We start from the raw sequence: 72,089 nt of genomic DNA, 5'->3' as shown, positions 1-72,089 counted from the left end.
TTTCTGAAAGTATATCTCAAAGTCATTATGTCTAAGAATATAAACAAAGGTGATGGAATTTATACCTGCTCTCCTCTTTTGGACAGTTCAGTTTCTGTTGGGAATGAGTAGAAGGTCCTTCTAATGTGTTAAATAATGTTTTTCAGTAAAAGTCAATCAAGAAAGATGTGTTTATGAGATCTAGTGTCAAATGCCCAGTTGCAAATCTTGGCTCAGCCAATTACTGTTATAATGCTGGGAAATTTATTTAGTATCTTTGAAAAAGTATCCTCAACTAAAAGATGAGGAATAAAAGCATTTAATTTAAAGGATTGCTATGAGGATTTATGAAATCATATAAAGCATCTAGGGTTTAACATATATTTTCTCAATACATTAATATTATTATTATTATTATTATTATTATTATACCACACTCTAAGCAGTATGAACTTTTGAGGGACTATTTTGAGGAAAAAAAAATACACAGGAATCTGTGTGTTAGATTCCTATTGCTGCAATAGCAAATGACTACACATAAGGGGTTACAACACATACAATTATTATCTTAAATTTTTATAGGTCAGAAATCTGATGCAATTCTGACTGGGCTAAAACCAAGCTGTCATCAGGGCTGACTTCTTTATGGAGGTTCTGGAGTGGAATTTATTTCCTTGCCTTTCTAGCTAGTGGCCCCCATCTATCTTCACAGCCCTTAGCGCTGGTAGAGTCTTTCTCACCCAGCATCACTCTGGCATTTTCTTGGTTTTGTATACCTCTTTTACATTTAAGAATCCTTGTGATTGCACTGAGTCCACCTGGATAATCCAGAGTAATTCCTATTTTAAGGACAGATGATTAGCAAACTTTAATTTCATCTGCAACTTTAATTCCCCCCAACATGTAACCTAGCATATTAATAGGTTTCAAGGATTAGAATGTGGAAATTGGGGGTGGGCATTATTGTGCCTACTACAATCTGTGTAATACATATTTTGTTTTGTAAAGTGTAGTCTAAGTCAATTAGCATTTCACAAACTGTTTCACAAAATACAAAGAAAAGTGTTGTATGTGGGCATTTTGTAACACACAAAAATTACAAGATGTATTCAGTGATCTCCACTAGGAGAGATCACACTTTGGATATACAGGGAGTCAACAAACACATGAAAAGATGCTCAACATCATTAATTATTAGAGGAATGCAAGTCAAAACTACAGTGAGCTATCACTTCACATCAGATGACCATCATCAAAAAGTGTATGAAACATAAATGCTGAACAGGGTGTGAAGAAAAGGGAACCCTCCTACACTGTTGATGGGGATTAGTGCAACCACTATGGAGAATCCTTATAAAACTAAAAATATAGCTACTATGTGATCCAGGAATCCCACTCCAAAACCATAATTTGAAAAGATACATGCGCCCCAATGTTCATTGCAGTACTATTTACAATTGTCAGTACATAAAAGAAACCTAAATGCCCATTTACAGAGGAATAGATAAAGCAGATGTGGTACATAAATATAATGGAACTTTACTCAGCCATGAAAAAGGATGAACAAATATCATTTGCAGCAACAAAGATGATCTAGAGATTATTATATTAAGTGAAGTAAGTCAGTCAGAGTAAGAAAAATATCACAATATCACTTGTATGTGGAATTTTGAAAAATGATACAAACAACTTATTTACAAAACAAAAATAGACTCACAGACAAAGAAAACAAACTTACGGTCATCAAAGATGAAAGGTGCAGGTAGAGATAAATGAAAAGTTTGGGATTAGCATATACATGCTATTATATATAAAATAAAATAATCAGTAAGTAGCTACTGTATAGCGCAGAGAACTCTACTCAATATTCTGTAATAATCTAGAAGGGAAAGGAATCTGAAAGAAAAAGACATAACTAATTTTGCTGTACACATGAAACTAGCACAGCATTGTAAATCCATTATATTCTAATATAAAATAAAAATTAAAGGGTGAAAAAGCACAGAATTATAGAAAGGATTCCAATTCACTATTTCAGCACAAGAGTTTTGGTAGAGGGGAAAAGCTTCATTTTGTGAATCAGGGCCCAAACTCAATCCTTTCTTTATACCTACTGAATTACCATATAAATTAAAGACTCTACGATGCACTTATGCCCCACACTTCAACATCTTTGAATCATGATGCATCTTATAATTATTGAAATAACTTTAATGAGGAGTTTAAAAAAAACAGTGGTACAGAAAATAATGTTATGTCTTATAATCTTCCAGCAATTTTGATTTGATAATATGTGATAATGACTCTCATCAAACTGTGTCTTTCCTAATTTCTTATTTAAAAGTAAGATACTAAGAAAATAAGAAATGTAAGTCATACTCTATTATATTTCTATTTCATTTGAATACATGGAATTTTTGCTCTGCTATCTGAATTATTTAATTTGGCATAGAAAAATTATAAACTTTATACCGAAGACTTATGGTCTTATAAGTTTTCATCTTTAGTTTGGTATCAAATAATACCAATTTTATTAACAATTGATGCTTAAATGAGCTCCACATTTTACCAACTAATAAAATAATTATGTTTGTAACCAAGATAATTTGTTATTTACAAAGAGGTTTCATTTCCAGATGATTTTCCAAGGCTAGTTTCCTACCTCAAGTTTTTTAATTCACATTTATGAGTTTTTGCATGATAAGGAACATAAGAACTTTAACATACTCTGATGAATTTAGTACATTAGTAAAAATAATTGGTGCAGCCACCATAGGAAACAGTACGGAGGTTCCTCAAAAAGGTTAAAAATAGAACTACAATAAAATCCAGCATTCCACTTCTGGGTATTCATTCAAAGAATACAAAAACAGTAACTTGAAAAGATATCTGCACTTCCATATTCATTGCAGCATTATTTATAATAGCCAAGATATGGTAAAAACCTGAGTGACTACTGACGAGTGAATAGATTTTAAAAATATGACACACACACAGAAATATTACTCAGCCATAAAAAAGAAGGACATTTTGTCGTTTGTGACAACACAGATAGACTATGATGACATTATGCTAAGTGAAAAAAGTCAGAAAAAGACACTTCCCATACTATACAATAGGACACTGTTTATTTCATATATAGTAGTTTGTATCTGCTAATCCTAAACTCCTAATTTATCCCTCCTTTGGGGTGCTGCAGTCCATGGGATTGCAGAATCAGACATGACTTAGATTATCTACAACAACAACACCCCCTTTCTCCTTTAGTAACCATATATTTGTTTTCTGTAAGTCTACTTCTATTTTGTAAATACGTTCATTTGTATCACATTTTAGATTCTACATATAAATGAAAACATGATATTTGGATTATTCTTTCTTACTTCACTCAGTATGATAATCTTTGAGTGAGTGAGTGAGTGAAGTCATTCACTCTTGTCCGACTCTTTGCGACCCCATGGACTGTAGCCCACCAGGCTCCTCCCCCATGGGATTCTCCAAGCAAGAGTACTGGAGTGGGCTGCCATTTCCTTAGGCCCACCCATATTGCTGCAAATGGCATTTTGTGACAAACTAACAGACAACATAATACTCAATGGTGCGAAGCTGAAAGATTAGTAGATTTAGTAGATTCTTACTAAAATCTGTGACGAGACAAAAATACACACTCTCACCATTTATATTCAATATTGTATTGGAAATCTTATCCAGAGAATTGATGAGGGGAAAAAAACAAAAAAACAAAAAACAAAGTATCCAACTTGGAAGAGAAGAGGTAAAATTGTCATTCTATGCAAATGACATGACTATATATAGAAAACTCTGAAGACTCAACACAAAAACTACTGGAACTGATAAATGAATTCAGCAAAGTAGCAGGATCTAAGATTAGCTTACAGAAATCAGTTGCAATGAAATATCAAGAAAGGAAACTAAAAGACAATCCCTTTTAAAATTGCATTAAAAATAAAGTATTGGCTACTTGGGAATATATCTGACCAAAGAGATGAAAGACATAAGATGACAGCTATAACACATCGGTAAAGAAAATTAAAGGTAATCAAAGAAATGGAAAAATATCTCATAATCTGGAATTCAAAGAATTAATATTGATAAAATGTTCACCATACCCAAAGCAATCTACATATTTAATGTGATCCCTATCGAAGTTAAAAAGTTTACAAATAACAAATGCTTGAAAGGGTGTAGAGAGAGGAGAACCCTACTATACTGTTTGTGGCAATGTAAATTGGTATAGCCATTATTGAAAAAAAAAAAATGGAGGTTCCTTAAAAAAGAAATAAAAATAGTGCTGCCATATGATCCAACAATCACACTGCCGGGCATTGTTCTTGTTTTTCATTCCTCAGTCAGGTCCTACTCTTTGCAACCCCATGGACTGCAACAAGCTTCCCTGACTTTCACCACCTCCTGCAGCTTGCTCAAACTCATGTCCATTGAACTGGTGACGCCATCCAACCAACTCATCCTCTGTCATTTCCTTTTCCTCCTGCCTTCAATCTTTCCCAGCATCAGGGTCTTTTCTAATGAGTCAGCTCTTCACATCAGATAGCCCAAGTATTGAAGCTTTAGTTTCAGCATTAGTCCTTCCAATGAACATTCAGGACTGATTTCCTTTAGGATGGACTGGTTTGATCTCCTTGCAGCCCAAGGGACTCTCAAGAGTCTTCTCTAACACCACAGTTCAAAAGCATCAATTCTTCAGTGCTTAGATTTCTTTATGGTCCAACTTTCACATCCATATGTGACTACTGGAAAAACCACAGCTTTGACTAGACAGACATTTGTTGGTAAACTAATGTCTCTGCTTTTTATTTTTATTTTATTTTATTTTTTAGAGTTATCTAAAGATTTTTATTTTTATTTTTTTAATTTTTATTTTTACTTTATTTTACTTTGCAATACTGTATTGCTTTTACCATACATTGACATGAATCCACCACGGGTGTACATGCGTTCCCAAACATGAACCCCCCTCCTACCTCCCTCCCCAATATGCTGTCTAGGTTAGTTATAACTTTTCCTTCACGGAGCAAGCCTCTTTTAATTTCATGGCTGCAGTCTCCATCTGCTGGGATTTTGTAGTTCAAGAAAATAGTCTGTCAATATTTTCATTGTTTCCCCATCTCTGCCATGAAGTAATGGGACCAAATGCCACGATCTTAGTTTTTTGAATGTTGAGTTTTAAGTCAACTTTTTTACTCTCCTCTTTCCTTTCATCAAGAGGCTCTTTAGTTCCTCTTCACTTTCTGCCATAAGAGTTGTGTCATCTGCATATCTGAAATTATTGATATTTCTCCCAGCAATCTTGATTCCAGCTTGTGCTTCAATCAGGCCAGCATTTCACATGATATACTCCGCATGTAAATTAAATAAACAGGGTAATAATATGCACCCTTGCCATACTCCTTTCCTAGTTTGGAAAGGTCTGTTTGGAAATGGAACTGGTCTGTTGTTCCATTCCCAGTTCTGACTCTTGCTTCTTGACCTGCAAACAGATTTCTCAGGAGGCAGGTCAGGCGGACTGGTATTCCCATCTCTTTAAGAATTTTCCACAGTTTCTTGTCATCCATACAGTCAAAGGCTTTAACATAATCAAAAAAGCAGAAATAGATGTTTTTCTGGAACTCTTGCTTTTCTATATTCCAATGCTGCTGCTGCTGCTAAGTCACTTCAGTCGTGTCCGACTGTGTGTGACCCCATAGATGGCAGCCCACCAGGCTCCCCCATCCCTGGGATTCTCCAGGCAAGAACACTGAAGTGGGTTGTTATATTCCAATGGACGTTAGCAATTTGATCTCTGGTCCTCTGCCTTTTTAAATCCAGCTTGAATGTCTGGAGATTCTTGGTTCATGTACTGTTGAAGCCTTGCTTGGAGAATTTTGAGCATTTCTTTGCTAGCATGTTAGATGAGTGCAATTGTGTGGTAGTTTGAACATTCTATGGCATTGCCTTTCTTTGGGATTGGAGTGAAAACTAACATTTTTCAGTCCTGTGGCCACTGCTGAGTTTTCCAAAATTGAGTGCATCACTTTAACAGCATTGTCTTTTATAATTTGAAATAATTCAGCTGGAATTCCATCACCTCCACTAGCTTTGTTCAGAGTGATGCTTCCTAAGGTCCACTTAACTTTGTACTCCAGGATGTCTAGCTCAAGGTGAGTAATCACACCATCATGGTTATATGCATCATGATCCAGACAAAACTCTAATTCAAAAAGACACATGCACCCCAGTGTTTAAAACAACATTATTTTTTATAGCTAAGACATTGAAGTAACCCAAACATCCATCTACAGATGAATGGATAAAGATGCTAAATAATATTCCATTGTTTACCAAAGTTTATGTATCCATTCACAGACTGAAATATATAATTTGGTTGCTTCCGAGTCATGGTGATTATGAATAAAACTGTTACAAGAACACACGTGTGGGGTTTTGTACATACAAGTTTTCAAATACTTTGCATAGACTACAGGAGCATAATTGCTGAATCATATGTTGAAAGAATGTTCAGCTTTGTAAGAAATCTTAAAACAGTCTTTCAGTCTAGCTGTACCCTTTTACATTCCTACGAATATGAATGAGGATTCTTATTGTTTCACATCTCTGCCGGAATTTGGTGTCATCAGAGTTCCAAGTTTTCTCTATTCTAATAGGTGTATAGTGATATCTTGGTTTAATTTGCATTTTCCTGATGACACAATGTGGAACATCTTTTCATATATCTGTGTATTTTCTTCAGTAAAGTGTCTCTTAAGCACTTTAGCATATTTTTAAACTCTGTTTTAAGAGCTTCTGTATATTTTGTGTCTATGTTTTAAGAGTTCTTTGTGTTTTTAGAGTCCTTATTCAGGTATGTTATTGCTAGTAGTTCTCCGAGTCTGTGGCCTGTTTTCTTATTTCCTTGACATAAACTTTCACAGAGAAGAAACTTTTCATTTTGATGATGGCCAGCTTATCAATTTTTTCTTTCATAGAGCCTGTGTTTGGTGTTGTAGCTAAAGTGTAACTGCCATTCCCAAAGTCATCTAGGTTTCCTACTATGTTATCTTCTAAAATCTAAAATCTATAAGCTTTCCTTTAGTAATTCAAACTGCACATCAGCCCATTCTTGAAAAATATCCTTTCTTCTCTTCTCTTGCCTATTTGTAAAAATTGAGTGAAATATCAAAACAATTGTATTACATGAAATCTGAATAGTTAAAGACTGTATTTTAGAGCATACAATATTGGATAGACAGTGATGACAAAAATACTAGCTAACATTTTAGTATTTACTATGTGTTAGGAGTTGTAGTAAGTTCTTATCATTGGTGAATTCATTAGGAGAGCAAATCAACTATATGAAATGTTATTTTATTATCTATATTTTATAGATAAGGAATCTAGAACATGAGAGATTAATTCAGCAAAGGTCGCATTGTTAGTAAGTAAGGGAGCTACTGGACTAACAGGGCACATGATTCCAAACTGTGTACCTGTCATAAAAATTCTGTTCTGCTCTATAGTGTGCACTTTTTTGTACACATATATTTGGGAGAGGATCATTATTACTTCAAGTACAAACTTATTTCTAACTGAATTCACATTCATATTTCCACCTTTTAAAAGCATTCTCAACAAGCAGTAAAGACCTAATTAATTGATTGGCATTGGTTTTATGACATAAATGGGATCTCATTTTCTCATTCTCTGATTTATGATCCACTGATAACCAATAATAGCGTAACTAATGTAAAAATTAAGACAGCTCTTTTAATGTTTTTCTGTCAATTATATATATATATATATATATTTTACTTTATTTTACTTTACAATACTGTATTGGTTTTGCCATACATTGGCATGAATCCACCACGGGTGTATACAAGCTCCCAATCCTGAATCCCCCTCCCACCTCCCACCCCATATCATCTCTCTGGATATGTCTGTATGTATTCTAGCACAATAGATGTGAATTAATTTTACTTCTCCAATTTTAATATCAAAAAATTTACATATCCTTGTGTTTTTTTTTTTTTTACTTCTTACCTTGCCCTTGAGGTATTTTCTCTTTAGCAAAGTGACTTAAGTTGCAATTAAATGTGATCCATGGTTTCAAGTTGATAAGTTTCCCTTCTATATCATATCACTCAATGCTGGTGAATGTGCATGTGCTTACGCTCTGTGTACATATATAATTATTTGGATCACTTTATATATTTTGAAGACTATTACTAAAATGTCTGTTTCATTAATATTCTAGCTAAAGTATATAAAGGGTTCATGAAATGTGGGCCTAAAATGTTGGTAATTTGCAGTCTTTCATGATTCAATCAGCATTTATTGAATGTCTGGTACATACCATATAGAAAATTGTGTGTTGAGCTAAATTACCTGTGCCTTTGTCGAACATAGAATGGGGAATAAAAGACTGAAAAATAAAATCATCACTAAAAGTACTGAATTGCAATAAACACAGTTTCTTTCAAGAGAAAATGCATTATGCCCTGAGAGCATAAACAGGGATGACATTACCTAAGGAGCTATAGAAGACTTCTCTGAGGACCCAACATTAAAGCTGTAGTCTGAATGATGTGTTGCAGTTAGTTAGGTGACAAAGTCAGAGGAGAGCATTCTGGTCACCAGGAAAAAGAACATGCCACATTTCAGGGTAGTGAAAGTATCCTGAAATGGGGAAGGGTGGAAAGGGATGATGGCTGGGACAAACCCAGTGGTCACTGCACTTCCTGTTATGTTTTCAGAAAGCAATAGGTATCATTGACAGATTGTAAACTGGGGGATGATATGATCAGAATTTAATTCTTGAAAAGATATCTTATTACTTTGTGGATAATGATGTTAAGAATGTTCAGAATGGAGGCAAGATCAATGAGAGAATGTACCTACGCAGTTAGACCACCCGGAAACCAAAGATATTCATCATTTACAACTCAAGCCCATCATCAACACCTTTTAAAAACCAACGGTGATTGCTCTTCCTTTTGGAAGAAGCAATCTAACCTTTTTCTTTTATTATACAGATATCTATCATTGCAACTGTATTATTTTATATTAAAACATTTCTTTCTATAAACCATAAGCTTAGTGGAAGAAGGAACTATATCTTAATTCATCTTTCTACCTTCTCTGCCTAACACACTGCTTCATATATAACAGGCATTGAATAGGCAATGGTTGAAAAAGTTAAGGCACTAATCAAGGAAACACGAAAGATGGGTCTTGAATTAATCTACCCATGAAGTGACATGAATGCAAGAAAAAGATCACAAAGGGATTGGTCTGAGAACAGTAGATAGATAAGATTTTAACTGAGAAAGACGGGTGGAAGAAACGAATCCCTTGCAAATGAAGGCAGGTGAATCCCTCATAGAATAAGCAGAAAACCAAGAAACAATGTGCAATTAATGAAGTTAAAGGACTGGATGTTCAAAAATGGAAATGCCGACATATTTTCATAAAGCAAAGTGCTACAAAAAGTGTAGGGTATAAAAGCTAAGGACTGACAAATCAGAGCCTGCGGCTGCATTTAGGACTGGCACTCTCAATAACGGGCTAGGGGAGTGATGTCAGATTGCACCGAACTGAGGAGTGGATGGAGAGGAATAAGAAAATACACACAGAGATAAAAGAGAAAAGGAGCAGCACTTAAAAAAAAAAAAGTACATATTTTTTTGTTTGTTTGTTATTCCAGGTTTTAAGAAGGAACATGTGTGCATGGTTTTATTTCCAGGGGAAAACAGAAGAGCAATTGAAGGAAATACTTGTATTTGTTGCCTCTTATATTGTTTTTTTTCTTTTTTGAAGTTGTTACCCTCCTTTAGATCTAATGAGCCTTCACCTATGCCCATAAGGTGACACTAAATCTGCCCTTTCTCCAATGGCTGAAGGCTTTTGTTTCACAGGGAAAATGAGAAGAATGATTCCGGTTTGCGCATCTCCTGGTATGTCTTATTTTTCCCTCCCCCGTGCCTGCATGACTGTGGAAGCTTTCCCCTGTCTCTCCCCCTTCCCTCTCTGATGGGATTGAGGAAGGTTGTGAATTTTTTAGATTGTCTGCTTTTGCTTAAAGGTGGGCACTGCTCTTTGTAGATTTATACAATTCAAGCACAAGCTGAAACCTGAGGGCAGTTTCTATATACAAATAAAAAATTTTTAAAAGTTACTAGAGTCTTATGAATGTACCATCAGTTCAGTCAGTATATGTGTTTGAAATCCATGTCCTTCATAAGTCTTTTAAGTTCGGTTTCTAAGTATTATTTTTCTATTTATATGTCCAGTAAATATTTGCAACTCCTTTTAGGAGTATTTGCATTAGTGTTCAATCTATTTATTGAATTGGTTTATACTGTTAATTACTTTAAGCGCACTGAAAGTTGCTATAGATAATTTCCTTAACAAATATGTTTCTGTTTTAATGATTTATCATAACTTTAAAAAAATCGATAGGTTATAATAAATTAAAATTTTAACAAGATATTTCTTAATTATATATATATATGAATGTGCAGAAGGGATATATTTGTAGAAATATACCAAAAATTATATAATTATATAAGCAAAATGTCACTTTAAACACATATAATTCAGTTGCACAATATGATATCATAAAGGGAATTAAAAGACTGAACTATTATCCAATAGTTTAAATTCTCTTAATCACAAAAATGACAAATAATTGAAAATCACATATATTTTTTGATTCTTTAAGGAAAAAGTATTGAAGGTAATTTTATTGTCTTAAATATTTATGTAGTTAATACTGAAATTGTCTAGAGTCAGAAGATTTGTTGTTTTTTTGTTTTAGTTGTTAAGTCTTGTCTGACTCTTTTGCAACCCCATGGATTGTGGCCCACAGGGCTCCTCTGTCCATGGGATTTCCCAAGCGAGAATACTGGAGTAGTTTGCCATTTCCTTCTCCAGGGGATCTTCCCTACTCAGGGAATACTGGAGTAGTTTGCCATTTCCTTCTCCAGGGGATCTTCCCTACTCAGGGATCAGGGGACTCTTTACCACTGAGCTACCAGGCAAGCCCAGTGTCAGAAGATGCTTATACCACTGAGGAATCAATCTGGATTGTATTTCTGGGTGAAATAAAGAGAAAGGACAATAGGAACTAATATCAGAGTGATGATATGGTCCATTTTATTTCAAGTTACTTTTTAAAATTTGGCTTTTACTTTGAGCAGAATGGAGATCCTCTGGAAGGTTTTGAGCAGAGGAGTAATAGATAAAAGGATATGTTTTTGAACCTATGACTGTTTTGCAGAGAAGAAGCAAGAATGCCTGTTGGGAGACTATAATCCAGGCACATATGACAGTGGTTCAATTTTGCATGGCAGTAATAGTAGCAGTCAGGGTCCACAGAGGAAACAAATCACACTCTTAAATTAATAAATATTAATTTATAAATAATTAAATGTAATGTAATAAAGAAAACTTTTGCAAAATTCCTTCCTTGTTTAAAGGGAAAAATAAAAAGGAACAAGGCATGATGGATCAAGAAGAAAACACCTACCACACACATAAAAGATCAGGTAATGAGTAGTGAACAGAACTTGGTGAAACTTTTAGCTGTAGAAAAAGTCACCTTACAGGAGCTGTGCCCTTTAGTAGAGAAACATAATCAATTCTGAACTTCTGAGGTACAAGACAGGGGGTCTCTGAGCTGGACACCCAGTATTTATCAAGGGAAGTAAAATTTAAGCTTTGTTCTCACCAAGATTCTCCAAGGACAAAGTGGTAAAAGCTGAGCTCTGCTAAAACAGGGAGATAAGGTGTCCACTTCTGAGGTCAAGGAAGAAGCACACATGCACAGGAAGGCTTCTTGGGGGTCACAGAGAGAGGGACCCCACCCCATAATAAGTGTGGACATACACCCATAGGCTTCTGTGGTGGGATCTACCTTAGAAAAATTTGTTCATTCATCTTGGGGAGGATCCTTGAACCAAACAGGTATAAAGAAAGAAGAAAGATAATTGGCCAAAGGTAAACAAAGATCCTTAGTGCCGAAGAATTGATGCTTTTGAGCTGTGGTGTTGGAGACTCTTGAGAGTCCCTTGGACTGCAAGGAGATCCAACTAGTCCATCCTAAAGGAGATCAGTCCTGAGTGTTCATTGGAAGGACTGAGGCTGAAGCTGAAACTCCAATACTTTGGCCACCTGACGCAAAGAAGTGACTCATTTGAAAAGACCCTGATGCTGGGAGGAAAAGGGGACAACAGAAGATGAGATGGTTAGATGGCATCACTGACTCAATGGACATGAGGTTGGGTGGACTCTGGGAGTTGGTAATGGACAGGGAGGCCTGGCATGCTGTGTTCCATGGGGTCACAAAGAGTCGGACACAACTGAGTGACTGAACTGAACTGAAACAAAGATCCAGAAGGACTGTCCTACATAAGTGATTGACATCGCCTCTGCACTGTGTTCCTCCTCACTCAGGATGCCCACATGTGTCTCTGCCTAGTTTCTGATGTACTGTGCTCCTTGTCACTCAGGATGCTCACACTCCTCTCTGAGTGTGTGTCTCTGCCTAGTGCTTGACTTACTGCCCTCCCCTTCATTTGAGAGGATGCCTATACCCTTTCTCTCTGGGTGTGCATCTCTGCCCTGCTTCTGAGTTGGATAAAAAAACTGTTTTCCTCTGTGCTCTCCCATACATTGTTCTGTGTCTCTAATAATAAACTCTGTACCTGTTTTTACCATTTTTGCTTCCTTGAAACATTCTTGCTTTCAAATAGGGGCAGGAGCCAGGGCCACTTTGCTTCTTGCCTCTAGCCCCTGGCATTCTAGTGGCTAAGACTCTTGATTTTCATCCAGGTCACACAGGTTCAATTCCTGGACTGGGAACTAAGATTTCTCTTCAGGACTGATCACTGCTCTCCCTCCAAAATCACTTTCACCAAAGAAGAAACGGCGGAATGAATGCTCCAACCAATTTCTTTCCTCATCTGCTGTTCTGTAAGTTTCTCCATTTTGAAGAAAGTAAGAAGAATTCAGAAGGCAAAGTGCTTTTTGAGATTGAAAGGTTCTTTGATGTAGGACACAATATATGCCACTTGAATAGATGAAAACTGAACTCTTGATTACACTTCTGAACAAAAGAAGGATGTCAAGCAGAGCTACAGAGATGGCTATATTGGGGAGAGGAGAACAAGCTGGAGTTATGGGGGAAGCTTCTCTATGGTAACTGGGGTACAGTTGGCTATTTCTTGGGCTTCCTGTTGATTAGCTAATTTGAATAATTTCCCTAGAATCAGGACAAAGAACTGTCCCCAGCTATCTGGTGCTGGGCCCCAGGGCAATGAAGGCAACGGCATAGTGGCCCAGAGTGGGAGAACCCAACCAGGGATTGTGGTTGGACTGTGACCTTCACATACTACTCAAAAAGGGAACTGGCCAGTTTCTAATCAATGCCTTAGACCTGAGTCAAGACACCATTAAACACACACATGCACACAGAGCTACCCTACACAACTTTTTTAATATAACCTTTAAACTTCAAGTTTGCAAATTATAAAACCAAAGTGGAAAATGTGATGATGAGAATAGGAATTGAGATGTGGCAAAATTCTAATATATGAAGATAGGGACAGATTTTCTGGTACATTAGATGTTGTTGTTGTTCAGTAGCTAAGCTGTCTTTGACTCTTTTGAGATCCCATGGATGAGAACCCACCAGGCTCCTCTGTCCATAGCATTTGTCAAGCAAGAATACTGGAGTGGTTTGCCATTTCCTTCTTCAGGGGATCTTCCTTACCCAGGGATGGAACTCACATCTCCTCCATTGGCAGATGGATTATTTATCACTGAGCCACCACGGAGGCCCACATTAAATACAGAATGTGAAATAAAGCAAGAGGTCAGTGATTAACTCAACAATCTGCCCCAAATAAAAGCTGCCATCAAGATGAGGGATGTATGTGTATGTGTTTGTAGGGAGCAGGAGGAAATATATGTTTGATGGCTCAGATTAAGTTATCTTTGAAATACAGATTTTGAGATATCTGTGAAGTGTAAAACGTCAACCATCCACTGTACAAGTTAAAGCAAAGGTCTGGAATTAGGGTGAAATAACTGTTCTGTATTTCATGGGAAATAGATGGGGAAACAGTGGAAACAGTGTCAGACTTTATTTTGGGGGGGCTCCAAAATCACTGCAGATGATGATTGCAGCCATGAAATTAAAAGATGCTTACTCCTTGGAAGGACTTCCCTGGTGGCTCAGATGGTAAAGCGTCTGTCTACAATGTGAGAGACCTGGGTTCGATCCCTGGGTTGGGAGATTCCCTGGAGAAGGAAATGGCAACCCACTCCAGTACTCTTGCCTTGAAAATCCCATGGACAGAAGAGCTTGGGGCAGGCTACTATCCATGGTGTCGCAAAGAGTTGGGCACGACTGAGCGACTTCACTTTCACTTCATTCCTTGGAAGGAAAATTATGACCTACCTAGATAGCATATTCAAAAGCAGAGACATTACTTTGCCAACAAAGGTCCATCTAGTCAAGGCTATGGTTTTTCCAGTAGTCATGTAGGGATGTGAATGTTGGACTGTGAAGAAAGCTGAGTGCTGAAGAAGTGATGCTTTTGAACTGTGGCGCTGGAGAAGACTCTTGAGAGTCCCTTGGACTGCAAAGAGATCCAACCAGTCCATTCTGAAGGAGATCAACCCTGGGTGTTCTTTAGAGGGAATGATGCTAAAGCTGAAACTCCAGTACTTTGGCCACCTCATGTGAAGAGTTGACTCATTGGAAAAGACTCTGATGCTTGGAGGGATTGGGGGCAGGAAGAGAAGGGGACGGCAGAGGATGAGATGGCTGGATGGCATCACCGACTCGATAGACATGAGTCTGAGTGAACTCCAGGAGTTGGTGATGGACAGGGAGGCCTGGTGTGCTGCGATTCAGGGGGTTGCAAAGAGTTGGTCATGGCTGAGCAACTGAACTGAACCTGTGCTGAAATTGTTAATTATTGGCATATAGATGATATTTAATCTCATAGACTATGTGGGGTCACAAAAGGCAAGGGTATAAAGAAGAAAATCAACAATTAAGACCTAAGAGTGTGCACTGGGGTGGAGGAGGGTGGAAGTATTCATGATGATGGAGCAGGAAGAGGCAAGGGACTTGATAGAGACTGAAGAGCACTGAGAGCAGAAGCACAAATGTGAGCGATTAGAAACCAGGTGGGACAAAGCACATGAAGGAGGAAGGTATACATTAGCTGAAATAAAAGCTGATAACCGGTTGCTGGGATTAGCAAAGTGAAGATCATTTTAAACTTTGTAAGAACAATGACATTAACTGGTGAAGCGTATGAATCTTGATTTGGAAAGAGATCATAAAAGAGAAGAAGAACTGGAGAAAGGCTGTAGATAATCCTTTTGTTTTAATTTGCTTTTGAAAAGAAGAACCAAAGGGAGGGGGAAAAGAAAAGAGGCAATGGCTAGTTGCTTATTTGTTTGTTGGTTGGTTTTAAGATGAGAGAAACACCGGCATGAAATTACACTGATGAAAATAATTAATTAATGAGACAAAAATTGATTCAAAGAAAGGCAAAATCCTTTATATGCATCCACACTGAAATGACAAAAAAATTAAGACAGATTAGTATTCAAGCTAAAATGAACCGTGATCCAAAATACTTTTGAAATGAGGAGGAATGACCCAATATAGGTGGATTATGAAATTAATTACAATTTGAGGAAATGTCAAAGATATTGACAAATGGCAAATCAAGGATAATATATATAAACAGAATGCTTTGTCTGGCATTTATAATTGACACATTTTACACAAGGAGAGGGAATATTTAGTAATGCTTTTAACATGCAAAGGATTTAGATAGATGTGAAAGAATAAGTTCTCACTTCAGGTTACAACAAAACCATCAGAACGCTTAAAATCTCTGATGGTTTGCATACTACAAAAAATTTACAGTAAAGGAAACCACCTTTCAGAAAGCATAATGGGATGGCTTGAAAATCAGTGCTCATATGGTTTTGGTGGGGAAGAACAAAGCAGGACAGATAGAGGAATATGCTGAAGAAACAGAACAACACAGGCTTGTGTTGCACATAGTCTAGAGGTAAATAAAAATTACATTTACAAATTCTGTTGTATAATTGGAATTTTGAAAATACCTCATTCCAAGTATGTATTAAGTGAAATGTTTTCTGAAGCTAAAAAAAAAAATCTTTCAAGGTGAAAGTGATGAAAGAGAGAGAGAGAAACAAAGAGAGAAGGAGGGAGGGAGATTCCCTAAGTTCTATTTATAAGCCATTTAATTATCATGACAAAGTTGAGAGGCAGATTTTATTATCTTTTTATAACAAAGAGAAATAAGAGATTGACATTATCTAAAAGGAGAAAGCTCTAAATAGATTTTTATTTTAGATTATTTATTTGTTGGTTGGTTGATGAAAACTGAGTTTTAAGCAGTATAGGTGAATGAGATATAGTAAAAGAAATTTAGTAAGACCATCGTTCATTTTCTTTAGTGATGACATTTAAGAACTATGGGGAAATTAACTGAAGTAAAAGAAATTGGGATGAAATGATACACATATGCTTTGGTCTCTATGTTTTAGTTTTTAATTAGTTTTATCAATTGATATTAAGAATATGTGCATATGGCTTCTTTTCCCTGTATTTCTTTTGCTACAGAAATTTATGCTCTGGTCAAAAGTCCATTCTCACTAAATATATAGGCAAAATGAATTAAATAGCCACATATAACACTTAGAGAGCCACTGAGAAACTCTCAGCCTGAGCAAAACAGCACCTCTAAGCCTTCTGGTGTTCACAATTATTTCAACAAGACTAGGTTACATAGTTTTCATAAATTTCCCTAAATAGGACTGTTTGGAAGAGTTGAAAAAGCATATAAAATAAGTCAATATTTACATTAACTCAAAGCAATTTATTGATTTAAGCAGTCCCTATCAAATCACCCATTATATTTTTTAACTGAACTAGAACAAACAATCCTAAAATTGTATGAAACCATAAAAGATCCAGAATTTCCAGAAAAAGGACAAAAAGAACAAAAAGCAAAGCAGGAAGCATAACCCCTCCCCACAGACTTCAAACAATACTACAAAGTTACAGTAATCAAAATAGTGAGGTATTGGCACAGAAATGAACATGATCAATGGAGCAGAATAGGGAGCCTAGAAATAAACCCATATACCTATGGTCAATTAATCTTCCATAAAGGCAATCACTTTAGCAAATGATGTTGGGAAAACTGGACAGTTACATGTAAGTCAATGAAGTTAGAACACACTCTCACAACACACACACACAAATAAACTCAAAATGGCTTAAAGACAAGTATAAGACATAACATCATAAAACTCCTAAAGAGAAAATAAGGAAAACAATCTCTGACATATATAATACCAATATATTTTCTTAGGTTAGCCTCCCAAGGAAAATCAAACTTATAAGCTTTTGCATAGCAAAGGAAATAATAAACAAACAAACAAAAATAGATAAGGTAAGGATTGAAAGAAAACATTTTCAAACAATGTGACCAACAAAAGCTTAATTTCAAAAATAACCAAACAACTCACATAACTCAATAACAATAGAACAATCCAACTGAATAATGGGGCAGAAGGAAGTAGATATCTCTCCAAAAAAGACATACAGATGGCCAATAGGCACATGGAAAAATGCTATCATTGCTAATTATTAGAGAAATCCAAGTCAAAACTACAGTGAGGTACTGCCTGACCCTGGTCATAATGACAATCATTAAAAACTGTACAAATGAGAAATGCTGGAGAGGGTGTGGAGAAAAGGGTAACTTTCTGACATTGTTGGTGTAAATAGAAACTGGTGCAGCCACTATGGAAAACAGTCCGGAGGTTCCTCAAAAAACTAAAAATTGAGTTGCCATATGATCCAGCAATTCCACTCCTGGTCATATATTGGGACAAAACTATAATTCAAAAAGATATATGCACCCCTATTGTCATAGCAGTACTGTTCACAAATAGTCGAGACATGGAAACCACCTAAATGTCCATCAATGGATGAACAGAAAAAGATGTGGTGCATATATACAATGGAATACTACTCAGCCACAAAAAGGAACAAAATAATGTCATTTGTAGCAACATGGATGGACCTAGGTCACCATACTAAGCAAAGTCAGGAAGAGAAAGACAAATACCATATAATAGATTATAATTAGATTCCAGTTATATGTGGATTATAAAATATGACATAAATAACTTTATCTTCAAAATAGAAACAGGCTCTCAGATATAGAAAACAGACTTGTGGTTGCTAAGTAGGTGGAGGGAGAGATGGAATGGAAGTTTGGGTTCAGCAGATGCAAACTCTTATATATTGAATAGATAAACAACAAGGTATAGATAGGGAGCTCAATTCAATGTTCTGTGATAAACCACAATGGAAAATATTTAAAAATAATTATACATATATAAACAATTTATAAAACATTAATTATATATATATAACATCAGACACAACTAAGCGACTGAACAATCATAAACTATATATATATACTATATATAATTTATATATATGTATATAAACTGAACCACTTTGTTGTACAGCAGAACGTAACTCAACATTGTAAATCAGCTATACTTCAATAGAAAAATAAATATAAAATTATTCTTACTCCATTTCCTGTTAATAAGATGCGACTTTGAACAAATGTTGCAATAGTCTCTATTTTTTCATTTTCTTTCTCATAGAATAAAGGGAATAGAACTATTTTAGGTCTAAGGCCTTTCTCAGTTCTATGATATGGAATATATGGCCTTATGTTATTTTAGAAAGAAGCCTAATAGGAAATTATTTTTCCTATGTACAATTATTACTGACATGTTGAGTGTCATTGGTGCCATACAATGAAATGAATGACATGCTGAATGAAACCCAATAGAATATATCAGTTTCTACAACAGTTATTATAAGTATCATTTTATATTTACCATAACAGAGACTTCCAGGCAATTTGAGAATTTCTTCCCCCTCCAAATTTCATCACATGGTGAATTTTGAAAAGTAGTTCATTCAATCAGTAAGAAAATGAAGATTTAAAGAAAAAATTTTTTTCATATTATGGATAAAAGGGATGGAGAAAACACAATCACTTATAAACAGTTTTATGTGTTTAAAAGGAAAAACACAGAAACCACAACAGTAACAATAAGATTTCCATAAAGTTCTAAATCACGTGGCAGAGACAGCTTCAAGTTATTTAAAAATTAGATATGTGTCAATCTATCTGTTGGCACAAATCATTCCATGTAGTTGATAATCTACTAACTACCTCAAAAAATGCGAGTTTTCAGAATAGCAGCAGGGATTTAAGTACTATATGACCACAGGTATCACAGAGAGAAACCAAAAAGTAATCTTTCAGAGTACACTGTAATGCTTTTATGAGTAACTCCGCAAGAAAGTGGAAAATCTGAATCCATATAAGTGTGCATACATCACAACAATTATGAAGGGGACCTTTTGTTTCGTTTTATATTTCCCTCAGACTTATTGACATAATCATATCTTCTCCAAAGTAACAAATATAAGCACTTTGTACTGCATACATTTCAAAAAGGTTTATTGGCTTAAGAGCTTTTTCCATCTCTACCATAATTGTCACAGTTTTAAAAGATTTAAATTAGCAGTGATCACATTGGATATCGTATCTTGCAGAGTGACTTAATCCATACAGCCTCAGACTTGAATTCATAAAACTTGGCTTTTTTATTACCTCCGTTATTTGTAAGCACTGTGAACTTGGCAAGGAAAGGAAACTCTCAGTCTTAGGTTTTTTATCTATAAAATATGGACACATGTATACATTGTAATAGCTTTGTTGTTTTGGATGAAAAACGTCACAGAAAATGTCTTTGTAAATAGTCAGATGCAGGATATAAGCATGTATAGAAATGTAGGATATGAGGCTATAACATCTGTTACCCAATTTATTTCCAGATTGAAATAATTTGGCTGTCTAGGAGCTGTCTTTCACTACTCCATAACCATTCCCTTCTACCCAGTCAAGAAAAAAACAATTTTTTTTTTAAGGTGGCTCAGCAGTAAAGAATCTGCCTGCAATGCAGGAGACACACAGGGGTTCAATCTCTGGTCTGGGAAGATCCCACATGCAGTAGAGCAATTGACCCATGCCCTGCAACAACTGAGCCTGTGTGCTAGGGCTGGGGGCTGCAACTGTTGGGCTCATGTGACACAACTATGAAGCCTGCACACCCTACAGCCCATGATCCACATCAGGAGAAGCCACTGCAATGAGAAGCCCGTGTAACACAATGAAGAGTACAAAGATCCAGCAGAGCCAAAAATAAGTATAATTATTTTTAAAATAGGTAAATGCTCCTTGCCAAAACCTATAAACTCCCAAACAAATTTATAGAAGAAATATTTGTATTATCAGCAGTAATGTCCTCATCATTAACTCCAATAATAAAGAAAGCAGTTTACAATTTTGGATGCCTCTGAAATCAATTTTAATTTGGCCTATCAAATTATTTAACTTGGTTAATCAAAAAGATATGCATTTTTACAAGACTATCCTTTTTTCCTGACATTTAAAGTTACTTAATGGAAGAACAAGAGAAATAAAACAAAATAGGATATTATGCTCTGCTTTACTTAAAACTAATTTATGAGAAAATATAATAGAGATAATCCCCCCTAAATTTTTGCATGGATATTTGTTATTTCTTCCCTTTAAAGGAAAAAAAAAAAACAAGCAAGGTATTAGTATAAATAGAAAATTTCTCCTTTAATATATACTGATATAGCCCATAAGATCTCTGAGGACAGAGGCTATAAGCTTTTACTTGTTTATGACAGTCTCAGAGGTGAAATATTTCCTGGCTTGCAGTAAAATTAATGAATGAAATAATGCTAGATACAATGAAGCAAACATGAAAAGCAAAGTGAGCCACTTAATGTAGCTTGATTTTCTTATGATTTTGCATTATAAGACATAACAGTGATGACCTGGCAAGAACCATGAATTTGTCCTCATTTCATGACCTTTTTCCTACACATTGTCTACCTCTTATTGTATTAAAATATTAGAGTCTTGCTTTGGTGCATTTAAAAACCTGGAAGCAACCGTAAACCTCATTCTTCATCCAGATTCCTTACTGGTACATTTCATGGCAGCATACATTTTTCTAACTATGGCCACCATGATAAAATTGTCTGGGCCAATTACAGCAATTATGTGCTCTTCAACATTTCCAAGCATTTCAGTTTCACTGATCATCTGATCAATGTGTGTCTCCACACTAAATTCTATGCTTCATGAGGGTAACACAGCTTTATTCACAGTTTTATTCTTGGCATCTTGAGAGAATCAGAGAGTATGAGAACATCAGTAAATATCATATATGTGACTCAATGATCAACTTTAACAATGAATAAATGAAGTTAACTTATTACAAAGTGCTACAAGAGCTTTCCAACAAATAGAAAAATAAAAAAAAAAGTGATCTCCCTTTCAACAGGAATAAAATATTGTCTAGCCCAGCAAACAACAGTTCCAGGGGTATTCAAGTGCCACATTCCTAAAGTAAAACATACGCTACAAGTCAGCATAGTTTGTTGAGGAGAGAGACTAATTATAAAATAGCAGCTGAAAGGCAGCTCTGTGTTGCTACATTTGCCCTGACAGAAGGTATTGAAGTATTTACTTGGGTCTGCTGTTTCAAGCAGTCTGTCCTTGGCCTCAAAAAGAAAATATGCTTAAAGAAGAGAAGTGTAAGTTAAATATCTTTAAATGTGTCTGCCACTATCATTACCAGTCCTAGTAATAATATTTCTCTTGTTCATGGCAGATGCATTTTTTTTAATTTTTTCTCTTTTTTACATTAAAGGACAATAACATTTACCTGTGATTGCAACTGAATGCTTAAGGTTGATTTTTTTTTTCTTTAACTGAAAACAATGAATTTTTTTCTACAGTGCATCAATATCTACTACTCTGAAACTATCCACAAAGAATGCACAAGAAAGTCACGGTGAACTCTGAATGATGGCCACCTGCAAAGAAATGATAAGACTGAGCCTTTCTCTCTTTTCTTGGCAGGATCCCTTTGCTGTGTTCTGACTTATGCCAGGTAATTGGAGTCAGTCAACTAGACAACCAGCTAATTTCCATTTTCTCTCTCTTCTGTATATATCAATAATAGCCTCACATTCTTCACAAGGAAATGTAACAATGTGTCTGTCATTTAAATAATTCACCAACTGATGTACAAAAACATTACAAGAGAAAGCTGGAATTAATTTCAGAGTGATACAGGTTCATATATCCATCCTAATTTATACTTTCCTAAGATCATTTTGGAGTTAGTTAATTATTTTGAATGGAGAGGAGGCAAACAATTTGTTGCCATCATGGAGCTTAATTTGAGTGGGTGTTAGTCACTCAGTCATGTCTGACTCTTTGCAATCCCATGGACTGTAGCCCGCCAGGCTCCTCTGTCCATGGAATCTCCAGGCAAGAATACTAGAGTAGGTTGCCATTCCTTTCTCCAGGAGATTTTCCCAACCCAGGGACTGAACCCAGGTCTGCTGTATTGCAAGCAGATTCTTTACCATCTGAGCCACCAGGGGTCTTCAAATTTGAGTGGGTAGAGATGAACAAAAAATAAGCTGTCAAAAAGTAAATAAGGTCATTTCTAGTTGGGTCACAATCTGTAAAATAAATTATTGTGACATGATAATGTTTAACTAAGGAATGGGGAGTTGCTACCTAAAATAAAGGATTAAACTTAGTGAACGTTTGGTACAGTAGAACAGAAAGGAAGCTAGGAGAGCTGATGTAGACTGCAAGGAAGGGAGAATTAAAGGGCACAGTGATGAAGAAGCGGGCAAGAGCTAGACCAAATTGAAACTTACTGGCCAGTGGATGTTAAACTTCAAAAGCGTATAAGTGGGGTAAGGCTATGATCCAAACTACGATTTGTGATTGCTATGTGTGGAAATAATTTTAGGTGAACAAGACCAAAAGTAGGAGACAAGAGGCTACTGTGTTAAAACAGCCTGGAGATGACAGGGACGAAAGTTAGAGAAGTAGGAGTCAAAATGGAGAAGAAAGTTGAGAAGCATTGTAAGGGCAAACTGGGTAATGAGGGCAGCAGGAAACAAAGTGTTTAGTATTGAACTATTGGGGGTTGGTGATGGACAGGAAGGCCTGGCGTGCTGCGATTCATGGGGTTGCAAAGAGTCGGACACGACTGAGCGACTGAACTGAACTGAACTGGACTGATTGGGTGTGTAGTAGTGCTATTTATTGAGAAGAAAATAATCGTGGAAGGATAAGTTTTTGATCAAAATTTAAGAGTTGAAAATAGTGTTTATTATGATTATTTACCCTAAGATATTTATTTTTTGTTTAAATATACCAGCAGAATGAGGGCAGTGCCAAGATAAAATTTTTAAAAAGTACCAGTGTACTTTCTACCATAAAAATGGTTGAGATCACCCTGGGAGAAGGGTTGGATTGAGAAGAAGAAACAAGGATTAAAAACTTGACATTTTAAATTTTTCTTTCAAAACATTTTTAAACTTATGAAATATAGCAAATGAGGTATAATTCATAAGGTATAATTCCTTCTTCCATGCTCTTACTCACTTTATTCTGCCTTTATTATTTCCTTTTTACCTAAGAACTTATTTTGACATTTTTGCAAAGGTAGGTGTACTGGCAAAAAATTATCCAAATATTTCTTTCTGAGAAACATTACAAGCAGAAGAAATATTATTTCTTCTTCATTTTTTAGGACAATTTCACTGGGAACAGAATTTTCTAGGCTGGTAGTTTTTTCTCCCAACACTATTTCGCTTTACTCTCTTCTTGCTTGCATAGTCCCTGAGAAGCTGAACATAATGTTATCTTTTTTCCTCTACAGATAAGGTGCTTTATTTTCCTCTGGCTTCTTTCAGTATATCTTTCCTTTGATTTTATATTTTATATTATATTTTATCTTTGATTTCTCTGTAGTTTTAAAGTGATATACCTAGGCATGGAGATTTTTTGGGGAGGGGGGTTATATTTTGAGTTTGCTGGATATGTTGTTTGGTGTCTGACATGAATTTTGGGAAGTTCTCAGCCTTTATTGTTTCAAATATTTCTTCTGTTCCTTTTTTTAATCTCTTCTCTCTCTTCTTTTTCTTCCGCTATTCCCATTACACATCTGTTATACCTTTTGTAGTTGTCCCACAATCCTAGAATATTATTTTGCTTTTTTCAGCCTGTTTCTTTCCATTTTGTTTTTCCAGGTTTCTATCAATTATATTCTCTGCCTCAAAGATCCTTTCCTTAACCACATCCAGTCCACTAATAAGTGCATTCAAGACATTCTTCATTTCTGTTGCAACAGTTTGGAAATCTAGCATTTCTTTTTAGTTCTTAGAACTTCCATCTGTCTGCTTACATTGCCTGTCTGTTCTTGAATGCTGTCACCTCATCCTTTGGCATCCTCAGCATTTAGAGACAAAGTATTTAATCACAGCTTTAGTATTATAATCATACTGCTGCTGCTAAGTTGCTTCAGTTGTGTCCGACTCTGTGCGACCCCATAGATGGCAGCCCTCCAGGCTCCCCCGTCCCTGGGATTCTCCAGGCAAGAATACTGGAGTGGGTTGCCATTTCCTTTTCCAAAGCATGAAAGTGAAAAGTGAAAATGAAGTCGCTCAGTTGTGTCCTACTCTTAGCGACCCCATGGACTGCAGCCCACCAGGCTCCTCCACCCATGGGATTTTCCAGGCAAGAGTACTGGAGTGGGGTGCCATTGCCTTAGCTGCTTTATATTCTTGGTCAATACTCAATACTTCCAACATCCCGGCAGTTTCTGGTCTGATGTTTATTCTTTCTATTCAAATTGTGTTTTTGCTTTTTGGTAGGCATTTTAATAGTGAGCTGTAGGGGAAAGGGAAGTGTTCTATCGTCTTTAATTAGGTCTCACTCTTAGTAAGCTTGTGCCTCTGAACTGAATTTCATGAGAATTTCTTTCTCTCTCTCTTTTTTCTTTTTCTCTTTCCTTTAGGTGGGACAGGATGGCTAGACTGGTCCTGAAGTTGGTTATTTCCCTTCCCCAGGTCTGTTAGGTTTGAAAATGCTCCATCCATTTCAGACTCAAGTTAACTTTTTATAAGACAGGTCTTGCTAAGAGCGGAGAAGGCAGTGCACCCCACTCCAGTAGTCTTGCCTGGAAAATCCCAGGGACGGGGGATAAGTTGGATAAGTTGGATAAGTTGTTAGAAGCAGCCCATGCGGTTGCTAAGAGTCGGCCATGACTGAGTGACTTCACTTTCACTTTTCACTTTCATGCTTTGGAGAAGGAAATGGTAACCCACTCCAGTGTTCTTGCCTGGAGAATCCCAGGGATGGGGGAGCCTGGTGGGCTGCCGTCTCTGGGGTCGCACAGAGTTGGACACGACTGAAGCGACTCAGCAGAAGCAACAGCAGCTTGCTAACAGCAGGACAAAAAAAAAAAAGGAAGAAGAAGAAAAAGAGGGCACTTGTGTATTTCAAAATGCTTACCTCTTTTCCTTCCCACTACCAGAAGCCTGAGGGTATGTTTTTCTTTCTTTTTTTCTGTGATACTGTCGGAGTGTGGTTGATGTTCTGGAGATCAATGTTGCAATACTGTGGGGTCCCCATCCCCATGACTCAGCCTCCCTGTAGCGTTTTCTCTCCAAGTAGTCCACACTGGACCGCCAACCATTCATCAAGTCAAGTTCAGGGTTTGCTCACTTCACACAAGGCTTATTCTCCTGGTGGTTTCTGCTCATGAATCTCTGTTCAAATAAACTGGGGCTCCCTGCATTCACCCCTTAGTTTCTCCAAATTGTCAGTCTCTGCAACCTCGGGGGCAGTGGTTTGCCCTGTAATCTCACTGTCTCAAGGAGCCAATAAGCCGTTCAGATTTTCACTTGTAGTGATTTCCTGGTAGTGACTTCTGAGTTCCTTACATGTGCAGATGTGCAGCCTGCTGGTTATTACTATTTTTTAAGATGATTTTCATTTTTTTCTGGAAGGGTGATATACAGATGGCAGAACTTGCTAGTGCGGACTCATTTAAACTATTCTGAAGTAAGGATGCCTATGTTCCTCAAGGTGAAAAGATATAAGTTCTTATCACACTATGAAATGCAATACTAGTAGAGCTGATAATGGATTGTAACAAAACTGTCTGCCCATAGAATGCAGCATAGACACTAGTACATTAGCTCACTTTCATTAAGAGACAAATTTACATTAGCTTGGTAAATTTTGTCAACATTCTATACTTTTTTCAAATTTCCAGATATTATTTTCTGTATTAACGTGCTCATTCCACTCAGAAGGCAGCAAGCCCTACCTTGAAAGAGTTACCCATGCATTTAAATCTGTTCTGTTGATTACCTACCCATAATTCTGAGCAGTTATCTAACTCTACTAGCCATAATTATACACATATGTCATTTTCACTTTTTTCAGCAACTATTTCATACTAGGGTTATATAGGAAATCAGTCTGTATGTATCTCTATATCTATCTTGGTTTGAACACCAACTTTATTGCTTTATTGCTAAAGACTATATATATCTTTGGGCAATTTGTTTAACTTCTATAAGCTTCTATAAGCTTTAATTCCACCATCTTTATAATGGCAACTATAATAACAACATGTACTTCGTTGGCTATTATGATGTTCAATGAGATAATACAATTAAAATATTAAAGTGTTTAGCAATGTTCCTGTCACATGGGAAGGAATTTATTAAATAATTGCATTTAAAAACATATAGAAACAATATAATAAAATGTCAATAATAAATGTACATACATTTGATAGTAATATATCACTAAAGACATTTTTTTGTTGTTTCTTACTCAAGGAAATAGGAAATTATAATCATTTATTCAAGTGGTTGAAATAGTAAACATATTTACATTTTAAGATCACTTTGAGATATTTGAGAATTGATGATATTGAGAATATCAATTAGACCAGTGAGAAACAGAAATACATAAACACAGAAGAGTAATGATTTAAAAAAAAGAAGAAGAGGCATATAGATGTAATAGGGATAAAGTTGATTTTCTCCAAAAGCAAGATCTGTGTTTAAAGTAAGGCTGCTTGGTATTCTTTGTAGTACATAGCATGCATCTCTTAGTTAAAAAAAAAAAAAAGTTGAGAGAATTCTGTATTATTACACAGTGTCAGAAGGTAAATTTGTTATTACCCAACATTATGTTTCTGTAGCCTGTAGAGCTTCACTGTCATTAATTGAAATCTCCTCCAAATTAATTAAAAGTGTTATTCGCTCAGTCCCATTGGACTCTTTTCAACTCCATGGACTATAGCCTGGCAAGCTCCTGTGTTCATGGGATTGTCCAGACAGGACTACTGGAGTGGATTGCCATGTCTTCCTCCAGAGGATCTTCCCAACCCAGGTCTCCCATATTGCAGGCCAACTTTTAACCATCTGAGCTGTCAGGAAAGCCGCAAAATACTTGAAATGACTCTCTAAATCCTAGTGGTTGCTATCAGTAAATTTTAGAAATGCTTAAGTTATAATTACTCTTTTCCTAGGGCTTAATGTGAAACTTGGGCTTCCCTGGTGGTGCTAGTGGTAAAGAATCTGCTTGCCAATGCAGGAGACTTAAGACATGTGGGTTCAATCCCTGAATTGGGGAGATCCTGGGAAGAGGGCATGGCAACCCATTCCAGTATTCTTACTGGAGAATCTCATGGGCAGAGGAGCTTGGCAGGCTATAGTCCACGGGGTCATAAAGAGTCAGACGCGACTGAAGTGACTTAGTATGCATGCACACAAAGAGAAATTTAGGAAGAGTTTATTATGTAACATTATACAAAATCCATTTTATGTCAGATGTCATGAAGAACTTTCCCACCATAAATACTACACAGCAGAGCATCTAAATTCATGCACTTGTTATAGAGGTTATTTAAATAGAAACTAAAAGATAAGTTGTTAGAAGTGTTATTAAAATAAAATTAAAATAAATCATCTTCCATACAATAAAGATGCATTTTAAATTGTTAAAGAACTAAATAACTAACAGGCTATTAGTCTGAAAATATTTACTGATTCAAATGTATCAACATAATACGATTTTGTTTAAAAATATGTTGTTTAAAAAATAATTTTTTGTATATTGTTTTTAATCTATTAAAAAAGCTCTGAAATCTAAATAAAGAAATTAAAAATTCAATGGAGACAATTTAAGAAGAAGCTTAAAAAGAAAGAAAAGAAAGAGAACTATTGATTATATGGTTTTGACAGTTGCTATGCTAAGTATTTTTTTAAACTTTTTCTCAATCCTCAAAATATGTCATGTACGAATCATTATTCAAATTGGTTTTGTAACACAAGTTGTAAATGACAGAGCCAAGATTTAAATTCAGTTATCTCTGATTCCACAACCTATGCAAAAAAAAAAAAAAAATAGAAATGATGGGTAAAGTTAGGGATTATTATTTTTTCTATATGTTATGTACTAGTAGACATGTATACATGGTATTGGAATAATAAAAAGAAAAAGTAACTTGTGAGAGATCAAAAATATATTACAAATACTAAATCCCACTACCAATGTCATAGGACCATGTGTATATTAGCTTTAAATCATTTTACAAATTTGTTTTGATTGACAGAGTCTATAGACATTATGCAGGAGCTACATTAAAAGTGTAATTATCTTAATGTGACTTTTTCAATCTCAGTGTGATTTACGCATGAAAATACCCAACCCTAGTAACCTTTTCTTTTCTATATTCATATTTATGTATGTCTTTGAAAAATAAGGCATCAGATATGTAATCATTATGTTTATTTAGCTGCTAAGTCATGTCCGACTCTTGTGACCCCGTGGACTGTAGCCCACTAGGTTCCTATGTCCATGGGATTTTCCAGGAAAGAATACTGAAGTGGGTTGCCATTTCCTTCTCCAGGATTCCTGCACTGCAGGCAGGTTCTTTGCCAACTGAGCAATGAGAGAAACTCATAAAAAAATAAGAAAGAGGGTAAAACATCCAGGCCAGGAGAAAGAAGATTAAATTATGTTTAAGATAATAGGTTTTTGAATCAGATATACTTGTCCTTTACTTATAGTTGGACTTCCCTGGTGGCTCAGATGGTAAAGTGTCTGTCTACAGTGCGAGAGACCCAGGTTCAATCCCTGGGTTGGGAAGATCCCCTGGAGAAGGAAATGGCAATCCACTCCAGTATATTGCCTGGAAAATCCCATGGACAGAGGAGCTTGGAAGGCTACAGTCCATGGGGTCGCAAAGAGTCGGACACGACTGAGCGACTTCACGACTTCACTCACTTACTTATAGTTCTGCTGAGACTAAGTGTGATCCACTGAATTGACTTTCCTGTCTTGTTTGCTTATCTGTATAATACAGTAGTATTATTGGCACTTTAAGTTTGTTACGAGGATTAAATGAAGGAAAAAGAACACAACCCAGTGACAGATAAATTAGTAAATACACTGAACCTATTTTTTGGATGTTTGACTGCTGACAGCTTTTATGCTTCATCCCTCCTTCATCCCCTTCTGTTTATTATCTGGCTCAGTTTATAAGAAAGTAGGATGCTCCCCTTTTGGACTCTAGCCTAAGTACAAAAGAACACAATCTCTTGCTCAGACACAAAATCCCACCCCCTAGCCCTACACTCTAACCACAAGCCAGTCTCCTTTCTTTCTCAAGTCATTTCAGGACAGCTTGGGAAGTATGCCAGCTCTCCTTAGAAACTTCCTTATGTAACTAATAAATTACAAATACCCTATTGTGTGTGTGGCTCCATCAGCCTCAAACTTTAAATTAAATTTTGGGTGGAGGTCTCTCTCACCTCTGCAGAATGGCAATAACACAGGTGTACATTTGTATGTATTTCTACTAAATTTCAGTTATATCTCCTCCATTTGTTTATTCACACACTCCACCAATCTTGCGGAGAACCTACTCTTTGTAGACACTGACCTAACACTCTGTTTGCCATGACTGAGAAAGAAAAAAAGAAGCAGCACATCTTTTGTCCTCAAGGGATGCACAGGTTAATAAGTAGATAAAATAAATCACAAATTACAGAAAATTATTTAATTAGAGACCACAAGATGAGCTAGCAAAAACATAAGAGGTTGGAAGGAGGGATAAATTAGGAGTATGGGGTTAACAGATAAAATATACTATATATAAAATAGGCAAGCAACAAGGATTTGCTGTATAACACAGAGAACTATATTCAGTATCTTTCAATAACCTATAGTGGAAAATAATCATATATATATATATATATATATATATATATATATATATATGAGGCTTCTCTGGTGGCTCAGAGGTTAAAGCGTCTGCCTGCAATGTGGGAGACCTGGGTTCGATCCCTGGGTTGGGAAGATCCCCTGGAGAAGGAAATGGCAACCCACTCCAGTATTCTTGCCTGGAGAATCCCATGGACTGAGGAGCCTGGTGGGCTACCGTCCACAGGGTCGCAAAGAGTCAGACACGACTGAGCGACTTCACTCACTCACTCACTCTCTCTCTATATATATATATATTTGCTGTACATGTGAAACTAATGCAATATTGTAAATTAACTTACTTCAACAAAAAAGATATATATATATACATGTATATGTATATGATATTACTAGCTTTTATTATTAAAGGTAATTTGCTGGTCTAAGGATGTCAAAGAGTAATTTTCTTGGCAAGGAAACATTTAATTGAAGATATGAATGATTAGTAGCAGTCAGTTTCACAAGGTCTGTGGATCTATGGTTAGTGACAGGAGAAGGAGAAAATTCATTTACAACAGAAAGGGAAGTAGAAACTAAGTTCTGGATTGGGGCTGGTGTGGGTAAGACAATTAACTTTAAGATTTCATGTAAAGACTCTTAAAAATCGTGTGGTTTTGATGTAGTGTGCAGATATACAACCAGCACAAAGAAAACAGGAACACAAGAGGCACATATGCGTCTGATCAGGAGGGTCCTCTCAGTAATCATATACCTAATAACTTATTTTAAAAGTGTGCATATTTAGGAAGACATGTGAAATTGGCAACAAAATGTCATGTAGCCATACACCATGAAGACAAATATATAAGGTTCAAGTTAGTTTTGATTTATTGGTTTGTTTTCTTTGTTCTTTTTTCTCAAATTTTCTTCTCAGGAATGCTCAAAAAAATATTTTAGAAAAGTAGCTCTGATTTCTTTGTATTCCTTATCATGAAAAATTATCCTTCTGCAAGAAAAAGAAGAAATTTTTTAAACTTCCAATTTAATTAAGATTCAAAATTTTATGTGTTTATGGAAGTGACATATTGAGGAATAAATAAACAATGAATTCCAGAAGCAGTGGGAAAAAGGGAAATGGAAGCTGATGTGATAGAAATGTCTGCTCCACTTGACAGTAATTCAAGTTCAGATCAAAATGAAACTAAGGAGACACTTCATCTCCTTAGTTTCATTAAATGAAACTAAGCTTCATCTAACACCAACTAGAAGACAAGATGTACAAAAGAGTGTGCACAGCAAGAGTGTGGTCAAGTTCTCATCACTCCCAGGAATATCATCCAATATTCCCACTTGATAATTTGGAATTACATGGACATGAGGCTAGAAACTCAATGGCCTCAGCTACTTTTATGCTGAGAAGGTAGATAGACAATAGGAAAGCAGACAGATAGCAAATGATCAAGTGGTAGGCAGCCTCTAAAATGCCTTTCAGTGACCACTACTTCCTGTTCATGCCAGTGTGTAATCTCCCCCTTGCATGTGAAAACTGACTCACTTGAAGGAATTAATTATAAGAAATAATCATAATAAAAAGATGAAATTCTGTTATCCCCTCTCTCTTTTGCTCTTACTTGCTGTGATGGAATCCATCTTCCACGTTTAGCTTCTGAAAAGAGTGAAGAATTGAATTCTTCCAACAACAATATGTTTGATTTGGGAAGCAAATTTTCCTTTACTTGAATCTTGAAATATGTACATTCACAGTCAACACCCAAACTGCATACTTGTGGGAGATAGCAAGCCTAAAGTTTAAGCTGAGCATTACCTACATTTCTGACCCACAGAAACAGAGATTGTAAAAATGTTTATTGTTTTAAGACACTAAATTGTGGGGTACTATATTGCACAACTTCCCTGGTGGCTTGGATGGTAAAAGCATATGCCTGCAACGTGAGAGACCTGGGTTTGATCCCTGGGTCAGGAAGATCCCCTGGAGAAGTGAATGACAACCCACTTCAGTACTCTTGCCTGGAAAATCCCATGGACCAAGGAGCCTCGTAGGCTACAGTCCTTGGGGGTCACAAAAAGTTGGACATGACTGAGTGACTTCACTTCTTTATTTTCATATTACATGGTAATAGAGAAAGTAAGGGAATTTCAAGAAAACATCTACTTCTGCTTCATTGACTACACTAAAGCCTTTGACTGTTTGGATCAGAACAAAATGTTGAAAATTCTTAAACAGATGGAAATACCAGACTGCCTTACCTATCTCCTGAGAAACCTGTATGTAAGACAAGGAGCAACAGTTAGAACCGGATATGAAAGTACAAACTGATTCAAAATTGGGAAAGGAGTATGACAGGCTATATATCATTGCCTTGCATATGTAATTTTATGCAGAATATATCATGAGAAATGCCAGGCTGGATGAATCGCAAGTTGGAATCAAGATCAGCAGGAAAAATATCAACAACCTCAGATATGCAGATGATACCACTCTGATGGCAGAAAGTAAAGAAAAATCAAAGAGCATCTTAATGGTGAAATCAAATGGAGAGTGAAAAGGCTGGCTTAAAACTGAACATTCAAAAAACTAATATCATGCATCCAGTTCCATCATTCATGACAAATAGAAGAGGAAAAAGTGGAAGCAGTGACAGATTTTATTTTCTTGTACTCCAAAATTACTGTGGACTGTGACTGCAGTCATGAAATTAAAAGACACTTGCTCCTTGGAAGGGAAGCTATGATAAACCTACACAGCCTGTTAAAAAGCAGAGACATCACTTGCTGACAGGTCTGTATAGTCAAAGCTGTGGTTTCCCCAGAAGTCATGTGCAGGTGTGAGAAGTGAACCATAAAGAAGGCTGAGCACCAAAGAATTGATGCTTTTGAGTTGCGGTGCTGGAGAAGACTCTCAAGAGTCCCTCCAACAGCAAGGAGATCAAAGCAATCAATCCTAAAAGAAATCAAGCCTGAATATTGATTGGAAGGACTGATGCTGGCACTGAAGCTCCTATGGCCACCTGATGCAGAGAGCTGACTCATTAGAAAAGATCCTGATGCTGGGAAACATTGAAGGCAGGAGGAAAAGGGGGTGCCAGAAGATGAGATGGTTGGATGGAATCACTGCCTCCACGGACATGAGTTTGAGCAAACTCTGGGAGATAGCAAAGGACAGGGAAGCCTGCTTGCTGCAGTCTCTGAGTGAGGGGCAAAGAGTTGTACGTGACTTAATGACGGAACAACAGACAGCATATTAAAAAGCAGACATTACTTTGCCTATACAGGTCCATATAGTCAAAACATGGTTTTTGCAGTAGTCATGTATGGATGTGAGAATTGGACCATAAGGAAGGCTGAGCATGGAAGAATTTATGCTTTTTAACTGGTGCTGGAGAAGACTCTTGAGAGTCCCTTGGACAGCAAGGAAATCAAGCCAGTCAGTTCTAAAGAAATCAACCCTGAATATTCTTTGGAAGGTCTGATGCTGAAACTGAAGCTACACTACTCAGGCCACTTCCCTCATAGCTCAGTCAGTAAAGAATCTGCCTGCAATGCAGGAGACCCGGGTTTGATTCTTGGGTCAGGAAAATCCTCTGGAGAAGGAAATGGCAACGCACTCCAGTATTCTTGCCTGGAGAATCCCATGGACAGAAGAGTCCATGGGGTCAGAAGAGTCCATGGGGTCACAAGAGTCAGACACGACTTAGCGAATTAACTATTACTACTACTACTACATGATTCCAACAGCTGACTCACTGGGAAAGCTTGAAGGCAAAAGGAGAAGGGGCCAGCAGAGGATGAGATTGTTAGATAACATCACTGACTCAATGGACATAAGTTTGAGCAAACTCTGGGAGATAGTGAAGGATAGTGAAACCTAGCATATTACAGTCTATGGGGTCACAAAGAGCTGTTCTCCTGGGTTTCCTTACCCTACTGCTCTCCACCCAGGTGCCCTTTCCCAATAAAGTCTCTTCCTTTGTCAGCACATGTGTCTCCTTGGACATTCATTTCCAAGTGTTAGACAAGAGCCCAATTTTGGGCCCTGGAAGAGGTCCGTCTTCCTGCAACAAATGGCGACTCTGGCGGGGATTCTTCTTCGCTGAGACTGACATCCTAACCACTCGGGGTACTCAGGGGCTAGCTTGCCTGCCAATGGACCAGACCCAGCGGCTACAACTGGGACCCTTTTGTCCCTGGTCTCCTCCTGATGCGGACAACTGGCCAGAGTGCCCCAACCAGTACGGAACAAGAGCCTTTATTGACCTCTCTCCCCTTCCCTCTCTCTTTCCTCTCCTATCCCTTCCTGTCCTTCCCTGTTTTTCTAGACCCCCAGTCCTGGATGCAGGAATCTGGTCAAAGGGCCCTCAGTCTGAGCTGAGGATTGGAGACTGATCACTTCCTCTTGGCAGAGAACTTGAATTCTGGTTCTGATCTGGTCTGATTTCTGGTATGGCCGAGTTCCAGTCCTCCCTTCTCTGGAGGCCCAGGGAAAAGTCCCATAATGCCTGGATATCTGTAGGTGGAAGGAGATGTCTGTAAGGCTACCCCTTTCGGCCCCCATCTCCCACCTCCTCCCCCTTCTTTCCACCTGGCTTCCTTTTCTCCCTTGAAATCTCTGATGTTAGTACTTGGATCTGAAGTTCTGTGTCTCTATAGGAGGTTTTCTGAGAGACTGTATTCTTGTATTTAAGGGCTTCCCTGGTGGTGCAGAGGTTAAAGCATCTGCCTGATCCCTGGGTCAGGAAGATCCCCTGGAGAAGGAAATGCCAACCCACTCCAGTATTCTTGCCTGGAGAATCCTATGGATGGAGGAGCTTGGTGGGCTACAGTCCACGGGTCACAAAGAGTCAGACACGACTGAGCGACTTCACTTTAGCAACCAAACAACAACAAATAGAAAAATAATTCATAACATAGTTTTGATATAAAAGCCAGGTCATTGGAATAAATGCTTACAGGTAAAGAGATTAGACATAAAAACATCCCACACTATTACTTTCCATGGAAGGAATTATCTAGTAGGTATTTATTCTTAACAATACAGATTTATATTGTTCTATTTTTTCTGTTATATCTTTTTAGCAGTGGGGAGAAAGAAAAGTGTTCTGCTCACTTGTCTGTATTGTTTTCTGAGATTTTACCATTTTTATCTGTTATTTTAAGAATTTTAAATATTTCTAGGCTATATAGTGGGACTTTCTAGATGGCTCACTGCTAAAGTCTGCCTGCCAATGCAGGAGCTACAGGTTTGATACCTGGGTCAGGAAGATCCCCTGGAAGAGGGCATGGCAACGCACTCCAGTAATCTTGACTGGAAATCCCATGGACAAGACCAATAAGACTGGCCACAGTCCATGGGTTTGCAGAGTCTGACATGACTGAGTGACTGAACACAAGAACGCAAGTTATATATGGATGTGAATTTGATATTTTTTTTAGACTGGAGCTAAAATCTCATGTCATTCTTCAATTTTGGAAATTTCTCACCACTTAAAATATTAATTAGCTGATCTTAGTTTTTACTTATTCATTGACTATGACAATACTTATCTGTATTTTTGGTTGTTAAAAACTATGCTTCATGTATATTAACTTCTCTTCCATAATTTTATCTCATTAGAGTTAATTCTAAGTGATTTTCTCAGAACTGTCCATTCACTAACTCTGTCTCCAGCTGTATATACCATATTTTTAAAGTTTATCTAGTCATAATTTACATATAAAATTAACTTATTTAAAGAATACAGTTCAATGTTTTTTTAATATATTTGCAGAGTTCTGTAACCATCACCATGACTAATGCTAAAACATTTACATCTCCATAAAAATGAAACCTCATGTCTACCAGAGTTCACTTTATATCACAACCACTAACCTTAAGCAACTAAAATATCTACTGTCCCTTTAGATTTATCTAGTGTTTAAATTTCATGTAAATAGTATATTATGTGGTCTTCTTTCTTTTACATACTGTGCTCAAGATTCTTCCATATTGTAGCATGTTCCAGCATTCTTTTTTATTGCCAAGTAACATTTCCTTGCAGAAATATACAATATTTTCCTACTAATTCACCAGTTGATTGACATATAGACTACTATGAATAATGCTGATATACATATTTATTTTCTTGTTTTTGTGTGGACATATTCTCATTTGTCTTGGGTATGTCCCTAGGAATGGAAAGGCTGAGTCATGTGATTAATTTATGTTTAATGTATCTTCCTAAGTGGCTGTATCATTTTACATTTCCACCAGCAATGAATTAGAATTCCAGTTTTCCTGCACACAACACCAATACTTGTTTTAAAAAATTATAGAAAAAAAAAGTAATGTGAGTGTGAACTGGTATTTCTTTTTGTTTTTGCTTTGCATTCCATTAATAACAAATAATGTTGAGATCTTTTCATAAGTTTTTACTGAATATTTGTATAAATAAATTTTGGGTGAAATAATTCAAAATTTTTGCTCATTTTCAATTAAGTTATTTTACTATTTATTTGAAAGTGTTCTTTATATACTATGGATATGTGTCTCTTCTGAGAAATATCGATATATATTTTCCTATTCTCTAGGTTGAAACTGTTTGCAGCACAAAAGATTTAAATTTGATGAAACTTACTTTTTTCTTTTTTTTAATATTTTCACCTAGGCCTTTGCAGTCTTGTCTAAGAAACCACTACCTAACTCGGGGTCACAAAGATTTACTCCTATGTTGTGCCCAAGAGTTTTAAAGTTTGGTATTTTAAATTTGGATCTATGATCTGTTTTGCAGTTTGTGTGTGTGTATAAAATGCATGTTTGTGTATCTGGTTGTCACAGAACAATTTGTGAAAACGCCTTCTCTCTTCCAACTGAACTGTGGTCAGCACTGTCAAAATTCAACAACCAAAAATGTGAGAATTTGTTTGTAAACTCCCAAGATGTTGTGCAACACATATCAATGACCATAGTTTTTAGTAAGATTTGAAATCTCTACCATACTGTTTAACTTCCATGCTAAAATGTGCCATTATTGTACTAAATATATTTTATTTAAATTATAATTTTATTTTTAGTATTTTTTCACATATACCTCTTATTTTAAGAACAAATTTGCTCCATTTTTCTATATGTTCATTAGTATATTTTCTCTTTCATTTAGTAGGTTTCATTTCTTTCCTGAATTGTACTTCAAGCTGATTTTAGAAAAGTCAGAGGAACCAGAGATTAAATTGCCAACATCTGCTGTATCTTCAAAAAAGCAAGAGAGTTCCAGGAAATATTTATTTCTGCTTTAATGACAATGCCAAAGCCTTTGACTGTGTGGATCACAATAAACTGTGGAAAATTCTGAAAGAGTTGGGAATACCAAACCACCTGACCTTCCACTTGAGAATCCTGTATGCAGGTCAGGAAGCAACAGTTAGAACTGGACATGGAACAACAGACTGGTTCCAAGTAGGAAAAGGAGTACATCAAGGCTGTATATTGTCACCCTGCTTATTTAACTTATATGCAGAGTACATCATGAGAAACACTGGACTGGAAGAAGCACAAGCTGGAATCAAGATTGCTGGGAGAAATATCAATAACCTCAGATATGCAGACGAAACCACCCTTATGGAAGAAAGTGAAGAGGAACTAAAGCACATCGTGATGAAAATGAAAGAGGAGAGTGAAAGTTGGCTTAAAGCTCAACATTCAGAAAACTAAGAACATGGCATCCGGTCCTGTCACTTCATGGCAAATAGATGGGGAAACAGTAGAAACAGTGGCTGACTTTACTTTTTTGGGCTCCAAAATAACAGAATATGGTGACTGCAGCCATGAAATTAGAAGATGCTTACTCCCTGGAAGGAAAGTTATGATCAACCTAGACAGCATATTAAAAAGCAGATACATTACTTTGCCAAAGGTCCATCTAGTCAAAGCTATGGTTTCTCTAGTGGTCATGTATGGATGTGAGAGTTGGACTATAAAGAAAACTGAGCGCAGAATTGATGCTTTTGAACTGTGGTGTTGGAGAAGACTCTTGAGAGTCCCTTGGATTGCAAAGAGATCCAACCAGCCTGTCCTAAAAGAGATTAGTCCTGGGGGTGCATTGGAAGAACTGATGCTGAAGCTGAAACTCCAATACTTTGGCCACCTGATGCGAAGAGCTGACTCATTGGAAAAGTCCCTGGATGCTGGGAAAGATTGAGGTCAGGAGGAGAAGGGGACAACAGAGGATGAGATGGTTGGATGGCATCACCAGCTCAATGGACATGAGTTTGACTAGGCTCTGGGAGTTGGTGATGGACAGGGAGTCCTGGCGTGCTGAAGTTCATGGGGTCACAAAGAGTCGGACATGACTGAGCGACTGAACTGAACTAAATTGTTCTTCAACAAAGGCCTACTTTTTTTTTTCTGTATACTTATATATGTGTAATTTATATTGTAGTTTATATTGTATGGATTCCTTAATCATGCTTGGTTTGTGAAAGACTCCTTATCTGGCAGTTGGTTTTACTATGACCTTACTGAAATCTCTGATTCCAGTCTTTACCACCTTGCTATTATAAATGTGGGCACTTTTTCCAGAATCTGGATTATAGCAAGATGTGCATGGTTCCCTTTCAGGTTATGATTCTCAGCAGTTGAGGAGAGACTGTTCAGTACTTCATCATCAACATGTCATCATTTTCTATCTTTTATATGCAGTTTCAGAGGCACAGGTAGCTGTTTTGCATGTTGCCTTGATTCATTAAAATAAAAAAGGTTATCAAATCCCAAGGCATACATCATGTGTGTTTCCCCAGCCCTTACATTTAATTCACTTTTTCATTTCTGACATAATACTTGATTTCAATATTAGCAATGGATTACTGTGATTTGTGTTTGTTAAAATTATTTATAAAATTTGTTACTATAGTTTTCGTTTATCAGGATTAACCAACATTCATATAATTAAAGATTACCTTTAGTAAAAGTTTAAATAAATGGGTGTTATTTACACACCATTATTTGTTAAAGATGAAAAATGAGTTAACTGAGTAACATTTTCTCTGGTTAGTGGAATTATTTTAGACATGAAATAAGCAGTCACTGGCTTTTTTTCATCCTTTCTGTTCTTTTGTCTAATTAATGAAATGTGAAAATGGACTTCTTAACTATCAGGATAAGTGTGTGTGTGTGTGTGTGTGTGTGTGTGTGTGTGTGTGTTTTAAACTGCCTTCTAAATATAGTTCTCATTACTTCAGGAATCTAAGAAAGAATAGGAATGATTATGGGGCATAATTTCTTCTGTGAGAGACATATCAATCTTGCCCTTTAAGTGGAAAAATCAGATGTAAAGATACCTTGACAGTACAAGAAACCTCACCAATTATTTTAAAGTTAGTAACAGGTAATGTAGATAAATTAGAGTGGGTGCTTACTTTTGATAAAATATCCTCAATTGGATACATAATCCATCCAGTTTTCTTTCCTTGTTCACAATATATATACATATATTTTTTCTTTTATGGAAATGGGAGGATATAGGTTAAATTATAGCACAGGTATAGGCCACAAGGATCATCAGTTACCTCAAGTAGCCGAGCTATCAAGCTCAAATATCTAAGACTAAGCCAAGGGAGGATAATTTAACTTCACAAAGAAGAACAAACCGCTGAAGAGAAAGAAAGAGATTTTGCTGAGAAAGCAAAATCACATAAGATTATGTCCTCATTGGTGTTTAGTCACTCAGTTGTGCCTGCCTCTGCGACCCCATGGACTGCAGCACTCCAGGCTTCCCTACCCTTTACTATCTCCTGGAGTTTGCTCAAACTCATGTCCACTGAGTTGGTGATGCCTTTCAATCATCTTACCCTCTGTCATCCCCTTTTCCTCCTGTCTTCAACCTTTCCCAACATCAGGGTCTTTTCCAATGAGTTGGCTCTTCACATCAGGTGGCCAAAGTACTGGGGTTTTAGCTTCAGCTAAAAGTCCTTCCAATGAAGAGTCAGGGTTGATTTCCTTTAGGATTGACTGGTTTGATCTCCCTAATGTCTAAGGGAGTCTGATGTCTCAAGACTCTTCTCCAGCACCACAGTTCAAAAGCATCAATTCTTTGGCACTCAGCCTTCCTTGTGGTCCAACTTACATCGGGACAGGACTATTGGAAAAACCATAGATTTGACTATGTGGACATTTGTTGGCAAAGTGATGTCTCTGCTTTTTAATATGCTGTCTAGGTTTGTAATACTTTTTCTTCCAAGGAGCAAGCATCTTTTAATAAGGTTATAGATGACCATTTAATCAAACTGGTTCATAAAACCACGTAGCTTTTACCTAGTTAGTGGGACAATAACTTATGCCTGTTTTACAGAATGTACCTCATCTAATGCTCCAGTAATTCTCCCCACTCTCCCTCTAAACTGCTCTGATTAACTGGTCTCACACCATCATGACCCCTAAGATTTAATCTTCTTAGCAAGGGCCACCAATAACCTCACATAGAGCCCTACAGCTTCTGCTGCCTCAGGGAATTAATGGCACAATGATGCCACTTCCTACCTGTCATAGATCATTACATGTGTCTTAGCTCACTGAAGCAAGTTCCCTAGGGCATGGAATTACAAGCAATTAAGTTTTGCACCTCTCAGGAACTAATGCAGTGATTTACAAATACAAGATATTTCGTCAAATAGTTGACAACTGAGTTAATCTTCTTCCTCTGAGAAAACAGTTTAGGACTTCTATGTAGAATCTAAAAAGGTAGTAGCTATTTTTTTGCCCATGTGGATTAAGTACATTTTCAAACAGACATTAAATAATCAATTTTTTTCTTGTGTATTTAATTTCATTTTCCAATTTTTGATGTCAGAATATAGAAATAAGGCTGCTTTTTAAAAACAGACCATAGGACATTCCTGGCAGGACATGATTAAGACTCCACATGCTCTCACTGTAAGGGGTACAAGTTGATTACAAGTTGGGGAATAAAGATCTCTCATGCCCCATGGTGCAGCCAAAAAAAATAGACCACAAATTATATAACCTTGTTACAAATGCTAGTTTTAATAGATATTTTGTAGACTTCTTAGGATTTCTACAAATGTGTTTGTTTCATCTGTGAGTATCTCTCTCAAATACATATGCCTTTTTTTGTGTGTGAGTTATTGTATTGCCTGGATCCTTCTGAAAAACGTTGAATAGAAATGAAGAGAGGAGACATTTTTGCCGGGTTCTTTTTTTTTTGTTTTTTTTTGCACTAAGGGAGATAATTCCATTTTTTCATCATTAAGGAGTTGGGTTGTAGGACTTGCACAAATAAACATTTTTTCCAGTTGACGAAACTGTATTCTATTCTATTTTTGAAAATGGTTGGGTTTTTTAACATGAAAATGTGTGGATTTTTTAAATGACTTTCCTTCACCGATTAACATGGTTATACAATTATTTTTAATGTATTACCGATTAAATTGCACTCGTCACACAGGTTATGCTTAAAATTCTCCAAGCCAGGCTTCAGCAGTACATGAACCATGAATGTCTAGATGTTCAAGCTGGTTCTAGAAAAGGTATAGGAACCAGAGATCAAATTGCCAACATCTGATGGATCATGGAAAAAGCAAGAGAGTTCCAGAAAAACATCTATTTCTGCTTTATTGACTATGAAAAAGCCTTTGACTGTGTGGATCACAATAAACTGGAAAATTCTGAAAGAGATGGGAATACCAGACCACCTGACCTGCCTCTTGAGAAATCTGTATGCAGGTCAGGAAGCAACAGTTAGAACTGGACATGGAACAACAGACTGGATCCAACTAGGAAAAGGAGTACATCAAGGCTGTATATTGTCACCCTAATTATTTAACTTGCATGCAGAGTACATCATGAGAAACTCTGGACTGGAAGAAGTACAAGCTGCAATCAAGATTGCTGGGAGAAATATCAATAACCTCAGATATGCAGATGACACCACCCTTATGGCAGGAAGTGAAGAGGAACTAAAAAGCCTCTTGATGAAAGTGAAAGAGGAGAGTGAAAAAGTTGGCTTAAATCTTAACATTCAGAAAACGAAGATCATGGCATCTGGTCCCATCACTTCATGGGAAATAGATGGGGAAACAGTGGAAACAGTGTTAGACTTTTTTTTTGGTGGGGGGGGCTCCAAAATCACTGCAGATGGTGACTGCAGCCATGAAATTAAAAGACGCTTACTCCATGGAAGGAAAGTTATGACCAACCTAGATAGTATGTTGAAAAGCAGAGATATTACTTTGCCAACAAACGTCCATCTAGTCAAGGCTATGGTTTTTCCAGTGGTCATGTATGGATGTGAGAGTTGGACTGTGAAATCTGAGCACTGAAGAATTGATGCTTTTGAACTATTGTGTTGGAGAAGACTTGAGAGTTCCTTGGACTGCAAGGAGATCCAACTAGTACATTCTAAAGGAGATCAGTTCTGGGTGTTCTTTGGAAGGAATGATGCTGAAGCTGAAACTCCAATACTTTGGCCACCTCATGTGAAGAGTTGACTCATTGGAAAAGACCCTGATGCTGGGAGGGATTGAAAGCAGGAGGAGTGGGGACGACAGAGGATGAGATGGCTGCATAGCATCACCGACTCGATGTACATGAGTTTGAGTGAACTCCAGGAGTTGGTGATGGACAGGGAGGCCTGGAGTGCTGTGATTCATGGGGTCACAAAAAGTAGGACACGACTGAACGACTGAACTGAACTGACACGTTGAATTATTTTGATTGACTTTAAAATGTGAAAACAAGCTTGTATTTTTGCATAAGTGTATTGGTCATGAGGTATTGCTAGTTTCTGTACTGCTGCAATCAGTGTGACATCATTGTATGTCATTTTTGTGTCTATGTTAAGATGGCACAGTGATATAAATTTTATTTTTCTTTTTATGTCACTCTTTGTTTTTGGAAGCTAGAAAATGCTGGGCACATGAAATGAATATGGAAGTCCTTTCTCCTTTACATCCAAAAGAATGTATGTAGCATTGAAAATACATCTTTAAATGTTTGTCAGAATTCAACACTGAAGATACCTTCACCTACACTTTTCTTTGGGGAACATTTAAAATTCTATTTCTTTAGAATTTCAAATGTCCTAACAGCTGTCTTCAGCTGGAGGCTTAGTTAGGACAGATTGATATATTATATCTCACTCACATATTTGTGGCCATACAGCTATGGCTGTATGTTTGAAAAGACTGGGCTCTTCCTTCAAGTGGTCTGTCATCCAGGGTTTCTTCACAGCATAATGATCTCAGGGTTTCAATAGAATGACAGCAAAAGCTTTCAAGTTTTTTGATGTTTAGAATCAAGTCATACAAACCCATATCTGTGCATTCAGCGGGGGAAAAGCATGTACAAGATCTAACCACATTTAGGGAGAGGAAAAATAGACTCTCAACCTTGATGGGGTGTGAGGGGATTCTGCAAAGTAAGTACTCAGTCACTTCAGTGCTGTCGACTTTTTGCTACCCCATGGACTGTAGCCACCAGGGAAGTGGGTATATTTATGTTTATTACTGTATCCTCTTTGATCACAAATTTTAATTTGCATATAAAATTCATTCAAATTTTACCAAGACTCACACAAAACTTTATTCATTATGGTATCTGGCTCAAAGCTAGGATCTTATGATTTGCATTGAGCTTCCCTGATGGTTCAGTGGGTAAAGAATCTTCTCGCATTGCAGGAGACTCAGGATACATGGGTTTGATCCCTGGGTTGGGAAGATCCCCTGGAGGAGAAAAATGGCAAGCCACTCCACTATTCTTGCCTGAAAAATCCCATGGGCAGGGGAGCCTGGGGAGCCATAGTCTAAAGGGTCACAAAGAATCAGACACAACTGAACAGCTAAGCACTGCATGGAATACAGATAAGACCCTCTTAATGGCTCATCTTGACTCCTAGTCTTAATGGCTCATCTTGATTCTTAGTCTTAAAAAACATAGTAGAAAAATAATTTATATCCCTCTTCATTCCCCATAGTCATTTCCATGATGAGAAGAAAAAAAAGCATACAACACCCACTGGATGATGTTAATAAGCAGCCCTGGAATCCAATCAGTCAAATGTCACCAGACCGCTCATTCTAGGTGTAACAACTATCTTGTGATTGGGTCCAATTCTGTTCTCTGAGTGTGGTTTCATAACAATTTTTTTTTTCTCTGCTCTCAATTCCACCTTGGAAATGTCTTTCCTATATCATGAAAAATGACCTAGGTTTGCATTTGAAAATCTAAATAAGACTGCTTCCCGTCTATAGAAAATAGGAGATCTTTAAGTTAAACTTGATTCAAGTCTCTTAATAAGATGTGTTTTTCTAAAAAAAAAAAAAAGAAAAAAGATGTGTTTTTCTTAGAAATGTGACTGTTTACTGCATGACCTTTAAAGTTACATTTATTTATTTTTAAAGTATAAATTTATTTATTTTAATTGGAGGCTAATTACTTTACAATATTGTATTGGTTTAGCCATACATCAACATGAATACACCATAGGTGTACACATGTTCCCCATCCTGAACCCCCCTCCCACCTCCCTCCCCGTACCATCCCTCTTGGTCATCCCAGTGCACCAGCCCCAAGCATCCTGTATCCTGCATCGAACCTGGACTGGTGATTCATTTAATATATGATATTATACATGTTTCAATGCCATTCTCCCAAATCATCCCAACCTCTCCCTCTCCCACAAAGTCCAAAAGACTGTGCTATACAGCTATGTCTCTTTTGCTGTCTCGCATACAGGGTTATCATTATCATCTTTCTAAATTCCATATATATGCATTAGTATACTGTATTGGTCTTTTTCTTTCTGTCTTACTTCACTCTTTATAATAGGCTCCAGTTTCGTCCACCTCATTAGAACTAATTCAAATGTATGCTTTTTAATGGCTGAGTAATACTCCATTGTGTATATGTACCACTGCTTTCTTATCCATTCATCTGCTGATGGACATCGAGTTTGCTTCCATGTCCTGGCTATTATAAACAGTGCTGTGATGAACATTGGGGGGTACACGTATCTCTTTCAATTCTGGTTTCCTTAGTGTGTATTCCCAGTAGAGGGATTGCTGGGTCATAAGGCATTTCTATTTGAGTTTTTTAAGGAATCTCCACACTGTTCTCCATAGTGGCTGTACTAGTTTGCATTCCCACCAACAGTGTAAGAGGATTCCCTTTTCTCCACACCCTCTCCAGGATTTATTGCTTGTAGGCTTTTGGATAGCAGCCATTCTGACTGGTGTGAAATGGTAAAGTCACATTTATAATTCTTCTCAGCACAGACTGGCTGCTTTGGGTGGAATGTCAGATTGTTATGAAATGCCCTTATGAGTCTTGAAATCATTCGTGTTTAACTGAGAGAGGGTCCTAGGCATCATCTTAAAGTTTTCTGAGATATTAACAAAAATCTTACAACCATAACCTTAATTTGATCTGAACTTTAATGTGTTTTAATACTTGAATCTTTGCTAGGTTGAGAGACTGGAAATTAGAATAGCTTGATTTTACAGCAGATTATGCCCCGTTAAGTGTGTTAGTCACTCAGTTGTGTCTGACTCTTTGTGACCCCATCGACTATAGCCTACCAGGCTCCTCTGTCCATGGGATTCTCCAGGCAAGAATCCTGGAGTGGGTGGCCATGACTTCCTCCAGGGGGTCTTCCTGGCCCAGGGATCAAACCCAGGTGTCCTGTACTGCAGGTAGATTCTTTACTGTCTGAGTCACCAGGGAAGCCCTGAATATTTTTCTGGCTCGAGAACTTGGGCATTAGGATAGCTTGATTTTACAACAGATCATGCTCTAGTCTCTCAACATATTTTCTAAATTCTGCTTGTTAACAAAACACATTTTTTGTTTGGGGCTGGTGCACTGGGATGACCCAGAGGGATGGTATGGGGAGGGAGGTGGGAGGGGGTTTCAGGACTGGGAACACATGTACACCTGTAGCAGATTCATGTTGATGTATGGCAAAACCAATTCAATATTGTAAAGTAATTAGCCTCCAATTAAAATAAATTTAAATTTAAAAAATATGAAACCTATTGCAGAATCAGAAAACCTATATCACATTTAGCTTTATATTAATGAATCTTATTTACAAAAATCATATAGAAAAGAATATACAGGACAAGTGAGTGCTGTCAATTATAATAAAGTTTTTTAGTTGTGACAGAATAAAGAAAGTTAATTTAGAAAAATAATGAGGACAATCTAATATTGCTTTCTTCCATGTTGTTATCTTAGAAAATCAAAGCATTTTAGAATGTAATCTTATAGCAGAATCCAAACTCTCACCAAAAGCACTCAATAAATTTTAATTATTCCTTTCAAAAAAAAAAAAAATTGGCTCCATAGGATCTTAGTTGCAACACATAGGTCCTTCACTGCCATTGACAAGACCCTTAGTTGCAGCACATGGGATCTAGTTCCCTAACCAAGACTCCTGCCTTTCTTGGTTCAAATCTTTCCATATTTTATCAACATCAGTTTGGTGCCAACATCAGTTTGATTATTTATCTATTTCTTTTTTTTTTTAATTTTAGTTTTTTATTTTTTAAATTTTAAAATCTTTAATTCTTACATGCGTTCCCAAACATGAACCCCCCCTCCCACCGCCCTCCCCATAACATCTCTCTGGGTCATCCCCATGCACCAGCCCCAAGCATGCTGCATCCTGCGTCAGACATAGACTGGCGATTCAATTCTGACATGATAGTATACATGTTAGAATGTCATTCTCCCAAATCATCCCACCCTCTCCCTCTCCCCAGCTTGTTGTGTACCATACCTGATGGCTCGAAAGAGCAATATGTTGTAATTTATTACAATTTAGTAGACAGGCCAAGCAGTTCTTCTGATGTTTCTTCTTATTGTGCACTGAAGGCATTTATCTAGCTCATTGAGTCTCTTCAGCTTGGAAATGCTCACTATTACTTTGAATATTCCTTCTGATCACTTCTATCTATCCTCTTGTGGTACTAAAATTTCTCACATATTAGATATTTTGACCAGATACTGCCTGTCTCCTTCAGTGTTTTTTCCTGCCCCCTGCTATTCTTTTTCTCTTGTACTCTGTTCTCTGCCTTCAGTGTCTCAAATTTGGTTTTCTATTGTATTCTGAATGTTGTTCCTCTAATTAATTGGTAATATTGCCCTTCAGATATAGAGAGCTCATTTTATATTTTAAAGATTTAAATTAAGTGTTAAAATTCTACATTTTTACCTCTAATATTTTCTTTATCTTTTTAAAATATTAATAATAATTATGTTGTTGACTTTGATGATGTCTGTATGTTTTTCTTGCTGAATGTTTTTATACTAAGGTCAGATCTACCTTTTTTTTCACATTAGGTTGTTATTGTATCTTGGCTCTTGAAGATTATCATTGTAGTTTTTCTTTCTTAAATTATGTCACATTACTCTAAAACTTGTTTTTTAGCAAGTAGGTAAGATGCTTATAGATTACCTTGACACTGTCAAGTTTTGGTGGTGTTCAGTTCAGTTGCTCAGTTGTGTCCAACTCTTTGTGACCCCATGGACTGCAGCATGCCAGGCTTCCCTGTCCATCACCAACAGTGGGACCTTGCTCAAACTCATGCCCATCAGGTAGGTGATGTCATCCAACCATCTCATCCTTCATCATCTTCTTCTCCTCCTGCCTTCAATCTTTCCCAGCATCGGGGTCTTTCTTCCCAGTATTCACTGATCTTCAGTAGCATATTGGGCACCTACTGATCTGGGGAGTTCATTTTTCAATGTCATATCTTTTTGCCTTTTCATACTGTTCATGGGGTTCTCAAGTGGTATTAGTCTTGGTTAATGTAGGTCTGTTTTAGTTTTCCCCTCACTCACAGGATGCAGTCCTTGTTGCTGAAATATGCTTCTTGTGTTGGTTAAACTATGTGTCAATTTGATTAAGCCTTGGGACATCTCTGGTTCCTCTGCCTTTTCTAAAACCAGCTTGAAAAACTAGAAGTTCACAGTTCACATACTGCTGAAGCCTGGCTTGGAGAATTTTGAGCATTACTTTACTAGCATGTGAGATGAGTGCAGTTATGCAGTAGTTTGAGCATTCTTTGGCATTGCCTTTCTTTGGGATTGGAGTGGAAACTGCCCTTTTCCAGTCCTGTGGCCACTGCTGAGTTTTCCAAATTTGGTGGCATATAGAGTGCAGCACTTTCACAGCATCATCTTTCAGTATCTGAACTAGCTCAACTGGATTTCCATCATCTCCACGAGCTTTGTTTGTAGTGATGCTTTCTAAGGCCCACTTGACTTCACATTCCAGGATATCTGGCTCTAGGTGAGTGATCACACTATCGTGATTATCTTGGTCATGAAGATCTTTTTTGTACAGTTGTTCTGTGTTTTCTTGCCACCTCTCCTTAATATCTTCTGCTTCTGTTAGGTCCATACCATTTCTGTCCTTTATTTCTGTCCTTCATCTTTGCATGAAATGTTCCCTTGGTATTTCTAATTTTCTTGAAGAAATCTCTAGTCTTTCCCATTCTATTGTTTTCCTCTATTTCTTTGCATTGATCACTGAGAAAGGCTTTCTTATCTCTCTTTATTATTCTTTGGAGCTCTGCGTTCAGATGCTTATATATTTCTTTTTCTCCTTTGCTTTTAACTTCTCTTCTTTTCACAGCTATTTGTAAGGCCTCCCAGACAGCCATTTTGCTTTTTTGCATTTCTTTTCCATGGGGATGGTCTTGATCCCTGTCTCCTGTACAATGTCACGAACCTCCATCCATAGTAGGCAAAGGAACTGGAGATCAAAGTGGCAATATCTCCTGGATCATGGAAAAAGGAAGAGAGTTCCAGAAACACATCTATTTCTGCTTTATTGACTATGCCAAAGCCTTTGACTGTGTGGATCACAATAAACTGTGGAAAATTCTGAAAGAGATGGGAATACCAGACCACCTGACCTGTCTTTTGAGAAACCTACATGCAGGTCAGGAAGCAGCAGTTAGAATTGGGCATGGAACAACAGACTGGATCCAAATAGGAAAAGGAGTACGTCAAGGCTATATATTGTCACCCTGCTTAGTTAACTTATATGTAGAGTACATCATGAGAAATGCTGGACTCGAAGAGCAAAAGCTGGAATCAAGATTGCTGGGAGAAATATCAATAACCTCAGATATGCAGATAACACCACCATTATGGCAGGAAGTGAGGAAGAACTAAAAAGCCTCTTGATGAAAGTCAAAGAGGAGAGTGAAAAGGTTGGCTTCAAGCTCAACATTCAGAAAACGAAGATCATGGCATCTGGTCCCATCACTTCATGGGAAATAGATGGGGAAACAGTGGAAACAGTGTTAGACTTTTTTTTGGGGGGGCGGGCTCCAAAATCACTGCAGATGGTGACTGCAGCCATGAAATTAAAAGACGCTTTCTCCTTGGAAGGAAAGTTATGACCAACCTAGATAGTATATTCAAAAGCAGAGACATTACTTTGCCAACAACGGTCCACCTAGTCAAGGCTATGGGTTTTCCAGTGGTCATGTATGGATGTGAGAGTTGGACTGTGAAGAAAGCTGAGCATCGAAGAATTGATGCTTTGAACTGTGGTGCTGGAGAAGACTCTTGAGAGTCCCTTGGCCTGCAAGGAGATCCAACCGTCCATTCTAATGGAGATCAGTCCTGGGTGTTCTTTGGAAGGACTGATGCTAAAGCTGAAACTCCAATACTTTGGCCATCCCATGTGAAGGGTTGACTCATTGGAAAAGACTCTGATGCTGGGAGGCATTGGAGGCAGGAACAGAAGGGGATAACAGAGGATAAGATGGCTGGATGTCATCACCGACTTGATTAACATGAGTTTGAGTGAACTCCGGGAGTTGGTGATAGACAGAGAGGCCTGGCGTGCTGCAATACATGGGGTCGCAAAGAGTCGGACATGACTGAGCGACTGAACTGAACTGCACTGAGATATCTGGATTTGGTTAAACATCATTTCTAGGTGTGTCCTTCAGGATGTTTCTGGATAAGATTAATATTTGAATCAGCAGATTGGGTGAAGCAGAGCGCTCTCTCCTATGTGAATGAGCCTCAACCAATCTACAGAAGGCCTGAATATTACAGGCTGAGTAAACAAGAATTCTTTCTCTCTGTGTGTCTTCTACTTGGGTATCTGTATTCTCCTGGCTTCTGACTTAGACTGAAATTTATACCATTTGTTTTCCTGATTCTCAGGTGTTTGATTCAGACTAGAACTAAACTGTCAGCTCCTGTGGGTTTACAACTTACTGACTGCAGATGCTGAGACATCTTACCCTGCATAATCACATGAGCCAATTTCTTACATTACATCTCTTAATACTTATTTTCTATCCTACCAGTCCTGTTTATTTGGAGAACTCAGATAAATAGAGAATTTATATCCCAGACATGTCATTTTAGTGCCTAAACTAAAGACACATTGCTCTCATTTTGTACACTTCATGTTGGTTGAGCTCAAAGTCCAATTTTCTCTCTCAGTCACCATGAGGGTTCTATAATCTCTTATTAGATCTCTAGCTTCACAAACAAGTATTCTGAAATAGTGTTTGGAGCACTGAACATGTATAGAACTAATAGAAATAACAGTGTAGATTTTGAAGTATTTTTGCTCTATATGCTCTCTAGAAATTTGCCCTCAGTAATTCAAACCACAGCTATATTCTCCTCCACCCAGGGAGAACTGCCTTCTGCTTTTTCACTACTTCCCTGTGCCACGGTTTGGAAATATATCCAAAAAATAAGATTTCCAAGTTGACAGTGATTACTAGTTAACTAGCTTATTAAGCAGATATATTCATCTTTTTATACTTTACACTTATTTGTCAATAATCAAACTAACCAAATTGAGAAGCCTGTGAAGACATTTTGTTGTGAATAATTTGGTCTCAACAAAAAAGGAAAGGTTTACCCTTGGTCCCAGGTCCTGGGAGGTAACCTCTAAACCTTTAGAGTATCCCCACTGATATGAGTGTCTCTCATTTTTGGATCATACCTGATAGTGACAGGAGGTAGCTCGAGGTAGATTTTCCAGTTATTTATAGTTGTTTCTATAGTTGGGGAGATTGAGTTCAGTTACATGGCAAATGAACCAATTAACCATGGCTTTGTACAGAACATTCAATGAAAACTCAGAACCTCAAAGACTGGATGAACTGCCATGGTTGGCAAAAATCTGTGTATGTAGTCCCATAGTATGTCTAGAGGTAATAATGCTGTCCATGACTCCATGGAAGAAGATGACCAGGAACTCCATGTTTGGTCCTTTTTTAATCTCTTCCCTTTGCATTTCTTTTTTTTTGGCACATTCTAATTTGTACTCTTTCTCTGTAATGAATGCATCCATTAAAATAGTATTTCAGTGTTGTCTGTTGTGATCTCTCCATTTTCATTTCTAATTTTATTGATTTGATTTTTCTCTCTTTGCTTCTTGATGAGTCTGGCTAATGGTTTGTCAATTTTATTTATCCTTTCAAAGAACCAGCTTTCGGCTTTGTTGATTTTTGCTATGGTCTCTTTTGTTTCTTTTGCATTTATTTCTGCCCTAATTTTTAAGATTTCTTTCCTTCTACTAACTCTGGGGTTCTCCAACTCTTCCTTTTCTAGTTGCTTTAGTTGTAGAGTTAGGTTATTTATTTGACTTTTTTCTTGTTTCTTGAGGTATGCCTGTATTGCTATGAACTTTCCTCTTAGCACTGCTTTTATAGTGTCCCACAGGTTTTGGGTTGTTGTGTTTTCATTTTCATTAGTTTCTATGCATATTTTGATTTCTTTTTTGATTTCTTCTGTGATTTGTTGGTTATTCAGAAGTGTGTTGTTCAACCTCCATATGTTAGAATTTTTAATAGTTTTTCTCCTGTAATTGAGATCTAATCTTAATGCATTATGGTCAGAAAAGATGCTTGGAATGATTTCGATTTTTTTGAATTTATCAAGTTTAGATTTATGGCCCAGGATGTGATCTATCCTGGAGAAGGTACCATGAGCACTTGAAAAAAAGGTGAAATTCGTTGTTTTGGGGTGAAATGTCCTATAGATATCAATTAGGTCTAACTGATCTAATGTATCATTTAAAGTTTGCGTTTCTTTGTTAATTTTCTGTTTAGTTGATCTGTCCATAGGTGTGAGTGGGGTATTAAAGTCTCCCACTATTATTGTGTTATTGTTGATTTCCCCTTTCATACTTGTTAGCATTTGTCTTACATATTGCGGTGCTCCTATATTGGGTGCATATATATTTATAATTGTTATATCTTCTTCTTGGATTGTTCCTTTGATCATTATGTAGTGGCCTTCTTTGTCTCTTTTCACAGCCTTTGTTTTAAAGTCTATTTTATCGGATATGAGTATTGCCACTCCTGCTTTCTTTTGGTCTCTATTCGCGTGGTATATCTTTTTCCAGCCCTTCACTTTCAGTCTGTATGTGTCCCTTGTTTTGAGGTGGGTCTCTTGTAAGCAGCATATAGAGGGGTCTTGTTTTTGTATCCATTCGGCCAGTCTTTGTCTTTTGGTTGGGGCGTTCAACCCATTTACGTTTAAGGTAATTATTGATAAGTATGATCCCGTTGCCATTTACTTTATTGTTTTGGGTTCGGGTTTATACACCCTTTTCGTGTTTCCTGTCTAGAGGATATCCTTTAGAATTTGTTGGAGAGCTGGTTTGGTGGTGCTGAATTCTCTCAGCTTTTGCTTGTCTGTAAAGCTTTTGATTTCTCCTTCGTATTTGAATGAGATCCTTGCTGGGTACAGTAATCTGGGCTGTAGGTTATTGTCTTTCATCACTTTAAGTATGTCTTGCCATTCCCTCCTGGCCTGAAGAGTTTCTATTGACAGATCAGCTGTTATCCTTATGGGAATCCCCTTGTGTGTTATTTGTTGTTTTTCCCTTGCTGCTTTTAATATTTGTTCTTTGTGTTTGATCTTTGTTAATTTGATTAATATGTGTCTTGGGGTGTTTCGCCTTGGGTTTATCCTATTTGGGACTCTCTGTGTTTCTTGGACTTGGGTGATTATTTCCTTCCCCATTTTAGGGAAGTTTTCAACTATTATCTCCTCAAGGATTTTCTCATGATCTTTCTTTCTGTCTTCTTCTTCTGGGACTCCTATAATTCGAATGTTGGAGCGTTTCATATTGTCCTGGAGGTCTCTGAGATTGTCCTCGTTTCTTTTAATTCGTTTTTCTTGTTTCCTCTCTGATTCATTTATCATAAGAGACTACTATCAGCAGTTGTATGCCAATAAAATGGACAACGTGGAAGAAATGGACAAATTCTTAGAAAAGTACAATTTTCCAAAACTGAACCAGGAAGAAATAGAAAATCTTAACAGACCCATCACAAGCACGGAAATTGATACTGTAATCAGAAATCTTCCAGCAAACAAAAGCCCAGGTCCAGATGGCTTCACAGCTGAATTCTACCAAAAATTTCGAGAAGAGCTAACACCTATCCTACTCAAACTCTTCCAGAAAATTGCAGAGGAAGGTAAACTTCCAAACTCATTCTATGAGGCCACCATCACCCTAATACCAAAACCTGACAAAGATGTCACAAAAAAAGAAAACTACAGGCCAATACCTCTGATGAACATAGATGCAAAAATCCTCAACAAAATTCTAGCAATCAGAATCCAACAACACATTAAAAAGATCATACATCATGACCAAGTGGGCTTTATCCCAGGGATGCAAGGATTCTTCAATATCCGCAAATCAATCAATGTAATTCACCACATTAACAAATTGAAAAATAAAAACCATATGATTATCTCAATAGATGCAGAGAAGGCCTTTGACAAAATTCAACATCCATTTATGATAAAAACTCTCCAGAAAGCAGGAATAGAAGGAACATATCTCAACATAATAAAAGCTATCTATGACAAACCCACAGCAAACATTATCCTCAATGGTGAAAAATTGAAAGCATTTCCCCTAAAGTCAGGAACAAGACAAGGGTGTCCACTTTCACCGCTACTATTCAACATAGTTCTGGAAGTTTTGGCCACAGCAATCAGAGCAGAAAAAGAAATAAAAGGAATCCAAATTGGAAAAGAAGAAGTAAAACTCTCACTGTTTGCAGATGACATGATCCTCTACATGGAAAACCCTAAAGACTCCACCAGAAAATTACTAGAGCTAATCAATGAATATAGTAAAGTTGCAGGATATAAAATCAACACACAGAAATCCCTTGCATTCCTATACACGAATAATGAGAAAGTAGAAAAAGAAATTAAGGAAACAATTCCATTCACCATTGCAACGAAAAGAATAAAATACTTAGGAATATATCTACCTAAAGAAACTAAAGACCTATATATAGAAAACTATAAAACACTGATGAAAGAAATCAAAGAGGACACTAATAGATGGAGAAATATACCATGTTCATGGATTGGAAGAATCAATATAGTGAAAATGAGTATACTACCCAAAGCAATTTACAAATTCAATGCAATCCCTATCAAGCTACCAGCCACATTTTTCACAGAACTAGAACAAATAATTTCAAGCTTTGTATGGAAATACAAAAAACCTCGAATAGCCAAAGCAATCTTGAGAAAGAAGAATGGAGCTGGAGGAATCAACTTGCCTGACTTCAGGCTCTACTACAAAGCCACAGTCATCAAGACAGTATGGTACTGGCACAAAGACAGACATATAGATCAATGGAACAAAATAGAAAGCCCAGAGATAAATCCACACACATATGGACACCTTATCTTTGACAAAGGAGGCAAGAATATACAATGGAGTAAAGACAATCTCTTTAACAAGTGGTGCTGGGAAAACTGGTCAACCACTTGTAAAAGAATGAAACTAGATCACTTTCTAACACCGCACACAAAAATAAACTCAAAATGGATTAAAGATCTAAATGTAAGATCAGAAACTATAAAACTCCTAGAGGAGAACATAGGCAAAACACTCTCAGACATAAATTACAGCAGGATCCTCTATGATCCACCTCCCAGAATTCTGGAAATAAAAGCAAAAATAAACAAATGGGATCTAATTAAAATTAAAAGCTTCTGCACAACAAAGGAAAATATAAGCAAGGTGAAAAGACAGCCATCTGAATGGGAGAAAATAATAGCAAATGAAGCAACTGACAAACAACTAATCTCAAAAATATACAAGCAACTTCTGCAGCTCAACTCCAGAAAAATAAACGACCCAATCAAAAAATGGGCCAAAGAACTAAATAGACATTTCTCCAAAGAAGACATACGGATGGCTAACAAACACATGAAAAGATGCTCAACATCACTCATTATTAGAGAAATGCAAATCAAAACCACAATGAGGTACCACTTCACACCAGTCAGAATGGCTGCGATCCAAAAATCTGCAAGCAATAAATGCTGGAGAGGGTGTGGAGAAAAGGGAACCCTCCTACACTGTTGGTGGGAATGCAAACTAGTACAGCCACTATGGAGAACAGTGTGGAGATTCCTTAAAAAATTGCAAATAGAACTACCTTATGACCCAGCAATCCCACTGCTGGGCATACACACCAAGGAAACCAGAATTGAAAGAGACACATGTACCCCAATGTTCATTGCAGCACTGTTTATAATAGCCAGGACATGGAAACAACCTAGATGTCCATCAGCAGATGAATGGATAAGAAAGCTGTGGTACATATACACAATGGAGTATTACTCAGCCGTTAAAAAGAATTCATTTGAATCAGTTCTGATGAGATGGATGAAACTGGAGCCGATTATACAGAGTGAAGTAAGCCAGAAAGAAAAACACCAATACAGTATACTAACACATATATATGGAATTTAGGAAGATGGCAATGATGACCCTGTATGCAAGACAGGGAAAGAGACACAGATGTGTATAATGGACTTTTGGACTCAGAGGGAGAGGGAGAGGGTGGGATGATTTGGGAGAATGACATTCTAACATGTATACTATCATGTGAATTGAATCGCCAGTCTATGTCTGACGCAGGATGCAACATGCTTGGGGCTGGTGCATGGGGATGACCCAGAAAGATGTTCTGGGGAGGGAGGTGGGAGGGGGGTTCATGTTTGGGAATGCATGTAAGAATTAAAGATTTTAAAATTTAAAAAATAAAAAACTAAAAATTAAAAAAAAAATAAAAAAAAAATAGTATTTCAGTAAGTACTATGACTCTTTATAGCAAATTATGAAATCTGAATGTGGTTTTGAGAAACCTCTGAATTTTTTTTTTGCTATGAAAATCTTGAGTAGACTTAGTAGTTTGACTAATGCCAGGTAATGAGTCAGAATAATGTGGCAGCAAAATATTACTGCTTATAGAACCTGAATTCTACATGCAGAGAAATCACCCTATGAATAGGAAGGAAAAATAATCTCTAAGACATTAAAAAAAAAAAAAACAGAAATAACCAACAAATCTACTTGCAAAAATGTTAAAAGAAGTTCTTTAGGGAAAAGAAAAATAATCCAGGTCAGAAATTTGAATCTACATAGGGAAAGAAAGAACACTGGAGAAGGAAAAAATGAAGGTAAGATAGAACATTTTATTTCCCTTATTTTTAATGGATCACAAAGGACATGAGGAAGGTGTTAGGTATATTTTGCTACAAGGATCTGGGCTAAACATAAAGTGGTTTAGTAGAAACGTAAACTTAGATTAGTTATAAATGTAGATTTCACACTCAAAGATAACCACTATTTTTTAAAATGTATAATTGATATCCTAAGAGAGGAGAACAAAGATCAAATAAAAGGCTCATTTAAATCCAAAGAAGAAAGACAAGAGAAAAAAATAACTGCAATGATTAGAACAGATTTAAAAACATGGTAGAAATTAATCAAAATGTATTTTAAATCTTTTCATGTTAAGATCTATATACACCAATAAAATATAGCAATTTTTAGAAAACATAAAGACACTAATATATATTTTCTATAATATTTCAAATATAAAGGCACAAACAAGTTATAAGTAAGAGACAGAGGAACATATGCCATGCTAATGCTTATGAAAAGAGATCTGGAAAAGCTATATTAAACTCACACTAAGCTAGCATCAGAAAAAGGAGAAAATTTCAAAGATAAAGAAGACACTACATGAAGATGTAAGAGTCAATTCTTCAAGAAGATGTAACAGTTGTTAAGTTATATGCACATGAGAGTATCAAATGCATGGAACAAAAATGGGTAAAACTGAAAATAGAAATAAACAAAACTACTATTACAGTTGGAGACCCCTCTACACACAACTGACAAATTAAGAGTCAGTGAATTAGAATTTAGTTGATTTGAATTACACTATCAGTCAGGTTAATCTAATAGAAATTTATAGAATGCTCCACATGATCACAACTGAAAGCACATTTGTCTGAGGCTTACATGGGGTTTTCTGCAAGACAGACCATCTTGCGGGCCATAAAATATACACACTTGACCAAATTAAAAGAGTAGAAGTTGACAAAGCTGAATTCTTCTAAGCCCTGTGCTATCAGAAAATAGTGACAATTAATAAATCCCTCCCACTACTGCTGTCATTTTCTGTTGCAGGAAATAGCATATTGGAAATATCCCTTACTATAAAAAATAGCATTACCTATATGACTCAGATAAGATTGATGGATGCCCCTTGTCCCTTTTATTTATTTATGAAAAAGCCAGAAAATAACCCTTCAAATTTTCATCTTTGCCACATAATTACCTGGACCTATTATACTCACTCATCAATCTGAACAAAATGCTTCTTAACCAAAATTTGGTTGTTTTTCTCCACTCACCAGGCTGCTAAACTTTGACCCACTGTCAAGCTGAGCCACCATAAAGACATTCCTAATGACTCCTAAGCATTAGTTGACCTCTCTCTGATCTTACATCCTTGGTCATACCACTTCCTCACATCAGGCTCTTTCTAGCCTTGTTTACTGACTCACTATATAGGAGAATTTCCTGCTTGACTTTGAAACTTTTACATATTTCAGTCTGAATCATCCTACTGCAGTTATCCCATTTATCCCTGTTACATTTCTCTTGGTTTTCCTTTTTTACAATAATCAGTTCCATTCGGTTCAGTCACTCAAGCATGTCCGACTCTTTGCAACCCCATGAACTGCAGCACACCTGGCCTCCCTGTCCATCACCAACTCCTGGAGTTTACCGGAACTCATGTCCATTGAGTTGGTGATGCCATCCAACCATCTCATCCTCTGTTGTCCCCTTCTCCTTCCACCCTCAATCTTTCCCAGCATCAGGGTCTTTTCCAATACTTTCAAATAAAATGTTCCCTTACCTAAGTCCAGATGTGTTTCCCATTTGACAAATCATATTGTGTGTTGCCAAATCATTATGAAATTAAACATAAATCAATAACAAAAAGATAGCTGGATATCAAACTTAAAAATTCTAAATAATATGTGTCAACATATAAATTTTAAGTTTTTTGAAAAAAACATTTTGAACATAGTGAAAATTAAAGTAGAACATAACAAAACTTGTGCAATATAGAGAAAGCAGTGCTTAGAGGAAAAACTATGACATTAAATATATATAACTGAAAACAGGAAAAATCTAAAGTCAGTAATCTAAACTTCAAAAAAAAAGCATTTTAAGTCTAAAGCAAGCAGACTAAAAGAAATAATAAAAATTAGAACAGAAATCAATGTAAATAAACATAGGAAAATAAAGGAAAATCAATGAAACTGAAAGATCAATAAATTTGATAAAGCTCTAGCCAGATTAACCAACAGAAGAAGACATAAATTACCAATATTGTAAGTTAAAAAGAGGTCATTACTGCAGAGTCCATTATCATGAAAAGAATACAAACAGAATACTGCAAACAGTATGTCACCTACCAACCTCAAGAAAATTTTCATGCAATGAGGTTACATCATACCATTTTCAATCTAATGGCACATCATTTTTATGTATTAGTTTGGCTTTGAGAGACCCAAAGGCTTATCTCAAATTGATCAATCAATAATAACATTAATAATAATAATAAATGAGATCCTTAAAATTCAAAGAGTGAAATGCCATCTTCTGGCAAACCTGCCTATTTTCTGTCTGAGAACTGTAATTCCAAAACCTGTAGCTCTATACAAAGATGACAAAAGTCTTATAAACAATCTAGAATTACAATAGCCATTATGATAAACCTTTTAGACAATATCATTCATTTAAGTGCACTTGAAAGTAGGTATCACACAAGCAGAATGAGATACCTATTTTTATTGATACACAGGAACTTCCAAAAGGCTCAAAGATTCCAAAATGGCTTTATTTAAAAACTTATTGAAAAATTTTAATGACAATTTAAAGACACAAGATCAAAATCAAAGTCTGCCAATTAGTCTTGCAGCTACAACAGCTTCAAGGCCAGATACCTCAAAACAACACCAAAGCCTCCTCTGTTACACCCTCCAAACAATCCATCATCAAAAGTCTGGTCCAGAAATTGATGTCTCATTAGTAATCAACAGGGACTCTGGAAAAGAAATTATCTTCAAATGGCCTATGCAAATTTTTCAACACCAACTCAAACATGTCCATGTCTGCCTTCAAAGACGGGTCTCCTAATGGGTTCCTCCCAGAACTGATTAACCTCTGAGGGATTTTCTGGAAATGGCTGCATTATTCCACTTACTAGCCAAGGAGAAACTAAAAGTAAAATTAATAATAATAATAATAAAATAAAACCTTGTCAAGTTTTGATAAATATCAGAGCTATTCTCTACATTTTAAACCTCACTCAGAGCCAGTAGGTGGGATCCTAGAAGTAGAAGTCTGCAAAGTATAAGAACTCTTATCAGAATTAGGCTTTCTGAATCTTTGTCTGTAGTGTCCCGTTGAGAGAAGAAAATAAAATGTAATATTGCTCCTTCCTTTCCAAATCCAAACCAATTTGTTATTATTTATTTCTCTCCCAGAGATAGCTACTGCCTTCTTGAGTGCTTTGGTTTGTGTCATAAGAGTTTGGTTTGGCTTTTGGTTATTTCTTTTGGCTCTCATTGGGAATGACTCTGGATCTTGTGAGGGAAATAATTCTGCACCCTCTCTGAGGACACCTTTTGAGTCCATGGAGTTGCATAATATTGCCAGAATATTTACTGCTTGTCTTGGCTGAAATTTGATACTTTGAAATATGAAAAGATTTATTAAATCCTTTCATAAGTATATATGAAATAAATATGAAAAGATTAATGAATAAGTATGATTTATTTATTAGTAATGATATATATAAATAAATATTAAAGGATTTAATAACTTCATAATCAGAAACGTGCTCAAACTGGAAGCTGATACTCAGAGTCTAATAAAAAATATAAAGCTTAGCCTTTCTCCTCTAAGCTACATGAAGTCAGAGGAAAAGAAACAATCCAACATGGGTGGATGGGTATGCCAGTATTTTATCTTCAAGGCTATAATCCAAATCCTTGAGGAATTAAAAACAACTATCTTTTCTGATAAATCTGTTTCAAATTAGAAATACAGCTCTAGAAGCAATTCCTTTACTAATCTTCAAACTTTCCTTATTTATCATAAAGAAGCATGTAACTTGCATTCTTTCTCAGTGCCTTTGAGATACGAAAGCTAAAGTACAAATTTTAGGGAGAACTTTCTTATCAGAAGAACAACAAACAAGGGGAAGGGTCATTTGAGACTTGTGCAAATGGAAACTATTTTAAGAGCTTCTCCCCAGATATTAGTGACAGGCTTCAGCTATTTAAGCTGGTAACCTTAACTGATTCCATCCATTAGAAAAACCACTGAGATCAAACTTCTTCATTAACTAGTGAGTTTTATGTAATTGTACCTGTCTCATGGCTTCCAGTGCTAATTCACTTCAGTCATGTCTGACTCTTTGGGATCCTATGGACCAGAGCCCACCAGGCTCCCCTGCCCATAGGATTCTACAGGCAAGGACACTGGAGTGGGTTGCCATTTCCTTCTCCAGGGGATCTTCCCTACCCAGGGATCCAAACTGCATCTCTTACATCTCCGGCATTGGCAGCCAGGTTCTTTACCACTAGTGCCACCTGGGAAGCCCTCATGGCTACTAATTTAAAGCAAAACTGTAAGGTCTCTGGTTTCATCTGTTCACATGTGTGTCTATATATGCATTGTAGATATGTGATATGCAGTATTTTTCTACCTCCAAATAGTACTGCCAAAAATAATTTGTAAACTTGTTCTATTTCATTGGCTTAAGAAATAAGTGCTTGTACTAGTTTGCATTCCCACCAACAGTGTAGGAGGGTTCCCTTTTCTCCACACCCTCTCCAGCATTTATTGCTTGCAGATTTTTGGGTCACAGCCATTCTGACTGGTGTGAGGTGGTACCTCATTGTGGTTTTGATTTGCATTTCTCTAATAATGAGTGATGTTGAGCATCTTTTCATGTGTTTGGAATGCAAACTAGTATAGCCACTATGGAGAACAGTGTGGAGATTCCTTAAAAAATTGCAAATAGAACTACCTTATGACCCAGCAATCCCACTGCTGGGCATAAACACCGAGGAAACCAGAATTGAAAGAGACACATGTACCCCAATGTTCATCGCAGCACTGTTTATAATAGCCAGGACATGGAAACAACCTAGATGTCCATCAGCAGATGAATGGATAAGAAAGCTGTGATACATATACACAATGGAGTATTACTCAGCTGTTAAAAAGAATTCATTTGAATCAGTTCTGATGAGATGGATGAAACTGGAGCCAATTATACAGAGTGAAGTAAGCCAGAAAGAAAAACACCAATACAGTATACTAACACATATATATGGAATTTAGAAAGATGACAATGACGACCCTGTATGCAAGACAGGAAAAAAGACACAGATGTGTATAACGGACTTTTGGACTCAGAGGGAGAGGGAGAGGGTGGGATAATTTGGGAGAATGGCATTCTAACATGTATACTATCATGTAAGAATCCAATCGCCAGTCTATGTCTGACGCAGGATACAGCATGCTTGGGGCTGGTGCATGGGGATGACCCAGAGAGATGTTATGGGGAGGAAGGTGGGAGGTGGGTTCATGTTTGGGAATGCATGTAAGAATTAAAGATTTTTAAATTAAAAAAATTAAAAAAAATTAAAAAAAACATATATCATGTCTTAAAAAATAAAATAAAATAAAAAAAAATAAGTGCTTGTATGAACTGAAGAAATATAAGAGAAAACTAAGAGGGTAACCTCTGTAATTTAGAACAATTCTTTATTTCAGGCTAGGAAGATTTACTTCTCAGTTCAGTTCAGTTCAGTCACGCAATCATTTCCAATTCTTTGTGACTCCATGAACTGCATCATGCCAGGCTCCCTGTCCATTACCAACTTCTGGAGTTTACCCAAACTCATGTCCATTGAGTCGGTGATGCCATCCAACCATCTCATCCTCTATTGTCTTCTTCTCCTCCTGCCCTCAATCTTTCCCAGCATTACGGTCTTTTCAAATGAGTCAGCTCTTTGCATCAGGTGGTCAAAGTATTGGAGTTTCAGCTTCAACATCAGTCCTTCCAATGAACATTAAGGACTGATTTCCTTTAGGATGGACTGGTTGGATCTCCTTGCAGTCCAAGGGGCTCTCAAGAGTCATCTACAACACCACAGTTCAAAAGCATCAATTTTTCAGTGCTCAGCTTTCTTCACAGTCCAACTCTCACATCCATACATGACCACTGGAAAAACCATAGCCTTGACTAGACAAACCTTTGTTGACAAAGTTATGTCTCTTCTTTTCAATATGCTGTCTAGGTTGGTCATAACTTCCCTTCCATGGTGTAAGCATCTTTTAAATTCATGGCTGCAATCACCATCTACAGTGATTTTGGAGCCCAGAAAAATAAAGGCAGCCACTGTTTCCACTGTTTCCCCATCTATTTCCCATGAAGTGATGGGACTGGATGCCATGATCTTAGTTTTCTGAATGTTGAGCTTTAAGCCAACTTTTTCACTCTCCTCTTCCATTTTCATCAAGAGGCTATTTAGTTTTTCTTCACTTTCTGCCATAAGGGTGGTGTCATCTGCATATCTGAGGTTGTTGATATTTCTCCTGGCAATCTTGATTCCAGCTTGTGCTTCTTCCAGCCCAGCATTTCTCATGATGTACTCTGCATATAAGTTAAATAAGCAGGGTGACAATATACGTACTCCTTTTTCTATTTGGAACCAGTCTGTTGTTCCATGTCCAGTTCTAACTGTTGCCTCCTGACCTGCATGTAGGTTTCTCAAGTGGCAGGTCAGGTGGTCAAGTATTCCCATCTCTTTCAGAATTTTCCAGAGTTTATTGTGATCCACACAGTATGTACTGAAAACCTAACTGACCCCTAGCTTGAATGGACAAATATAACAATTCCTGTGAATAACTCCATTAGCAGGGCCACATTAATGGAAATGTGTTTTGTCCTGACAGGATTTGTCTTTGCAGTGGTTATCATTCCCTCTGGAACAATGAATGTTGAGATACATGATGAATAACTGGACAATACCCTTAGGTTATCTTACTGTACTCCTAACTTCTCCCCAACGAACTGAAACCCCTCACTAGTTTACTCCCCTGAATGTCTTTCCTTGGGTGAGAAAGAAATGACTAGGAGGCAATTGTAACTCTGAATCACTTCCTCTGGCAAGGCTATATTTCCCTAGTTAGGAATAAAGGTAAATGAGAATATGATCAGAAACCTTTCTTTAGCTCTCAAAAATACTGTGAACCCTTTGTTAAGACAATAGTTAACACACAAAACCCTTAGACTCTCTGGTCAAAGTCATTCTTAATAATAGGAGAGATTTCAATTATCTTTTAGCTGAGCAAAGAGGTATCTGTGCTGGTCAATACCACCTGCTACCCCTGGAAGAACACTCCTGGGGAAATTGAAAAGATTACTGAGCAAACCACTTGCCTTAAGGAAAAAGTGACTCCAGGAGGGGCCTTTCTTTAACATGTGTAATTTTAATTGGTTTGGATCTTAAGAAGCATGGCTCTGACTTATGTGCATTCCAACATTTGGGATTATCCTGCTTATAGTAACTGTAATAATCTCCTTGGCATGTTGTATTCTCTCAACAGTTTCAAGTATGTGGCCACAACCCTTAGTCAGGCTCCCCATGTGGCCCTAGTGGTAAGGAACTCACCCGTCAATACAGGAAATGTTAAAGACTTGGATTCAATCCCTGGGTCAGGAAGATTCCCTGGGGAAGAGAATGGTAACCCACTCCAGGATTCTTGTCTGGAAAATCCCATGGACACAGTAGCTTGGCAGGCTATTGTCCATAGGATTGTTGCAAAGAATCTTACATGACTGAAGCGACTTAGCTTGCATGCCCTTAACCACCTGGCAAATGATCTCCCCAAGACTGGAATGTCAGAAAGGAATGAAGGGGATGATCTACTTAAAGATTATGAACTTGAAAAAAAGACCTGAGAAGGTCACAGAGATCAAGCGGAAACATCTTAAAAGGATCCACAGAAATTGTAAAAATTTCAGATAGCTGAGAGTGGTGCTAATGCCTTAAACTTTGATCACATCTCTCATGTTAGGCTACGAGACTGACCAAAAGGGGAAATTAGTTTTTAAAAAGAGCCAATAGGCCCAAAATGGAGTTACCTGTACTAACCCCCAGGTCCAGGAACCAAGATTTAATACCAAACTAACTGCAAGTCTCAACCCTCTGAGAATGGAACCTTCAACCAGTCAGCCTGGAATTACCTTGCCAGCACCAGTTGCCCTTAAAAGGGCAACTTTGCCTGAAAGAATTCATTCTTTACTAATAGCTTCCTTTTTTCCAATCCCTTTTCCCTCTTTAAAAACCTTTTCTCCTCTACAGTGCAAGATGGGCTGCTGCCTGATTTATGAATTGTTTAATAAAGCCAATTAGATCTTTAAATTTCCTTGGTTGAAAATTTTTTAACAGATAGCGTATTTGGCCATGTAAAAAAGTCTCCCAACACATGAACTCCTTGAAATAGTGAGAGAATATAGCAAGTTCACAGAAATCAAGATTAATAAGCAAAAAGTAATTCTTTTTTTTATACCAGTAATGGACAATTGAATTTTAAATTTAAAAAGAGTAAAAAAAAAAAAACACACATTTATAGTAAGACAAAAAATGGTACAATATGGGCCTGGGGCATCTAGGAGTCCCAGAAAGTAAGGGGATGGTAAATACAAAATGGAGGTGTTTCAGTAAGACATAGTAGCCAATGGAAAGAGCTACAATACTGATACTTTTAAAATGCTGAATAAATAAATAAGTGTGGGAAACAGGCAAATATTCTATGCAGAAGATTTTCAAATAACCACAAGTAGATACTCCACTTTTAAGGAGAAGAAACAAAAATTCCTACTCTATGGATAAGGGCTGGGCAAAGTGTCTTCTTTCCAAAGTGTATGATACACAAAAGAAAAAAGAGAGAACTTTACCATGGACAAACAACAAATTCTCAGTCAGCAGATCAAATATAACAACAGTGATGTCACACTGAAATTAAGGATCTATGTAATGAGAAATATATCTGGTCTTTCTCCTGGCTCCTGACATATCACTCCTAAAACACTTAAAATTTTCTAGGCTATAAGACTATTTTTTTAATATTCATATGGATCAATTTTTTTTTTAATCACACTGGACTTTATGCTAAGGGTAGAACCAATGGAAATGGTCACCAGAAAGACCAAGTGATTAGGGGATTGAAACTTTGAGTCTTGCCCACTGACCTCTGGGGAGGGATTAAGCTCTATAAAAACAAACAAACAAACAAACAAAAACAAACTCTTGAACAAGATCTGATGAGTTTCCAGGTGGTAAATGAGCCCTTGTGCCAGGAAGGTGACATACCCCAACTCTAAGGAAACAGAGGCCTCTCTAATGGACCTCACGTTACGCATCTCTTCATGTGACTCTTCATCTGGAGCATTTATAATATACTTTACAATAAACTAGCAAACATCTAAGTGTTTCTCTGGATCCCGTGAGATGTTCCAGCAAATTATCAAACCTGAGGAGGGAGATGTGTAGTGAAATTAGACACAAGAGTGTAGGGAACATAGGGATCCCTTGAAAATGATGTCTGCAGTTGAGGGTAGTCTTACCATCGAGCCCTTAACTTGTGCAGTCTGAGCTAACTCCAAGTTCTTAGTTGTCCAACTGAACCGTGAACACTTTGTGTCCTTAACAAAGGAAAGACTAGCTCAGTGTGGAAGACTATCACATATTTATTGTCAGAAGTGTGGGTGTAAGTAGAAACAGCACTTACAAGTATCCTTGAAATAATTAAATGAGACTGGAACTTTACCTTTCTGATCTCCTTATAAAAAATTCAAAACCCCATTCTAATTAGAGAGAAAATATAAAATTCCAATTGTGTGCCATTAAATAAAAAATCTGACCAGTAATCCTCAAAACTGTCAAAAAAAAAAAAAAGTCTGAGAAGCTGCCATAGCCAAGAGGAACCTAAAGAAACATGACAGTTAAGTGTAATGTGGTATAGTAGATAGGATCCTGGAGCAGAAACAGTACATTAGCTAGAAACTAAGGAAATCTTTGTCCATAGGGTTGCAAAGTGTCAGACACAACTGAATAGGCAGCTTTTCAGGAAATATAAGATATGGATACTAGTTGATCATAATGTATGGATACTGCTTGATTGTCACAGATGTATCACGGTAAGACAAAAGAGTAATAATAGAGAAAAGCAAGTACATGGAAACTCTCTGCACTATTTTTGCAATTGTTTATACGTCCGAATCTTCCTTTTTTTCTTTTTTTTTTTTACACTGTAATGTTTCATCATAACAGGTGAATATATTTCCTTTCTTCTTTTCAGTTATTCTCACCACCAACTATTTTACTGTGATTTCTTACATACAAGGTGGAAAAGGAAGAGAGAGTAAAGATCACCAGGTATATTGATATTGGGTGTTTCAAGCTACATAGAGTGTGATAAAATATATTCATTTAAGAATTATATCAAGTATTTAAATGCTATCTCACAATAGCAATAGATATAAATAATCAGATCATTTGTTTCCTTTTTAAATTTTTTTCTTGGTTTTTTATTTTGTATTGGGGTACAGCCAATTAACAAACAATGTTGTAATAGTTTCAGGTGAACAGTGAAGGGACTCAGCCATACATATACACGTATCCGTACAACTAATATTTTCTATGTGTTCCTTCATCTATATAACTTCAATATTCATCTCTAAATTTGTTACAGATAATAAATATATATATATATGTGCTGTGCTGTGCTTAGTGGCTCAGTCATGTCCCACTCTTTGTGACTCCATGGACTGTAGCCCGCAGGCTCCTCTGTCCATGGAGATTCTCCAGGCAAGGATACTGGAGTGGGTTGCCATGCCATCATCCAGGGGATCTTCCCAGCCCAGGGGTCAAACCCAGGTCTCCCACATTGCAGGCAATTCTTTACCAAATGAGCCAACAGGGAACGGCAAATATATAAGTAAGTAAATGATAGTCACTCAGCTCTGTCCCACTCTTTGCAATTCCAAGGACTATAGGGCCCGAGGCTCCTCTGTCCATGGAATTCTCCAGGCAAGAATACTGGAGTGGATTCACTTCTCTAGAGGGTCTTCCTGACCCAGGGATCGAACCTAGGTCTCCTGCATTGCAGGCAGATTCTTTACCACCTGAAACACCAGGAAAGATAGATGCATAGAGATATGGATATATCAATATATTCTTCCAGAACCTAGAACAATGTTTTTCATATAAATACTTTTGAATGAACAAATAACATTGTTTTTGTACTAATTATTATTACATTTTATTACTTTCATTACATTTAAACATATACCTATTAACATTTCTAAAGATTCTATTGATAGATGTAAGGCCTTTTATCATCTAGCTTTTATCATCCTCATCATAATTAATTCACAATGTTTTGTTCAATTGTCTTATAATGACACAAATAGAGTTCAAAGAGGAAACGATATACTAGAAACATTAACGATTCTTGTAGAAACAAATTTGGAACGGAAGTCCTCTCTGTGAGAAGATATGCTCTTTAAATTGCTACAAGAATTTCTATGAGGAGTCTAAGGTGATTTTCTCAAGAGGAGACAAATGCTTTTATTCTTTTAGTGACTGCTTGATATTTTCACAGAGGGTTATAATGATCATAGGTAATGCATCACCAAGCTCTTATATGCTGTAAAATTTATGAGAGAGATGTATTTGTCAAACTCTGTGAAGGCACTCTGTGGTTGCTTATGCAGGATTAGTTTTGCTGGAAGTCCAGCAGACAGAGGCCATTTAATCAACTCTTTGCTGCTAGTCAAAATGATATCCTACTGAGACCATCTGGATGTCGGCTGGAATCAAGCTTAGCTCTACCGGTAGGAGCCAGAGTTGAGTCAGTCAGTAGCTTCCTGAATAGTTATGTTTAAACAAAAGTTTAATCAGCATGCTTGTTTACTGATTGTATTATAAACTTGTGTTTTCATAGGATAAGGTCTTTAGATATAGAGACAAAAGATTTTTAACAATTTATTTTTTTAAACTCTTGCAAAGTAACATAAGTATTTTAAACTTTTCCATTTTACCTAATACACAGTCTTCCTAACAATTACCATTCTTGTTCTGCATAGAGTACAGTCCTATATAATTTCATCAATTTAAATCCACAGGCACAGGGTCATTTGTACAATCATTCAGTCTTTGTTTCCTAGGAAACAGACCAGTCAAGAGATGAAAGATGGCCACCCACTTTCTTTACCACCATTATTTGACCCTTTGCTAATCCATGTAATTCATAAGTTTCTTTTTCATACTGCTCAAATTCTGCTATGGTTTTAAAGTCATTTTAGAACCTAATTTTTATTTAATATTTTTAAAAATCCTAAAATAGAGTTGTTAGCAACATTCAAAATGGTAAAATTCTTCACTAGTACAATTCATATGAATTTCTAAATCCTATGCTAACTGAAATGAACAATTCTTTCACATACTTTGTGAAAAATGATCTGAGGTTATATATATATACCTGGAGAGATAGCTATAGAATAAATATATAGAATAATGCATGACCTCAATATACTGCTTTTCATACTGTTTATAATTTAGTCTTTACAGGTACTCTTGAATATCTTATTTTTTTGGCTGTGGTATCTGGGGATCTTAGTCCCCGACCAGGGATTGAATCCATGCCCCTTATAGTGGAAACCTGGAGTCTTAACCATTGGACCAAGGGAAGTTCAGATACTCTTTGATAATCTTGGAAAGCCAATTTGTGTATAAATGAATTGCATGTTAGTAACCGTAGCACTTTCACTTTCATCAAGAGGCTCTTTAGTTCCTCTTCACTTTCTGGCATAAGGGTGGTGTCATCTGCATATCTGAGGTTATTGATATTTCTCCTGGCAAACTTGATTCCAGCTTGTGCTTCTTCTAGCCCAGCATTTCTCATGATCTACTCTGCATATAAGTTAAATAAGCAAGGTGAAAGAGAAGAGTGAAAAAGCTGGCTCAAAGCTCAACATTCAGAAAACAAAGATCATGGCATCTGGTCCCATTACTACATGGGAAATAGATAGGAAAATAGTGGAAACAGTGTCAGACTTTCTTTTTTTGGGCTCCAAAATCACTGCAGATGGTAACTGCAGCCATGAAATTAAAAGACACTTACTCCTTGGAAGAAAAGTTATGACCAACCTAGACAGCATATTGAAAAGCAGAGACATTACTTTGCCAACAAAGGTCTGTCTAGTCAAGGCTATGGTTTTTCCACTCGTCGTGTATAGATGTGAGAGTTGGACTGTGAAGAAAGCTGAGTGCCGAAGAATTGATGCTTTTGAACTGTGGTGTTGGAGAAGACTCTTGAGAGTCTCTTGGACTGCAAGGAGATCCAACCAGTTCATTCTAAGGGAGATCAGCCCTGGGTATTCACTGGAAGGAATGATGCTAAAGCTGAAACTCCAGTACTTTGGCCACCTGATGAGAAGAGTTGACTCATTGGAAAAGACTCTGATGCTGGGAGAGATTCAGGGCAGGAGGAAAAGGGGATGACAGAGGATGAGATGGTTGGATGGCATCACTGACTTGATAGATGTGAGTCTCTTGTGGGATCACTGCTCCTTTCTCCTGGGTCCTATATGTATAATGTTTTATTGTAACCTTCATGAGTCTATTTCCTTGTGGGTTCTCAGTCCTTTTGCCTCATCCCCAGGTTGTGAAATCTGTTGTGGGCCCTAGAATTTTGCAACAGTGCAAGAACTTCTTTGGTATAATTGTTCTCCAGTTTGTGGGTCGTCTGCTCAGTGGCTCTGTAGTGGAGCTAATGGTGACCTCCTCCAAGAGGACTTATGCTGTGTCTTCCAAGTCTGTTGCAGCCAGAACCCCTGTCCCTGTGGCATGACCCATGCCTCCACAGGAGACATTCAAACACTCAAAGGCAGGTCTGGCTCAGTCTCTTATGCGGGTCATTGCTCTTTTTCCTCAGTCCTGTTATGCACAAGGTTTTGTCTGTACCCTCCAAGAGTCTCTAGCCAGTCTGAGGTATGATGCTAAATGCAATTTTTCTCCTCCTACCATCTTGTTGGGGTTTCTCCTTTGCCCTTGGATGTTGGGTATCTTTTGCAGCAGGCAGGGGTGGGAGTGGAATCCAACATTTTCCTGTCAATGGCTGTTCAGCAGTTAGTTGTGATCTTGGTGTTCTCACAGGAGATGAGCACAGATCCTTCTACTCTGACATCTTTGTTCTTGGTTCTGGGCTTCTGAATGATTATAAATCATAGGTTCTCATGACATCCTACTTGGGTTAAGTTTGCTAGAGTGGCACACAACTCAGAAAAACTTTTTACTTACTAGATTACCAGTTCATTACAAAAAGTTATAACTTGGGAATAGCCAGATGGAAGGGATGCAAAGGGCAAGTTATGAGGAAAGGACTCAGAACATCCATGTCCTCTCCAAACATGCCTCTCTCCCCAGAACTCCCCAGAGCCACTGAGCAGATGACCCACAAACTGGAGAACAATTATACCAAAGAAGTTCTTGCACTGTTGCAAAATTCTAGGGCCCGCAGCAGATTTCACAACCTGGGGATGAGGCAAAAGGACTGAGAACCCACAAAGAAACAGACTCATGAAGGGTACAACTAAACCTTGTACATACAGCACCCAAACATGCCTCTCTCCCCAGAACTCCATGGTATGGAAAAATCTTCATACCATGTCCTTTGGGTCTTATGGAGGCTTCATTATGCAGGCATAGTCAATAAATCTCTTGCCAATAGCCAATGACCTAACTCCCACCTTCTTCCCCAGTCTCCTCCCAAGATGGTGGGGGGGATGGGACAAAAATTTCCAATCCTCTAATTAAGTTACGAGTTTGGTTCCAGCAGCAACCAGCACCCACTTAAAGTGCTTTCTCAAAGTCACCTCACGAATGTAACAAAAGACAGCTTCATCACTCTCAACTCTGAGGAAATCCCAAGAGTTTTGGGAGCCCTGAGTCAGAAACCATGAACAAAAACTAAATATATATTTATTATAAATCACAGTATCACAAGAGTGTTATATACATATATATACATATATATATTACACACACATACACACAGTATATACATATATATATATATATATGTCTTATATATATATATATCCATTTGAAAAGTAAGGTTTGAACAGAACTTAATTCAGTCATTTCTTTTAAGGCAAAACCAAACCAAATCAAGGGATTCAGATCAAGAAGGTGGAATAGGAGAACTTGGTTCTCACCTCCCCCAGGAACACACCAAAAACACATCTTTATATGGAGAGACTCCTGCTGAAAACTAACTGCAGACTGGC

Source organism: Ovis canadensis, chromosome 12 (genome assembly GCF_042477335.2).
Source record: "Ovis canadensis isolate MfBH-ARS-UI-01 breed Bighorn chromosome 12, ARS-UI_OviCan_v2, whole genome shotgun sequence".
Lineage (NCBI taxonomy): Eukaryota > Metazoa > Chordata > Mammalia > Artiodactyla > Bovidae > Ovis > Ovis canadensis.
Note: the sequence above shows the minus strand (reverse complement) of the source record.